The following is a 72089-nucleotide window of genomic DNA, read 5'->3' on the forward strand; positions in this document are numbered from 1 at the left end:
CTAGAGTCTTTGCCTTATAAATGTCAGCACATTTACTACTATTACTACTACTAATAATAATAAAGTAATAACTTTATTGATGATGCTGAAGTTGCTTTACTTGTAACTATTTGAGAGTGGTAAAGTGTAAGAAAAATAACGTGAAGTAAGAGTCAAGAGTTTGACTCTATTTCTAGTTGGAGAATTTGAACTACTTGTCTTTTGATTTAGTCTTCAAATTAATGAATAAAATTATATGTATCTTCAAGGTTCATCTACTTATAATATCTTATTGCTTAAATTATTCAAAATAGCTAGTTATTGCTTACAGATGAAATATGTTCATGATTCCTTTATCATATCTACAATATTCCACCTTTGGCCATGCCTCAGATTACTGTGACTAAGTGTGCATGTTAATAGAGTTAAAATAAGAAGCAATACAGTAATGAACACTTCATTCATGCATGCATAATTTTTGTTCTGATAACATTTTTGAAATCCATGGTATTACTACAAGTATTCCTTTTGCTGTTTCCATAATGACAAAATAATATTAATAATACATGCCTAGAATATTAACTATGTTGGGCTAATGAGAAGTTTAACCGCCTAAAAATCCATTGGAAATAATTCATGATTGTGTTTTCTGAGGAGATCATTCACTTTTGTTTGTAAGATCATCACTGAAATGTCATGGGCCTTAATGAAGTGAACTCTGTGTCTGAGACAATCATCTCTGGAATCACCATATAGAAGAATAGACTTTAGAGGTGAAAGACTAACAGTTAATTATCTTCTGGTGCATCTGCTTAGTAGGTATGATATTGGAAATGTTCACAAAACATAGAACATGTCTACCATATATTAAATGTGAACTGAATTTGCAAAGATTCACCTTAATATTGTCATTCAAGTTTCTTATTCTATTGACTACCACAAGGAAAGAATTGATATTACTGAGAAAACAGATGGAATGTAATGGTAAAGCATCTCATTCTGGACTGCTGCCTATTTATCTTGCCTGCAAACTGATCTTCAGTGATTTCCCTCATTTTCTGCTACTTATCGTTCCATACCTGTTTTATCAATATGGACCAAGAATATATTGCAGATATGTGAGCATGAAGGCTCTTGATGTTAGGAAACCATGGCTTGGATTTGCCTTTTCCTTGGTTTTACTTCTTCTGGAGAAGTCATTTTCTATGAGATGCTCTTTGGAGATATCTAGACAGAACGAAGCTGAATGAAGTTGACTTTCAATAGCCACCTGAGTCTTAGGAAAGAATTGTATAGACAGAATCAAATACTCAAAAATTAAACCCTGGCCAATAAGTTGACTGAAATTTTAAGAGAATATAAATATTGTTTGGGTCTAAGTTTGGAATAATTATATAAAGTGAAGAATGACTAACATGTAATATTCTACCTTAATATTAAATAAATAATACTTTAAAATATCTTTCAGCATGCTTCTTACCATGTCTTTCACAATGTATCAACAAATAGAACAGTGGTAAGCCTCTCCTAAAGAAATATAATTATTTGTGTTTAATTTCACAAATAAATTTTATATAAAACAAATTTATTTTACAAATAAGATTTTACAAATAAAATTAGTATGGATTGCAACTGACCCAGATTATTCAATAAATACATATCATGGGAGATAAAAACAATAAAGAGAAACCATTATTATGACAAACTATAAACATGAATACTTTAATATATGACCTCAATTACATATGATTACAAAATTACTTTAAATGCTAGGGCCATGTTGATGCCTATGGCCCATGTTACCACAGAAGGTCATGTGGACATCTGTGGTTTGTGTCACCACCTGAATCCATGTTGGTGTCTCTGGACTGTACTGCTGCTGGAAACCATGTTGATCTGAGTGGCCTATGCTGCCACCTGAGGCCATGCTGATGTCCATGGGCTGTGGTGACACTGGACTTCATGTTGGTGTCCATGTGCTGTGTGCTGTGACCCACAGCTATATTGATATCTGTAATCTAAACTACTTTGGGAGACCATATTGAAGTCCACATTCTGAGCTGCAAACAGAGACTGTGTAAATGGCTATGGTATATATTTTGTCATCTGAACCCATGTTGATGTCCATGGACAAGACAGCCACTGGGGACCATATTGGTGTCTGTGGCCCATGCACCAGAGGCCATGTTGATGTCCATGACTATGCTGCTGCCAATAACCATGAAGGGGCCTGTGGCACATATTGACACTGGAGGCAACATGCATGTCCTTGATGCTTGCTGTATCCACAAAACATGTGGAAGTCCATGATCCATACTTTTATAGAATATAATAGGCAAGGATGATACTTTCCCAGTGGTATCAATGATAGGAGGCTCAAAGTTTAGAAAAAGAATCATAAAAGTCTTCTGTGACAACACTCACTCTCCCTCCCCCCCCAATAAAAACTAACAGTCTAGTCAGGAAGTCATTGAAGGGAACTCTTAAAATTTGTGATAAGGATGCTAAAGCATAGCTCTCCATAACTGATGGCTTGTGAAGAAGTACTCAGTTTTCTTTAACAGACTGGCCACTGGAAGTTTGACCATGCACCAGTAAGGATATGGGGGATACAAATTGGACTTTTTTGTTAGTTAGTTTGTTGGTGTTTATTTTTGTTTTGTATTTTCTTTTCTCCTCCCATTTTTTGTAGGAGGAGGTTACCAGGCTTGAAGGAGCAGAATTTGAAGGACTGGAAAGTGAAATGTGCTCTAGGAACATTATGTAAAATTCCCAAATAATTAACAAAAATATCATGTAAAAATGTACTTTTAAGGGCTGAGAAGATTGATCAAAGCTTAAGAGCACTTGCTACTCCTCTTTTATTTAATAATTTATTTTTCTTGGATATTTTATGTATTTACATTTCAAATGTTATCCCCTTTCCCCCATCTCTCCCATACCCCTCTCCTCCTGCTTCTATCACGATATTCCCATTCCCAACCACCCACTCCAACATCAACACTCTGGCATTATCCTGTATTGGGGAAACAAGCCTTCACAGGATCAAAGGCTTTTACTTCCATTGATGCTAGACAGTGCTATCCTCTGCCACATATGTGGATGGAGTCATGGGTCCCTCCATGTGGACTCATTGGTTGGTGGTTTAGTCCCTGGGAACTCTGGTGGGGTTTGATTGGTTGATACTATTGTTCTTCCTATGGTGTTACAAACTCCTTCAGTTCCTTCAGTCTTTTTTCTAACTCCTCCATTGGGGTCCCCTTATTCAGTCCAATGATTAGCTGCAACCATCCTCATCTGTATCAGTAGGACTCTGGCAGAGCCTCTCAGGAGACACCCATATCTGGCTCTTGTCATCAAGAACTTCTTGGCATCAGCAATAGTGACTGGGTTTGGTGGCTGCATATGGGATGGATCTCCAGGTGGGGCAGTCTCTGGAGGCCCTTTCCTTTAGTCTCTGCTCCACTTATTGTGCTTGTATTTCTTCCCATGAGTATTTTGTTCCCTCTTCTAAGAAGGAAAGAAACATCCATATTTTGGTCTTCCTTCTTCTTGGACTTTATATAATCTGTGAATTTTTTCTTAGTTATTCAAAGATTTTGGGCTAATAGCCACTTATCAGTGAGTGCATACCCTTCGTGTTCTTTTGTGACTGAGTTACCTCACTTAGCATATTTTCTAGTTCTATCCACTTGTCTAAAAATTTCATGTTGTCATTGATTTTAATAGTTGAGTAGTACATCATTTTGTAGATGTACCACATTTTCTGTATCCATTCCTCTGTTGAGGGACATCTAGGTTCTTTCTAGTTTCTGGCTATTATAAATAAGGTTACTATGTTGGAGCATCTTTTGGGTCTATGCCCAGGAATCATATAGCTGGGTCCTCAGGTAATACTATGTCCAATTTTCTGAGGAACCATCAGACTGATTTCCAGAGTGATATACTAGTTTGCAATCTGTAGTGGCAATTCCTGGTTATCAACTTGACTGTATATGGAATAAACTACAATCCAAATTGGAAGAATTCTCATTTTCTTTTTTTCCTCCATTATTTTGGGGGGAGAGGGAGGCTACCAGGCTTGAGGGAGCAGAATTTGAAGGACTGGAAAGGGAATGTGTTCTAGGAACATTATGTAAAATTCCCAAATAATTAGCAAAAATATGTAAAAATGTGCTTTTAAGGGCTGGGAAGATTGATCAATGATCTTGAGGTTGGGAGATACAAGTATCTGACCAGATCTTGGTATGAAGATCTTGAGGCAAAGTGGCTATGAATTCTTGGACCTTAAGGCAAGGAAATCTCTGAGTTCAAGGTCACCTGGGACAAAGCAAGTCCCTGATCCAGGCATGGTGGTACACATCTTTAATCTGGGATACACCTTCTGCTGGAGCTGCTGCTGAGTTGGTCTACAGACTGTAAGTCATCAACAGATTCTCTTACCCATAAGTTCTGTGACTCTACAGAATCCTGACTAAGACAAGTTGGCACCAGGAGTGGTTCTAGAGGAGCAGAAGTATATGGATGAATCTTTTAAGAACCTGAAGTTGGCTTAATAATTCACCAGCACCTTCAACTCCTGAAAACTCCCCAGATCTCTCTCTCCAGGGAGCTCAGAGAATATTGAAGATGCGTGGTTGAAACTATATTTCAAACTTAAAGAAGCTAATACCTTAGAATATCTTCGTAAATTAGGTGATTTGATGTATAAAACTTTCCACAAGTTGGGGGGGGTTCAGAAAATGATTTTGCTAGCTTGTTGCTTTTAGTATCTCTGGAAAAATTGGTGAAGGAAAAGAATGAGCTATATGATAAAAATCCAACAATTCCAGATGCAAGTAAACAATTTCAAGGTTTCTAAGTGTGTCCTTGAAGAGAATCTTCTCTCCAACAGCCATAGAGCTCAAGTTGCAGAAAATCAAACTGAAGCCTCATTATAAGGTTGGCTGAATTGCAGCAAAAATTTGAGTCTCAGCCTCAGAGGGTATCAGCAGTTAAACTTAGGGCATTAATTGGCAAAGAATGGTATCCTATAACTTAGGATAAGGATATGTGGGAGGACTCTGCTGAAGTTGAGAAATTTGAATTTTCAGATTCTCAATGGTTTACCCTATGTGAGGAAGTAGTACCCTCAGTCCCACTCTTTGAAATAATGCCACTTTCACATGAGGAAATTAATCCCTCAGAATCTGATAAACCAGCAGTGACTTTCAATGAAGAAACTTCCAGACAAGACAGTGTTGATGTTTCTCAAGTGTTGTTGCAAAAATATCAAAATAAACCTGCTGAGAAAACAACCTGTAAAGGTACAGCATGGAATCTTAATGTCAGCTTCCATTGTTGTCCCTCAGTTACTCTCTCGTCTCCTCTTCCCTTCCATTCCAGTCTCCTCCTCTTCCTTCCAACTTTTCTCCCACCCATCCTTCCTTCTTGTCCAATGACAGGCCTCCTTCTATCCTGTACCTGCCCTTACCTGTATTTTACCAATTAAATGGGGAGAAGGTTCTGATGAAGTCCTGAGTACTGACTAGGCAGCCATTCTTGGGCAGTGGAATTAGCATCAAAATAGAGATAACTCTAGAGCAAACCACAATATTTTCCCCTTTTTGTCCAGTTAAAAGGCCTTTCCACTGATATATAAATTGAATATAATTATTACCATTCTACAATTTATAAAACATATGATACACTCAACACCCAGTCCATCAATTTTGTCTATTAACTAAAGCACCTTGTCATCTATTATAGAAGACTATAATTCTATTCCTGATTTGAGATCATATGCCTTCTGAAAAACAACCCTTTCAAATTATCTTTCTCAATGTTAAACACCTTGGGTTGTCTATGAGACTACCAGTCTTCAACCATGTCAGAAATCTGAGAATGACCAAATATCTATACACATAGGAAGCCTAACACAGCTTCCAGAACTGAGAGGTTGTAGAGACAAATCTCCACTAGCACAGTCCTCTGTTAGCAACATATGAGTGCAAGTCTTTGGCCTTCTGGTCCAAAATCAAAGGACAGACTCTTGAAATGCAGATTTTTGAAGGGCTGATCACCCTGTCTTGGCAGAGCTTATCAGTCAACTACTCTGCATAATTTATCCTTTTCCTGACAGTATTAGTCTGCACATAAAACAGGCAGTTTTGTCCAGTGGCTGCCTAGCCACAAAGTATTGCCTCACCTGGAGGTAGAGATGTTCAACTTCTTCATTAAATCCACCCAAAGGGGAACTGTTAGGAGCAGATGTGTGTCAATTAAAGATAAATAACTTTAAATATCAAATTTTGTGGATTTCTGATGTTTTTGAAGAACATCTATCTATATAAGTTAATCTGGACTGTTATCTTTATATCTTAACTATTATCTTGAAAGTACTCTCACAAACTCAAAGCAATGAGTTTGCTATTTGGTCCTTAACTCACAAGTGTAATCAACTCAGAAGTTTGTAATGACATCAATAGAAGGCCTGGTTCTAAACCTTGTACATTTAAACTTTTTTGACAAATAAATTCTATACCAAAGATATGATTTTAGCTTAGTTACCAAATGAGATTATGACTGTACAACACAATCTAGCTAATTTCTCCCTGTTAAATTATAACCATTTCTAAAGTCCTCATAAAAACAACTTTAGGATAACCACTTTCAGCCCCCAAAACTCCAGGGAATTGGGGTGACAACACAACACTCAAGGCCCATTAATAGTTTCTTCTAGACCCATAAACAGACTGAAGGCAAAACAGGACCCTAGAGGGGAGGTAGAAAGAGTAGTCCATGAGGAAATGAGTTATACTGCTAAGGAGCTTAATGAGTTTGCTAATTCATTCAAGCAGAAGTCTGGGGAATATGTATGGGAATGGACTTTAAGGGTGTGGGATAATGGTGGAAGGAACATAAAACTAAATCAGGCTGACTTTATTGACATGGGCCCTCTGAGTGGAGATTCTAGGTTTAATATAGAAGCCCACACAGTTACAAAGGGTGTCAGAAGTTTGTTTGAATGGTTGGCTGAAGTGTTTAACAAAAGACAGCCTACTGAAAAGGAGTTGGAGATGCCTGCTAACCCTTGGCTTAGTGTTGATGAAGGAATTTTAAGGCTCAGAGAAATTGCAATGCTTGAGTGGATACATTGTGTAAAAGCTAATCCTACACAATGGGAAGGCCCAGAAGATATGCCCTTCACGAATCCTTTAAGACACAAACTGGTAAGAGGGGCACCAGAACATTTCAAGGGTTTTGTTCTAATCCTTCTTCATATGCCAGACCTTAGGTTTGGTGATGCTGCTGCTCAATTAGATGAATTAAATGCAATGGGTTTAATTGGGTGCTGAGATAACAAGGGCCAGGTGGCAGCATTGAATCATAAGAGACAAGGTGATTGTAGTTATTATAATGGACAACATAGACAAAATGTTTATAATGACATAGCCCATAATGGCCAGCACAAGAGAGGTGAAATTTATAATGGCATGACTGGTTCAGACCTTTCGTACTGGCTAATCAGTCATGGTGTTTCCAGGCATGAAATCGATAGGAAACCTACTGCTTATCTCTTTGATCTGTATAAGCAGAAAAATTCTCAAACAAGTGAAAGAAAGGCCACATTAGATCTTAGCAAAAGACAATCTTGGCCAGTTAATCAGTTTCCAGACTTGAGCCAGTTTGAAGACCCAGAACCCCTTGAATGAAGGGGTGGCCAGGTTTCCCTGAGGTAAGACCTTTATAAGACACCTTAAAAGTTTTGCTGTTAGCCTTTCTCCTGTTATTCCCCAGAGGGAACTTTTAAAAGGGTAACTGTACACTGGAGGAAAGGAAATAATCAGAAGTTCCAGGGTCTATTGGATATAGGTTCTAAATTGACACTGATCCAAGGAGAATCCAAGAAACATTGTGGCCCTCTAGTTAAAGTAGGGGCTTATGGAGGACAGGTAATTAATGGAGTTTTGACTGATGTCCAACTCACAGTAGATGCAGTAGGTCCCTGAACACATCCTCTGGTCATATCCCCAGTTCCAGAATGTATAATTGGGATAGATTATACTTAGAAGTTGGCAGAATCCTCACATTGGTTTCCTGACCTGTGGAATTAGGGCTATAATGGTTGGAAAAAGTAAATGGAAGCCTTTAGAGCTGTCTTTGCCAAAGAAAATATTGAATCAAAAACAGTATCATATTCCTGAAGGAATTGCAGAAATTAATGCCACTATGAAGGCCTTGAAAGATGCAGGGGTGGTAGTCCGCACCACATCTTCTTTTAAATCTCCTGTCCGGCCAGTGCAGAAGACAGATGGATCATGGAGAACGGCAGTTGAGTATAGAAAACTAAATCAGGTAGTAACTCCAATTGCATCTGCTTTACCAGATGTAGTTTCATTCCTTCAGCAAATTCACACATATCCTGGTACCTACTATGCAGCTATTGAACTAGCAAATGCTTTCTTCTCAGTACCTGTCCATAAGGACCACCAGAAACAATTTGCTCTCAGTTGGCAAGGCCAGCAGTATACCTTTACAGTTTTGCCTCAAAGATATATTAACTCTCTTGCCCTGTGTCATAACTTAGAAGGGATCTTGATCATTTGTCTTTTCCACAAAATATCACATTGGTGGAATATATTTATGACATTATGCTGATTGGACCAAGTGAGCAGGAAGTAGCAACCATTTTGGACTCATTGGTAACACATATGCATATTAAAGGATGGGAAATATATCAAACCAAATTCAAGGACCATCTATATCAGTTAAATTCTCAGGAGTCCAGTGGTGTGGGACATGCAGAGATATTCCTTCTAGGGTGAAGGATAAGTTATTGTACCTGGTCCCCCCCACGACCAAGAAAGAACCACAACATTTAGTGGGTCTATTTGGATTCTGCAGACAGCACATTCCTCACTTGGGTGTGTTACCCAGACCCATTTACCAAGCGACTCGGAAATCTGTTAGTTTTGTCTAGGGCCTGGAACAGTAGAAGACTATACCACAAGTCCAGGCTGCTGTGCAGGCTGTTCTACCACTTGGACCAACCATATGATCCAGCAGACCCCATGGTGCTTGAGGTGTCAGTGCAGATAGAGATGCTGTTTGGAGCCTTTGGCAGGCCCCTGTAGGTGATTCTGAGAAGAGACCTTTAGGATTTTGGAGCAAAGCTCTATCATCCTCTGCAGACAACCATCCTCCCTTTGAAAATAGCTCTTGGCCTGCTTTTGGGCCTTAGTGGAAACTGAATGTTTGACAATAGGACACCAAGTTACCATGCAACCTGAACTGCCCATCATGAGCTTGGTGTTATCACACCCTCCAAGTCACAAAGTAGGACATACACAGCAGCAGTCTATTATCAAACGGAAGTGGTATATACATGATTGGCCTAGGCAGGTCCTTAAGGCACAAGCAAGTTACATGAAGAAGTTCGTCAAATGCCTATGGTTTCTACTCCTGTTTCAATGCCATCTGCTGCCAAGCATGTACCTGTAGCTGCATGGGGTGTTCCCTGTGATCAGCTGACTGAAAAAGAGAAGACAAGGACCTAGTTTACTGATGGCTCTGTATGTTATGCTGGCACCACCCAGAAGTGGACATCTGCAGCATTACAACCCCTTTCTGGGACAACCCTGAGAGATACAGGTGAAGGAAAATCTTCACAGTGGGCAGAACTTAAGGCAGTACACATGGTATTACAGTTTGTTTGGACAAAGAAATGGCCAGATTGCAATTGTGCACTGGCTCATGGGCTGTAGCCAATGGATTGGCTGGATTGTCAGGGACTTGGAAAGATCATGATTGGAAAATTGGTGAGAAAGACATCTGGGGAAGAACTATGTGGATAGATCTCTCCAAATGGCAAAGGATGTAAAGATATTTGTGCCCCATGTAAATGCTCACCAAAAGGTGATTTTAGTTTAGGAGGAGTTCAATAATCAATAATCAAGTGGATAAGATGGCCCATTCTGTGGACAGTAGGCCTCTTTCCCCAGCCATTCCTGCCATTGCTCAATGGGCACATGAACAAAGTGGCCATGGTGGCCAAGATGGAGGTTATGCTTGGGATCTACAACACAGCCTTCCACTCACCAAGGCTGACCTGGCTACAGTTGCTGCTGAATGCCAGATCTGCCATCAGCAGAGACCAACACTGAGCCCCAGATATGGCACCATTCCTGGAGGTGATCAGCCAGCAACCTGGTGGCAGGTTGACTATATTGGACCCCTTCCTCTGTGGAAAGGACAGCATTTTGTTCTTACTGGAGTAGATACTTATTTTTGTTATGGATTTGTCTTTCCTACACATAATTCTTCTGCCAAAACAACCATCTGTGGACTTACGGAATGCCTTATCCATCATCATGGTATTCCACACAGTATTGCTTCTGACCAAGGAACTCATTTCACAGCCAGAGAAGTGCGACAGTGGACCCATGATCATGGAATCCACTGGTCTTACCATGTTCCCCATCATCCTGAACTAGCTGCCCTGATAGAAAGATGAGTTGGCCTTTTGAAGATGCAGGTACAGTGCCAATTAGGTGGCAGCAGCATGGAGGGCTGGGGCAAAGGTCTTCAGAATGCAGTATATGCTTTGAATCAGCCTCTGATATATGGTACAGTTTCTTCCACAGCCAAAATCCATGGGTCCAGGGATCAAGGGTTGGAAAAGGGAATAGTTCCACTTACTATCATTCCTAGTGACCCTCTAGGAAAAATTTTCCTTCCTGTTCCCAAAACTCTAGGTTCTGCTGGCCTAGAAGTTTTGGTTCCAGAGGGGGCAGTGCTCGTACCAGGAGCCAAAACAAACATTCCTTTGAACTGGAAGTTCACACTCTCCCCTGGTCATTTTGAGCTTCTAATGCCCTTAAACCAACAAGCTTAAAGGAAATAGCAGTGTTAGGAGGGGTGATAGATCCAGAGAACCACAGGGAAATTGGATTGCCTCTCAACAATGGAGGTAGGAAGGATTATGTCTGGAGTGCAAGAGATCACATAGGGCTTCTCTTGGTACTAACATGTCCTGTAATTAAACTCAAAGTGAAACCACAACAGCATAATCCAAGCAGGATTGCAAAGGACACAGACCCATCAGGAATGAAGGTATGGGTCACTCCTCCAGGAAAAGAGCCAAGACCTGCTGTGATGCTTGCAGAAGGTGGAGGAAACACAGAATAGGTAGTAGAGGAAGGTAATTAGTTATAAATACCAGCTAAGGACACCTAACCAGTTCCAGAAACGAGGATTATAAAGTAATATGAATGCTGCTTCTGTTTTATTTGTTAAGAACACATTTGTCTTTCTCCTGATTTCTTTACCATCAATTGGTATTTAAGTTTCAACAGTAAAAGAATCCTCCCAAGCAGCATTGCGACATTGTAAATTTACAAATGCATTTGCAATTGTCCGAGGAATAGTTATATCATCTTAGGCATATTCATGACCTTGTTATTGTTTCATGTGGTCATGGGATATTTGTGTCAAGTTGACAAGGGGTGGATTGTAGTGGCTTTCCTGGTTGTCAACTTGACTATATCTGGAATGAACTACAATCTGGAATTGGAAGGCTCACTTTTGATCCTGCTCTTGAGGCTGGGAGATACAAGTTTCTGACCTGGATCTTGGTATGGAGATCTTAAGGCAAAGTGATCTCTGAGTTCAAGGTCACATGGGACAAAGCAAGACCCTGATATAGGCCTGGTGGTACACACCTTTAATCTGGGATACACCTTCTGCTGGAGACTGCATAAGGACACTGGAAGAAGGAGGAGTCTTTTTTTCCCTTCCTGCTTGCCTCATGGGACTGAGCTACTGTTAGATCCTTGGACTTCCACTTAGAGTTGACTTCCACATGAGCTGCCATGTGGGTGCCTAGTTGGACTACAGACTGTAAGTCATCAATCAATTTTCTTACTATACAGAGATTACCCATACATTCTGTGACTCTAGAGAACCCTGACTATGACACAATCGTACCAACAATGGGCTGGGGCTTGATTCTCAGCACCCACATGGCAGCTCATAACACCCTGTAACTCCTGCTCCAGAATGATATTCAGAGGCACTAGGCAAATATACATTGAACATTCATGCAAGCAAAAGATCAGTACATGTAAAAGGATTTTTTAAGGCATACTTTGGGTAATTGGGGAAATTCAACAGGAACATATGTGATAAATATTAATAAATTCTTTACTTTTATTGTGATAACTTTAGAGCTTTCTTCTGGATAAGATGAATTAGTAACATATATTTTGAAATGATATCGTTATTATGATTTGTTTTTCCATGTTGAACAGAGACAGAATGAGATAAGAAGACAAATTGATGGCCCAAGCACAGAGGAAAATATTAATGGTTGAAACTAGATGATGGATAAATGAAGATTCAATATACACATAGTTCTAATGCCTTGTCATTTGAGAATTTCCCAGAGAAAACTTCATAAAATATTAAGTATATTACCTTATATTCTTTTATTTTTCATTATTAACTTGAGTATTTCTTATTTACATTTCGATTGTTATTCCCTTTCCCAGTTTCCGGGCCAACATCCCCCTAGACCCTTCCCCTCCCCCTTATATATCGGTGTTCCCCTCCCCATCCACCCCCATTACCACCCTCCCCCCAACAATCATGTTCACTGGGGGTTCAGTCTTGGCAGGACCAAGGGCTTCCCCTTCCACTGGTGCTCTGGAGCCCAGGGTCAGTCCATGTATAGTCTTTGGGTAGTGGCTTAGTCCCTGGAAGCTCTGCTTGGTTGGCATTGTTGTTCATATGGGGCCTCAAGCCCCTTAAAGTTCTTCTAGTCCTTTCTCTGATTCCTTCAACGGGGGTCCCGTTCTCAGTTCAGTGGTTTGCTACTATTACCTTATATTCTTTTTTTTTTTTTTGGATATCTTTTTTTTTTAAATTTATTTAATACTTAATAATAATTCTCTGGTTTCCGGGCAAACATCCCCCCTCCCCCCTCCCCTTCCTTATGGGTGTTCCCCTCCCAACCCTCCCCCCCATTGCCACCCTCCCCCCAACAGTCTAGTTCACTGGGGGTTCAGTCTTAGCAGGACCCAGGGCTTCCCCTTCCACTGGTGCTCTTACTAGGATATTCATTGCTACCTATGAGGTCAGAGTCCAGGGTCAGTCCATATATAGTCTTTAGGTAGTGGCTTAGTCCCTGAAGCTCTGGTTGCTTGGCATTGTTGTACATATAGGGTCTCGAGCCCCTTCAAGCTCTTCCAGTTCTTTCTCTGATTCCTTCAACGGGGGTCCTATTCTCAGTTCAGTGGTTTGCTGCTGAAAGACCCCAGCTTAGCAGCAGTAACGCCATTTTGCAAGGCTGTACTTAAGATGACTGGTTCAGAGAAAGGTTAAAACACTGAGTACAAAGCGGCTGCCAAGCAGGATGTGTTTGGTTGAAGGCCTGGCAACAGGACGACTTCGGTTGAGCACCTGACAATGAGAAAAGCCCCGGGAGAGGTCCCACACCCTGGTGGGGGGCCGAGTCAGCCATTATGTTTCAGGAAGGTAGCTAGGAAACTTGCCCCCGGGCTGAACCCTTGGGGGGCCGAGTCAGCCATTACATTTCAAGAAGGTAGCTAAGAAACTTGCCCCCGGGCTAAACCCTTGCCACATTAGAATTCACCAATTATATCCCTGTAACCATGCATCTGCTTCTGTATGCTTGCTTCTGCTCCCCAAAATCCTATAAAAAGCCCATCCTTGGTTCCGTGGGGCGCGCCAGTCCCCCGAGTGACTGAAGCGCCCGCAGGTGCATGTGCCTGTGTATCCCCACAATAAACCAAATCCTCTTGCTGATTGCATCCTGTGGTGTCTCGGTCTGGTCTTTAGAGTTGGAGGGTCTCCATCCCAAGGGAAAGTTCTACCTGAGAGCTTTTCAGCTGCTGGCATTCGCCTCTGTATTTGCTGTATTCTGGCTGTGTCTCTCAGGAGAGATCTACATCCGGCTCCTGTCGGCCTGCACTTCTTTGCTTCATCCATCTTGTCTAATTGGGTGGATGTATATGTATGGGCCACATGTGGGGCAGGCTCTGAATGGGTGTTCCTTCAGTCTCTGTTTTAATCTTTGCCTCTCTCTTCCCTGCCAAGGGTATTCTTGTTCCCCTTTTAGAGAAGGAGTGAAGCATTCACATTTTGATCATCCGTCTTGAGTTTCATTTGTTCTAGGCATCTAGGGTAATTCAAGCATTTGGGCTAATAGCCACTTATCAGTGAGTGCATACCATGTATGTCTTTCTGTGATTGGGTTAGCTCACTCAGGATGATATTTTCCAGTTCCAACCATTTGCCTACGAATTTCATAAAGCCGTTGTTTTTGATAGCTGAGTAATATTCCATTGTGTAGATGTACCACATTTTCTGTATCCATTCGTCTGTTGAAGGGCATCTGGGTTCTTTCCAGCTTCTGGCTATTATAAATAAGGCTGCGATGAACATAGTGGAGTATGTGACTTTTTTATATGTTGGGGCATCTTTTGGGTATATGCCCAAGAGAGGTATAGCTGGATCCTCAGGCAGTTCAATGTCCATTTTCTGAGGAACCTCCAGACTGATTTCCAGAATGGTTGTACCAGTCTGCAATCCCACCAACAATGGAGGAGTGTTCCTCTTTCTCCGCATCCTCGCCAGCATCTGCTGTCACCTGAGTCTTTGATCTTAGCCATTCTCACTGGTGTGAGGTGAAATCTCAGGGTTGTTTTGATTTGCATTTCCCTTATGACTAAAGATGTTGAACATTTCTTTAGGTGTTTCTCAGCCATTCGGCATTCCTCAGCTGTGAATTCTTTGTTTAGCTCTGAACCCCATTTTTTAATAGGGTTATTTGTCTCCCTGCGGTCTAACTTCTTGAGTTCTTTGTATATTTTGGATATAAGGCCTCTATCTGTTGTAGGATTGGTAAAGATCTTTTCCCAATCTGTTGGTTGCCGATTTGTCCTAACCACAGTGTCCTTTGCCTTACAGAAGCTTTGCAGTTTTATGAGATCCCATTTGTCGATTCTTGATCTTAGAGCATAAGCCATTGGTGTTTTGTTCAATTACCTTATATTCTTAAGATCAAATAATTGCAGAAAACAGAGATGAACATTTACTATTGGAAACTTGACACATAGCAAAATCTTTCTCCTATTCAAAACTTAATGATATTGAAAGACTATACAATTTTGTAGGGGTGTCATATAAAGTCCAAGATGCATTATTTTATACCCTAAAGACTTAAATTACTTGTTTTATTTTTTATATGTTTAATTACAAATTGCTATTTTCAAAAGACTGGTAAAAGGGCATAGGACAATCTCAATTCAGTGTGTCTCCAGCACTTAAGTCATAGATTGTGTATATAAAGATCAAAGTAAGACAAAATTTGTCTTGAGAGCATAAGGAATAGTCTGTGACTTAGACATTTAACAGAATGTGATATGCTAAATAAAGACACAGTCCCAGAGTTCCATGTCTCTTGATTTCTGTCCTTAGAAACACAAAGAGGATAGGAAGGAGTTTACCACGGTTGGGGAGCAGTACTAAAATAATAATGAGTGAAGCAGGGATATATACAAGGAAAGCCAACATCCAGAATGGTCCTGGTCTAGAGAGGAAGGCAAAATTAATAAATGAAATCTACATAGGCATAGCTCAAAGACAAAGGCTGTCTAGTGTGGTGAGAGGCCAATGAAGCAGTTTTTGGTTGCTGTTGGTCCAGAATAGTTGTTTAATTTTGGCCATGTCATCTTAGAGATTAGAGTAAATAAATCTGGACACCTGGAGAAAACTGAAACAATATAGAAACAAATAAATTATGGGATAGAAACAAAAAAAAAGACCAAAACATGTACAGATTGCCTAAAGTCACAAATTCTTGAAGTGGATTGTTTTAATCTATAAGAGAAGGAAGAGAGTTTTAATAACTAGTGAATTGAAAATTAATAGCAAAAGTCAACCAATTGGAATGAGCCTCAACTACAAAAAGTGGTTTGCTGAAGATAGTTCAGAGATAGACTGCATACCTAGTATGTAATGGGCACTGGGTTCAGTAGTCAGTCTCCAATATTAGAAACAATATACAAAGATGAGATTTTAAACAAATGGCAGAGAAATCATAACATCCTGTCAACATGAATTTCAGAATTAACAAAAAATAAGATAAAGATAAAGGTCTAACAAGGTAGCTTGAGGCAGTAAATTATTTGCTCTGCAACTTTGAGGACCCAAGCTTAATCTCCAGAACCCATGTAAAAAGGAACTATGGTGTTGTGTTATTATAATCCAGCACGTAATAGGAATAGACTGTGGACCCCTTCATCTCAGGACAGTTTATTTTAGTCAGTGAGTTCCAGGAAAATCTGAGAGCCCTTGCTAAAAAAATTAGCCTCCGGGGATCAGAGGAGGTAGACTCTGGCCTTAACACACAAGCACTTACATATACATACAATTGCGAGCAGCTTCAGCTGCTAACACTCATAAAGACACATACAACAAATAAAAGGAATGAAGCAAAAGTGACATTTCTTGATTATATATCTGAGGTTTTTCCTAAAAACCAAACACAGTCCAATAAATAATCACATACCTAAACACACCATAATTAGAAAAGATAAAATAATAAGTGCTGCAGGAAAAGATTCAGGTCATCTTGAACCAGGCAAAATTAGAATGAATAAGTTTTTCCTAGCAATTAACCATGGAACATTAAAATATTGTCTTTACTCATAAGGGAAATGCAAATCAAAACAACCCTGAGATTTCACCTCACACCAATGAGAATGGTTGAGATCAAAAACTCAGGTGACAGCAAATGCTGGTAAAGATATGGAGAAAGAGGAACACTCCTCCATCGTTGATGGGATTGCAGACTGGTACAACCGTTCTGGAAATCAGTCTGGAGGTTCCTCAGAAAATTGGATATTGAACTACCTGAGGACCCAGCTATTCCTCTCTGGGCCACATACCCAAAAGATGCCCCAACATATAACAAAGACACATGCTCCACTATGTTCATAGCAGCCTTATTTATAATAGCCCAGAAGCTGGAAAGAACCCAGATGCCCTTCGACAGACGAATGGATACAGAAAATGTGGTGCATCTACACAATGGAATATTACTCAGCTATCAAAAACAATGACTTTATGAAATTCGTAGGCAAATGGTCGGAACTGGAAAATATCATCCTGAGTGAGGTAACCCAATCACAGAAAAACACACATGGTATGCACTCATTGATAAGTGGCTATTAGCCCAAATGCTTGAATTACCCTAGATGCCTAGAACAAATGAAACTCAAGACGGATGATCAAAATGTGAATGCTTCACTCCTTCTTTAAAAGGGGATCTCTCCTGAAAGACACAGCCAGAATACAGCAAATATATAGGCGAATGCCAGCAGCAATCCACTGAACTGAGATCGGGACCCCCATTGAAGGAATCAGAGAAAGGACTGGAAGAGCTTGAAGGGGCGAGAGACCCCATATGAACAACAATGCCAAGCATCCAGAGCTTCCAGGGACTAAGCCACTACCCAAAGACTATACATGGACTGACCCTGGGCTCCAAATTCATCGGTTGTAATGAATAACCTAGTAGGGCACCAGTGGAAGGGGAAGCCCTTGACCCTGCCAAGGCTGGACCCACAGTGAACCAGTGAACGGGATTGTTGGGGGGGAGGGCAGTAATGGGGAGAGGATGGGGAGGGGAACAGCCATATAGGAGGGGATGGGGAGGGGTTAGAGGGATGTTGGCCTGGAAACCGGAAAAGGGAATAACATTTGAAATGTAAACAAGAAATAGCCCGTTTAATAAAGATGGAGAAAAAAAAAAAAAGAAAGAAAACCAAATTCTAAATAAATTGTCAGTAAAACAGTTTCAGTTTTACATTAATTAAAACATTAAGTACCTATATGTCTGAACAATCCTGATATAATAATAACATGTACACAAATAAGAATAAGTAAATGCAATAAAAAAGAATTGATAGTGCAGGAGAGTTGGAAACTGTTAGGTGCTAACAGTTCAAATAGAGTATGTGATAAGCATGGTGATCTCACATAATGGAACTAATAATTATCTTTATTGCCATGCATTTTGTGGATAAGGGGCAGCAGGGAGTCTCCTAAGAATAGATGAACTTTTAAATGATGAATTTATGGTTTGGATGTTCACTAGGAACTTGAGCCATAACCCATTCCCCAAAGCACTCAGACAGGAAGATCATAGGTTGGGGATATTTCTGGGACTCAGGACAAGATCAAAATGAAAAACATTCTGGAGAAGGGAGTCTTCACACCAGAAGAGAGAACAGAATGCAGGAAAGGCAACACAAGCCTAAGGGGAAAATAAAATCCTAGTGAGCAAAAATGGAAACCAAAGCATTAGTAATAAACACCAGTTCACATGAAACCACAGCATTTTCAATGAACCAGATCTGCCAAATATAAAACAGAAGGGTTCAGATATAAGTGAGAGGCAGTAACAAATTCAGCAAAATGCCATACTTGAGTGACACAAAAACTTTAGGAAGTAGGTTGAAAGTAAAAGTATGCAAAAACAACTTTCATTTGGGTGAGGGCTAACAAGAAACAACAAAAGGTTTGGCTTGCCCTGAGGAGCACACCAAAGATACTCTAAGGGGCAAATGGAAGCATTGCATGAGAAAACTTCTAATTAACCACTCTACACTTGCATGAACTTGTTAGACAAATTTCAAACTATATAAATAGAAGGTGACAGAGTTTAAAAGGGAGATAGATTCTCTTCACAATGGGAATTTCTTAACAAGTTTCTCAGTGACTGAGGCTTTGACTAAACAAAGAATTAATAAGGAAATACATGACTTGAATAGCAGGTTGTTTGAGCAAATGGATGTATAGATAACTCTACATTTAATATTCCAACAACAGATTGGTTAGGTAGACAGAGAAGTATATATGTAGTATCACTTATCTACTAGAATCCATCCTAGAAATGGTATTCAAAAATGAACAAAAAAGAGTAACACAGCAGTCAACATGAAAATCAGCAGGGAGATACAGTTAAGGAAGGTGTATGACAATCTTAGAAAACATAGGGTATTCAAATCTATTAGTATTCTTTTATTAGTTAAAAACTTATCAGTGCTGGTGTCCACACAAGAAAAACTGACAAGCAAAACCGTACCTCTTACCTTTAAAAGAATAACAGATAGTTTATGGAGCCATCTTGAGTGATCATGGCCCAAGAACACAGATTTAGGTTACCTTAAGTTCTATGTTCCACCTTGGAAGCAGTTTCATGTAGTTTTCTAATTTTACAGAAAAAAGAAAGTCAAAAGTCAAGTTTAAAATGCATTTGGAGGATACACAAGAAAAGCAGTTATAGCAAGATAGGAAAGCTTTTCTTTGGGCTTCAGATCTTATCTATCACATCCTTAGCTTTTGGTGGAAGTTCGGGGTTAGCTAAGTTAATACATTCTAAATGGTTCTTATCTATTAGTCATAGGATGTTACTTCCCACACAGAGGTAGGCAAGGCAGGAGGCTAACACTAGCCCAAGATAAGGACTCTGGACCTGCAACATTCCAACCCCTTCACATCACTGCAGTTCTAATCAACCAATCAGCCTCTACAAACAGCTTCTTTCCAGGAATTCTTTTGACACCAGCAATAAGTCTCAGCTGGCAAAGGAAGTTGAAGTACTAAGCCTGGTGACCTGAGTTCCATCTGCAGAAAACACACAATGGTAGGGGGGAACTGACTATACAAAACTGACCTTTGATCTCCACATGCACGTGGCGGCATGTATGAACCCACACGTCAGTACATAATGTACTTCATGCACACACACAATAATACAATTGTTAAAATTTCAAACCAGGGAAATTGAAGTTCTCTTTCTTTGTTGGGTCTTTGTGTGGTAAGGGAAATACAAATCAAAACAACCCTGAGATTTCACCTCACACCAGTGAGAATGGCTAAGATCAAAAACTCAGGTGACAGCAGATGCTGGCAAGGATGCAGAGAAAGAGGAACACTCCTCCATTGTTGGTGGGATTGCAGACTGGTACAACCATTCTGGAAATCAGTCTGGAGGTTCCTCAGAAAATTGGACATTGAACTGCCTGAGGATCCAGCTATACCTCTCTGGGGCATATACCCAAAAGATGCCCCAACATATAAAAAAGTCACGTGCTCCACTATGTTCATCGCAGCCTTATTTATATTAGCCAGAAGCTGGAAAGAACCCAGATGCCCTTCAACAGACGAATGGATACAGAAAATGTGGTACATCTACACAATGGAATATTACTCAGCTATCAAAAACAATGGCTTTATGAAATTCGTAGGCAAATGGTCGGAACTGGAAAATATCATCCTGAGTGAGGTAACCCAATCACAGAAAAACACACATGGTATGCACTCATTGATAAGTGGCTATTAGCCCAAATGCTTGAATTACCCTAGATGCCTAGAACAAATGAAACTCAAGACGGATGATCAAAATGTGAATGCTTCACTCCTTCTTTAAAAGGGGAACAAGAATACCCTTGGCAGGGAATAGAGAGGCAAAGATTAAAACAGAGACTGAAGGAACACCCATTCAGAGCCTGCCCCACATGTGGCCCACACATATACAGCCATCCAATTAGACAAGATGGATGAAGCAAAGAAGTGCAGGCCGACAGGAGCCGGATGTAGATCTCTCCTGAGAGACACAGCCAGAATACAGCAAATACAGAGGCGAATGCCAGCAGCAAACCTCTGAACTGAGAATAGGACCCCCGTTGAAGGAATCAGAGAAAGAACTGGAAGAGCTTGAAGGGGCTCAAGACCCAATATGTACAACAATGCCAAGCAACCAGAGATTCCAGGGACTAAGCCACTAACTAAAGACTATACATGGACTGACCCTGGACTCTGACCTCATAGGTAGCAATGAATATCCTAGTAAGAGCACCAGTGGAAGAGGAAGCCCTGGGTCCTGCTAAGACTGAACCCCCAGTGAACTAGATTGTTGGGGGGAGGGCAACAAGGCGGGGGAGGATGGGGAGGGGAACACCCATGAAAAAGGGGAGGGGGGAGGGGGATGTTTGCCCGGAAACTGGGAAAGGGAATAACACTCGAAATGTATATAAGAAATACTCAAGTTAATAAAAAAAAAAAAAAAAAAAAAAACAGATTTGACCACTTTCGGGGCATGTTTGAAAATACCACAACAAACTTGTCATTTTGTACAATTAATAAAAACAAAGTTCATTTCCTTCCCTTTTCTCCTCCCATATCACCAGCCTATCTTTCATGAAAATCCATACCAATTTGAAACAAGCTTCTCAAACATTGTGGCAAATTGTTATCATTTGTTCTGGTTGGATAACCAGTATGTGAATATTTGGTATAGCTGTCATCCAACTAGTTGATGAGGAAAGTGGACTAAAGTCAGATAAGAGTGAACAATTGTTACGTAGATCTTTAATAAAAACTGCCAAAATCTAGAGTGTCCTATGAATTGATGATGAAATGAGAAACAGACTAGGTGGTAAGGAAATAATCAGTAAAATTCTAATTTGTACGAACTGGGTTATACAGGAGGTAAGGCCTATGGTCCTATGTCTGCAAGCTGAGCCAGTGGGCCTGAAATCAGAATAGTTGACACCACTGTGGACTTTTGGACAAGAATGTTGCAGTGAATGATGTTGAAGGATAAGTAGTGTAGGAAGTGAAGGAGACACTAGTGAGTGAAGTCCTGAAGGAATGCTCATTGTTGGCATGGGCTAGCCCATGTTGCCGACTCACTCAAAGGCCCCAGCCCCATGGGAGTCTCAAACATTACCCAGGTAAGGCTCAAGAAGAATGGCAAAGCTTTCCTTGGCAGTCTGATTGTTTATGAATGATTGGTCAGTGTGTGCAAAGACTACTCTTTCCAGATGTTTATAGCCAAAGATTGCTTGCTTATTACAGCGCCTCCTACTAGGATTAGCTAAACTCACCCTGTATTCTATGCAAAACAAAAACAAAACAGTACTACAGCAACAACAACAAACACACACACACACACACACACACACACACACACACACACAGATGTACCAGGTTGTTGTGTAGTTGATATGGATCCATTAATGTTCATACAACCCACTTAACCACAACTTTTCTGTGCATGTGTCTGTGTGTCTCTTTTCTTCATTACCTTACAACCCGTAATCAGATTTTTCAAGACCCACCCTAGTCAGGTTTTTCAAGACCTAAGCTGTATGAGTCATGGCAAAGTAGCATCTCCCTTCATTAAAAAGACTGAGTTCACTTACTATCTTCTGTAGCACAGGTTGATTTCCTGAGTTCAGGGCCCCTTTACTGTAACATGAACTCTACATGTGTCAGGACCTATATCAACTCCAGGCCCAGTGGAGCTGTTGGAAATATGTTAGTGTTCACAGTACTTAGAGTACTCATGAGTAATAAAGTCCTGTGTCATTAACATAGAAAAATAGAAATATTCTAAACAGCATGTTCTGTCAACATCTGTGTAATCATGGCAGTCAGTCCCGGTAGCCTATAAGCAGTATAAAAACTAAATCCATTGACATGATGATAAAAGCATATGTAAATTGGTTTGCATTGATTTCAGTGACAAACAAAATAGTTAATTTGTATTGAGAGGAATATAGCTAAATAAAATGATGCATTGATTTATGGAATATTATGCCACTATCAAATATGAAAATGTTACATCCATTTTCATTAACTTAAAGAGATATGTGTCTATGGCAGTAAGAATGGCAAGAAACATTGATTATCAAAGATTGGTTAAGAAATATTTATATGTATCTGTAAATTGATAGAGTTTGCCTTTTTCTTTTAATATTTCTTTGTATAATAGGATATAACTATGTGAACCAAGCTATACTTAAACTCGAGCTCCACCTGCCTTCTGATTGGTGAGATTAAAGGGTGCATTGCCATGCAGGAGCACTACCATGCCTGATTTACAAGTTTGCATATGGTTACTGTGACTATTGTGTCCATCCAGGTGTACATTCACTATCTTCTTAAGTTCTCGTTGTGTAGCATTTTGTATTTGTTAGTATGCAGCTTCAAGTATAGCATCCTGAGCCTTCAAAGCTCCTCCAAGTTTACAAGGCATCTAGTTTGAGTAAGTTGTCTACAGATTGTATAGGATGGTGGCTGGGAATAAGTCAGGACTGTGTGGTGAATACTGGTTTGCCTGCTTGCTTTTAAAGACAGAGTCTTATGTATCCTGGCTGGCTTGGATATGCTGCATAGCTGAGCTGAGGATGCCTTACCTCAGATTCTCTTGCTTTTGTTTCCCAAAGTCTTGGATTACAGACACATTTCACCAGGCCTCCCTAAGTAAAGATCATATCCTGGGCCTGGAGCACAGCAAGCCAACACTCTGCCAACTGAAGCACATCCCTAACATCATGGACTGCAAGTACAGCCTCAGGTAATAGCAGCTGTGGGGAAGCACAGAGAACTGACTTTCTGAGTTCACTGGAGTGGTTTTACTATTGTTGCTTAATTTCTTCTGTTGTATATTTAGATAGATAGATTTTTTTCTTCAGACAGGATCTTATCATATTGTTCTGTCTAGATAGGAGAATAAACTACAGGGGTGATATTTCTTGTTTTGATTAAGTGAGTTTACTAACTATGAACCAAAGTAAAAGAAGAAATAGCAAGTAGACAGAAACCAACAGAAGCCCCATTTAGGATAAAAATATGAAAATTAAAAGACGCTAGATATAAGTGCCACAATTATGATTCTGCCACATTTATGATTCCACTTATATGAAATGTCCAGAATGGGAAGCAAAAAAATACATTGGTGGTTGTGTGGAACTAGATAGAAATAGAGAACATGGGCTGGGTTTCTACTTGAGGCTATGAAATCATTTTAAAATTGATTGTGGTAATGGTGGCAGAACTCTATAAATATACCATATAAATATACTGTAAATCAGTAAGTTGTTCACTTCAACTGTATGACTCATCTATCTGTGTTTTATCACAGTAAGTTTATTAGCAAAATTGTGTAGAAAAGGGAAAACATTTGTTTTTTCCTATACTTATCACCTTCTTGTTAGATAAAGGTCTAAAAATCCCTGTTAAGTAGATTAACAAAAAGGAACAAAGAAAAGAAGGAAGGGAGAAGGGAGAGGAATGGAGAAGAGGAGGGAAGATTAAGTGAAGGGAGTAGAAGGTGAGTGGAGGAGAAATGAAGGGGAGTGAGGAGGAGGAGACCCTTTTGTCACATCTATACAGGCCTACGTTCAAAAAGAAAATTTATTTCCAGCTTTCTATACTGCTGTGTAACCTGGCCATATCATAGATCAGATTAGAATGTCATATATTGTTTTCCGTTTGCTGCTTATCTATAATTGCAAAGACACTTGCACCCCTGCCAATATGTTTGGCATGTTGCTCTTCTTTGCGATAGAGAAAAAAATTCTCTTCATTAAAAAAATTATCAGTGGACCAAAGGAAAGAAAGCCACCTGGTTTTGTCTTTCTTTTTGGCAAACATATATTAGCAAGATAAGATCTCTTTAATCCTGGCACTGGCTTCAATAATAGGAAACTTTTGTTTGCAGAACAACAACAAAGTAATGTTAGAAGAAAAATGAAAAAGAAAAAGAAAAACTAATATACCTAGGATATCCCCCTTTCCACCGCCAGGCACACAGCTTAAGGGGCTCATTAGAAGAGTAAGTATGTATGAAAATGCTATAAGGAAATCTGTTGATTGGCATGCTAATTCAAAAATAACATAAGAGCCATCGACATGGTTCAGGGGATAAAGGTACTTACCTCCAAATCTGATAGCCTAAGTTTGATTCCCAGAACCCATATGGTAGAAGAATCAAACTGATTCCATCAAATTGTCCTCTGAACTAAACACATGCAAACGCACACACACACACACACACACACACACACACACACACACACACCCCACACACAAACATACACACAAACACACACACTTAATATGTAAATAAATAAAAAGAATAAGATTTTCAATTAAATTATTAAAAAGAAATAAAACTAAAAACTGGCTTAGAGAAATTTAGAGCACACTGTTACTGATAGTTTATGTATCCCTTGATATACATCTACTTTAGCATAACCTTCTCATTCATTGATGGTAAATTAAGTTTTAACATTCTTTTTAGAAAATATTTATCTATTCTTATTTTGTGAGCATGGATGTTGTGCCTGCATGTATGTATGCTCATGCACATGCATGCATGTTCACCTGCATGTATGCGTGCTCACAGCCTGCTGAGGTCAAAGAACAGATGAACTCTCTCCTGGGGTTACAAATAATAGGGAATGGCCATGTAGGTGCTGAGTCTTCTGCTAGTATAAGTGCTTTTAAATGCTGAGCCATCCCTCCAAACCTAAATTTACCCTTCTTTGAAATTTCCCTTTTGCCAACAAAATAGTGGAGAAGTTGGCATGTAATCCATTGCAGTCAGTTGCTAATAAATGAATAGCTGATAAATCTTTGCCCTGATAAGTAAAATCAACTGTGTTTGAAAGATGAGCAGAGACGAAGAATTCAACAGCAGAGTGTGATTTAAAATACTCCCATTCATCAAAAAGTAAAGACTCACTTTTATAAAATACAGAATGTCAAGATTAAACCAAAAGGCACAGTTAATGGTGGAATTTCAATCGGGACAAATGAATTAGAGAAAATAGAAATTCAGCCTGAGTTGAAGAGTGCCTGGTGTCTGGAGCTCCTAAGCAATCTGGTACTCTTACAATTGCAACCCTGAAACTAAGCAGAAAGTTATCAGATCGCTATCTTTCTAGTGTATCAATTATACTTGAAGATTTGGGAAAGGTATGAGGTTTTTGCAAATGTATCTATAGTTGGAACACAATGCATATGTTCATATGGGAATTTAACTATAAAACAATAGGCCTCTGAACCATTCTGAGCCAGGCACTTTTGAACTTTGCTTGAGATTCATTAAAAATGCACACCTGTGATCAGGTCACTTGGAAAGTTGAAACAACAGGATTGTAAGCTAGAGGCCTGCTTTGGCTATTTAGTAAGATCTTTTCTCAAAATAAACACAAAATATGATAGGTAAGACATGTCACAAGTGACTAGGATGCTTTCTGCTTCTTGGTGTATAAATCCTAATGTCAGTCTCTCCCCTGGAGTGTGGGCAGGACTGACTGTCTATCTTCTAACAAGTCAACTATTCCATAAGTGATGGGATATCACTTCTGAGATCAAGTTACAATTTATCACAGCTTCCACTTGCAGCTACCACGTTGTGTCTTTTAAAGCCTACTGCATGGTTGTGAGCTGCTTCTTGCTGAGCCCTGAGAAGACAGCAGCTCCAAAGACTCTTTGGCCTTGGCTTTGAGGGAGACCCTAGGCCAGTACCACTGTAGGATAAAGTATGCTCTTATGAGCCTACAAGGTTTTCCTAATTTGTGAAGCATATAGATAGTTGGAAACTGACCTGACAGTAAAAGGATACTATTGTCCACTGGCTATCTGCAGAACAAGTTCTTAAGATCCACTGCTCTTTAAGAGGAGTCAATGCAAAGGGAGAAGGGAAGTGGAAGAAAATGGAAAGAGAGGGAGAGAAGCGGGAGATGGGAGGGAGGGAGAGGGAGAGGGAGGGAGTAATACTGCTCTCTGAACAGCTGCAATTCCTCAGAAATAGAAAAGGAGAGAGGAATTTGGCTCGGTTCCTAATTCCTCTCTTCTCATTTTAGGGTAATTAGCAGTTAATCATGAGCTTGCATTTGCTTGTTGACTGAAGATTGAAATATACAGTACTATCCTTACTTAGTAGTAAACTTCACATCTTCCTATTTTTCCAAACTAACCCATCACGAACACCTAATTCTATATAAAACCATTTACATGACGTCACATAATATGCTTAGGGTGTAGCACTTCTAAACAGCCTTTTTTTTTCCATATCCCCAAATCAAACAAAACCTATACTGTTTCCTAAAAGTTCATTCAATAAAATTATCTTTACTTTTTAGACAATCTCTTGCTATGTAGCCTTGGCTGGCCTTAAACTCATAGAGGCACCCCCAACACACACATGCACCACTACTTCTTGATTACTAGAATTAAAACATGTGGCAACATATCCTGCCTAAAGAAGACATTTTTATAAAAAGGAATTGTGTGATACCCAATTTATCACAAATTCTGAGTTCCAAGTGGCACTGATAATAACAGATATGTTTCAAAAGCTACATGGACTATTTTTCTCCCTAACAACAAATTAAAATGAAGAATAATGCAGGGATTGTGATGGAGAGACCTACTAGTTAAGAGTCCTTGCTGTTCTTCCAGAAGACCAGAGTTTTGTTTACCCCACCCAAAGCAGGTGGCTCACAGCCACATGTAACTCCAGCTCCAGAGTACCAGGCACTTTTGTCCTCTGTGGTTGCCTATAGTCACATGTACATACCCATATGCAGACTCACACAGCTTTATATAATTAAAATAATAATTAAAAACTTTAAAAGGTCCACATGATGAGTAATGACACAAAAATTCACACAGAGAGCTTGGATACAAGTGTCAGCAAGTACAGAGAGAAAGAGAGTGAGTGTTGTACAGGCTTGGCAGGCCTGGAGCAGTTGACTCAGCACAAGAATAATGAATGTATATGTTCTTCTAGCTCTTCCACTGTAACTAGAACACAGAGTAGAGCATTATACGTCACTGATGTGTCCAAACACAGTGCTTCTATTTCCTCTACACAAACCTTTACCAATGCATCTCCCCCTGGGAGCAGAATGGTGGCCTATCTTCCCGTTTTACACAAGAGCAGTGCTCTTAGTCAGCATTGCTGTATCTCCCACTCCATCAATTTGATGGACATTCAACTTAAGGGGATGATTTTTCCATTATTAAGAATTATATATAAGCTCAGGTTTTTTGTTTTTGTTTTTGTTTTTGTTTTTTTTTGCAATGAAGACACTTTTAGAAAATTATGCATGGGTCTGCCAAGGATGTTGTAATTCTGTCATTCTGAACACATTGTTCAACCAGGAGACCTGTGCTGATGATGTGATTGTAAACCACTCTGCAATCCTTTGGGAATGAAGTATAATGCATAGAACATTATATCATATAAGAACAGGAAAGAACACGAATGACAGAATTTATGAGGTATTAATCATTGAAAATTATTTTTAAATTATTCTTAGTGATTCCTAGGACAGATGTCATCTACATTTTGACATCAAATCCATGTAGACCTGAGAAGTAGGAAGCTTACTGTTGCTTTATATTTTTCCTGCCTCTTTTCTTTAGATTCATAAGTTAATAGTATGTTGGCTTGCTTCCCTACAAAAGACACAGCTACATCAATAGCTATCATCCATCAAATACCACCTAGATTGTACCTCAGGGAAACTGTCCACAAAACCCCTGAAACATCCCCACAGTGCTCAGCACACAGCTCTACCTTCCCCATCTTTTTCCTGCACAGAAATTGCTTTCTTGCTTGAATTCAACAGAGATTTGGCTTTTTCTAAGGCAGCCCTCAGGGACATTTTGAAAGCTTTCTCAAGATTGTATCATTTGTTTGCCTGCTACAGAGAAATTCAAGCAAAAAAAAAAAAAAAAAGAAAAGAAAAGAAAAAGAAAAAGGCTTTAAGTAACAGTTCAACATTACACTTGGCAAGTCCTCTGCACCCATGCTGAGGTCAGGGCCTGGCTGTTTGGTTCTTTACCATGGAATAAATAAATTTTCCCCTTTGGTAGAGCAAAGCAAACTGAGGCAAAGTAAAGCTGGTTTTTTAGGAGAGAAGAAATAAAGACGGTCAGAATGTAATAGCCCTTATTGCCCAGGTATCTTCTCTATCAAGATGACATAAGGAAATGCTCATTTTTCACTGTAGAACAGTCTATGAAAATGTATCCTCATGTTGCTAATGAGAATTCAAAGAATACTTCCAAATGAATGTTGACAACTTTATGATTAAAGGAATCTTCTGTAATAATGTTTATCATGAAGGTTTGGGACCACAAACTTGAAAAAGCCAGCCATGACAGTGGTAGATCATTATGAAAAACACCTAATGTTGACAGGCAAACACAGAGCAATGTACTCTTGCATACAGATGTGAACACATACATCGACATACAAACACACACATACTCACACAGAGAAGTTACTATAGATGTCGTCCCACCATTTTGCATTCCTCTTCAACTGCTGTTTTTCTAAGACAGCTCTATTTCTTGCTCTATTTAGCTCCTTTCCCAAAAGATCATTCTCATGCTCTTCTTCCTTTAGACTTTACATGCTGGGTAGACTGGAATTATTTTAGGAAGGAATTTTTTATCTTCCTCATATCTGTTCTACTTCAGCATGCCCAATTTAACTCCATCATTCTATATTCTAAATTGTTTCACAAAGTACAGTGGTCTTTACGGTGGTTCTCAGTCTATGAATTGCATCGCCTTTGGGGATTGCATATCAGATTGTCTTAGTCAGGGATCTCTAGAGTAACAGGACTTTTGGGTAGTCTCTATGTAGTAAAGAGAATTTGTTGATGACTTACAGTCTGTAGTCCAACTCAGCAGCAGCAGCTGTGAGTGGAAGTCCAAGGATCTAGCAGTGGCTCAGTCCCACAAGGCAGGCAGGAAGGGAAAAAAAGACATTGAAAGACATTTTTTCTTGAACAAAATATTTGTATTTCATGGTCTGTATAAATACACATTTTAAGAGATTGCAAACTTATTCACATTTTATGGTGGTTCTTGGTTTCCATTTCTTTACACAAGCTCCAAATCATTCCTGGATAAAAATCAGTAAACTAAATTCAGAGGCATGATCCAGGATGAGATAAAACCTACCATCTTCTAGATTTATATTATATTGCATAATGTCCTTATGCAGGTCTCCAGCAGAAGGTGTATCCCAGATTAAAGGTGTGTACCACCACGCCTATATCAGGGACTTGCTTTGTCCCAGGTGACCTTGAACTCAGAGATCTCCTTACCTTAAGCTCCTGGGATTCACAGCCACTTTGCCTCAACATCTCCTTACGAAAATCCATGTCAGAAACTTGTATCTCCCAGCCTCAAGATCAGGATCAGAGGTGAGCCTTCCAATTCTGGATTGTAGTTCATTCCAGATATAGTCAAGTTGACAACCAGGAATAGCCACTACACAGGTATTCTGCATATTAGATATTTACATTATGATTCATAACAGTTGCAAAACTTCAGTCGTGGAGTAGCAACAAAATAATTTTATGGTTGGAATAGCCACAACATGATGACATTTATTAAAGAATGGCAGCATTAGGAAAGTTGAGAACCACTGTCTTAGGAAAAAATTTAAACATTTTGGTTCAACCATTTCAGTACATCTACACTGTATGTATCAATAAGTGTAAACACCTTTGACAATTTTTCTGTGCCCTGAAATATAAGGTCTGCTCATAAAATTGATCATAACATCCAGAAAAGTATTAGTGGAAATTAACATATGCCAAAAGTAGTACTGGTTGATTAAGATTGAAATGCGGGTAATAAGGAGCCTTGAGATTCCCTTGGACATTAGCTGACTGACTGGCAAGCTATACTGTTTAGTAGAGCATTAAACTGTCTCTTTCATTTCAAGACTTAAACCACTGAAGTTTAGAGATAATATAAATACTTGAAAATATTTGTTCTCTTTGAGTATTGCTTTTGACCCTGAATAAATAGCCCTAACTGACTAGAGTGCCTGACAGAAACAAGGGAAGAAATTAGAGGTAGTTTCTATTTGTGGACAACAATAGAAAATGACTGATAAGCATGACATTTCCCAGGTTAGAAGTGCTATATTTTGTGCTCCACTATAAACTTCAGTGTAAACAAGCTTCAGAGAATAAAATGTGTGGCAAGAAACAAGACTGGTGCTTTCCCACCACTCCAAGCCCTAATAGCCCTATAGGAGAAATAGCATGATTGGATCACCTGGGAATCTACACTGGATATGTGACAGAGTAATCATGTCACCGTTACAATCTAACTTACAAGTTGTGTCCTAAGAAAAAGCAAGACAGATATCACTGCTCCAACCCCTTGGGTCTAGTGCTTAAACACAGAAACCCTGAAAGCATAGATTCAAGAACTAGAGCTCAAAGAGATGCATGTCTTTGGTTACTAGCCCATGGAGTCAATTAATGTTTTACAAGGATTGGATTGATAATCTGCCTGGAAAAGGTCCAAGCAAGAGAAAGAAAGCGAGCCTAATAGCACTCACTGGTAGACGCCCTTGACTCAATCAGTAAAAGAACCAACATATTTGTGTTAAACAACATTTGGTGGCTATTTACAGCTCCTATAAATAAGAATCCTAACAGAGATGGAAAAAAATTGGAACATAATTTTTCCTTAATGGAAATTGACATGTAGACACTTAAGTACACAGCAAGTACCCATGGTCACCTTCTAAGTTAAGATGGACTCAGGATTTAACAAAAGTTTGTTTGATGTTCAAACCCAAAATATTTTATGTATACTACAGGCATCAATAAAATGAAAATGATAACAGTGCTTGACACACAATTTTTTATAAATGTTCATAATATCATCTAGCATTCAATGAGGGATAAATCCCTTAAAAACACATAAAAAAGCTAAAATAAATATATCAGCCAATAGTGGGTGGAAAAGGATTCACTTTGATAAGAAAATATCTTATAAGCTGTGAATGACATGGTATTTGACCCCAGAAAATCTTGTGCCTAATGCCCTCTGTTATGAAAACTCTGTAATTAGATGATAGTTACTGTCACTTAGCGGCTTAACAGAGATTAATTGTGATTGATGTACACTATTAAAATATAATGCTACCTTTAGCCTAAGTAGATTTCATTGCTCTGTTCTCATGAAGACATTCAAGACTACAATGTGTGTTTAGAAAAACATTATTTGGTCATAATTCTGGTGTCTCAAACTAAGACTTTTCAGCATGTACCTTACACTAAGCTAAAAATTCATTAAATGCACAACTTGTGTAATTTGAATTCTTGCTTAATACATGGAGCTGTATCCATGAGTTCAGCTTACTCAGATCACAATGATAATCTGCTTGAAAACATCAAATTGGTTTTAACGTTTCAAGCTATAAAATAAATTATTCATAATTAGTTAATTATCATATCAATGTACTATCATTTCTACTTTTAAAATGACATTCAGATGACCAAATATCTAGGAATTTCATATGCTGGTTTTGAAAATACATAACAGCCTTTGATCAATAGAAATTTACAAAATCCTCCAGATGAAAGGTAACCCTGACACTAGAATACAGATAATCTTTCAATGAAAAAAACCTAATGACCATCCTCAATTATTTGAGGGCTTTTTAGAATTATTGCAATGACTTCCTTCTCCACTCTGCTTTGCTAAAGAAAGGGGAAGGAAATTATATCTGTATCACAGCTTTTGGGCCTTTGATTCTCAGCATATGCAATTGTTGGAATTCACACTTCAATTTTTTTCTCCATGAATATATAGGTAGTCACTTATCACAGGATCTCTGAGACAGACAACGGTGTTTGATGAGTAGTATTCTCTTCAAAGCATTTATCCTTGAGCATAGAAGTACTAGGTCATTTCAGCAATTATTATTTTCTTCCTGAAATCACTGTGAAACAGAGTGATTGAACAGTAGAAACTCAAGCATCTCTGTGTCTTCTGGTCCCCCAAGCAAATCTTCATGACAACCAATCCTCTAAGAGAAAAAGCAGGGACTAATTATTCCTGGGTAGGGAATATAACATCCTTTCCACTTTGAGAACAAAACACATAGAATTGTGACAACTATGTGACTAACAAGTAAATATAATTTGTTTCAGTACTTTCACTGAAAAATAACAAAACTATATGGTTGCATTTCACAGAATTATTCTTTCTCCTTTTCTTTCTTTTTTGGTGAGGATTGAACTGAAGTCCGTGCCACACTAAGAACATGCTGCATCACTAAGCTACATCCTCAAAAGCCATACATAATTAAATCATTTAAGTTACAGACTAATTTTATTTCTTCTTAGAGCATGACACAGATCAGTTCATTTTGTTTAGTAATTTATCACTTAACCCAAGAAATATATTTTACCGAAACTTTTTACAAATTCAAATTATTAGTGTTTCAAAGCAACTAATGTTTCAAAATCAACATTGTATGCTTTATAACAGTGTTAACACAACATTCCCTACTACTTTTTCAAAAACAGAACGTGTTGTGATTCTAAACAAATAATGTCTAGACATCAAACACATTTTTCTAATCTTTCCATCTATTTTTTAAGTACTCATAGAATTTACTGGAGGAAGGGAGGAAAACTAGAACAAAGTTTGAACATTGTTTAAGATAACATGTTCCAACTTTTAACAGATAAAGAGATAACAAAAAAAGATCTGCATGCTGTGATCAATAGAAATGGAGATGTTTGGGGTTTGCTATTTTTTCTTTCGCTTGCCTTTAAAAACTAAACAGAGTTTGCCAATGACTTCATTAGAGTCAGAACTTCAAGGCAAACACAATAGCATTCTACTTTTCTGGTATGAGAGGATAGTAAGTAAAAGATAACATTAATTTTTTAACGTGCTTCTTTATAGGAATTCATATCAGTCTTCTCTGATATTTTCCTGAGTCAAATCCAATGCTATGTCTATAATTAAATATCACATAGTCCCATAACACAGAGGCAAAAGATGTTTTCACTGCCCTCTTCTTCAACTGAGTTAAAACCTGTATCAGGATTTTTAGTGGAGGAGTATATATAAAGACAGTTTGCTGACATGTTGTCACACACTCCAGTCTAGAGAGTACAATAAAATAAACCTCATTGCTCATATGTGACGTTCCACACTTTCTCTAAAATTCTAAGGATTCCTTGAGTTAATAGTAGTTGAAAAGATGAGACCTTGTATCCCTCGTATGACTCCCCAATTTTCAATGTTCTTAACAACTCTATACATAAAGCTATAAATTTTTGTCTTTGAAGTCTTTCACTCTCATATACTGTTGGGGTCCAGGAATTGCCTCTAAAACCACACAAACACTGATCTTAGTCAGACAGGAGTAGTTTATTGAGCATAGGATCCAGGACTAGTCAACCAGGGCCATGGTCGAGATTTGAGAACTGAACCATGACCCTGAGTTAAGAGATACTACAGGGTTTTTAAGCCCAATATCCACAAACAAATTATTTCACCAATCAGGATTTAGGAATAGGCGATTTCTTTAGGAACATGTCTTTGTTGAACATTTATCTTGCTCACACTGGTTGGGGTACTCAACTGTGGCAGAAAATTTGCCTTGTCTAATATTCATGTCCTAACTTTTCTACCAGGATGCGAATTTTCTGACATTTATGTCTTAACGTACCAACCAGGGTGTCAATAACACACACACACACACACACACACACACACACACACACACACGCACACGCACACACGCACACATCATCTTTCTGCCAAGTAACAGATCAGTTCCCAGGGAAGACTTGGGAACTTAACTGGACTATTACTCAAAATGAAAACCTTATTCTAAATTGTTTCCTATATTGGTGTAGGTGTCTCCCTTATGTTGGGGTCTATCCCAGGGGAAGCTTATACTATAAAAGCTTATACATAGGTAAATGAAGTACTGTGGGTGGGTGGTTTGGGTCAGAGCTTATCGTCACTACACAAAACAATTCTATTGGCTTTTATCATGTTTGGTTTCTAAGGATATAGAACATAACAGAATATGTAATCAATTATGGCATTAGAAAGTTTCCTAGTAACAGCAGAATCATGAGAAAGTTTCCTTACAATGGCAGGTTAACCAAGTAACTTTTACCTAGGCCTTAACATTTTGCCTAGGCCATTAACATTCAATCTAGAGCTTAATAGATTACCTAGGCCTTAACATATACCACCACTACCCCCTTACTGATGACTTCAAAGTACTGCTAGCATGTACAGTATGGAGATCAAGGGATGATTGTTGAACGCTACTAAGTCAGAGCAAATTATGACATTTCAGAAATAAGAAAAAAGGTCCCTGGCCTCAGTCAGGCTGCGCCCCGTGGGCGCCTTGCCTGCTGCTGGCCATGGGCAAAGCGGGCGCCGTGGGGCGCCATCTGCCCTTCCCGGGGGCGCCAAGGAGGCGCTGGTGGCCGCAGCGGCAGCGGCAGCGCTGGTGGCCAGACCCGGGCGAGAGCAAGGGCAAAGTCGCAGGCCGCGCCGCCATGAGCCTAGTTGGGCTGTGGGAGAACTTGTTTGCTGGGCAGTCAAAGATCTGTGCCGTCATGAGTCCAAACAAATGGTCTGGAATTCGCTCTCCACTTCAGGAAGAGAACTCGGTTGTACATCATGAGGTCAAATTCCCGGGAAAACCATTAGCTGGAATCCTCAGGAAGGGAGAAGAAAAAAGAAACGCTAGGAATGTTATCCGAAGCACTGTGAAGTCAGATGAACAGAAGAGTAAAGGTACCAGGAGAGGTCCCAGGGCGCCTTTCCCAAACCAAAAACCTGAAGCAAAAGCACCTCCAAAAGCTCCACCCCCATCACGTGATTATACCAATGTAGCAGTTGCTAAGCAAGCCCAGAAAAAGCCCCTCAAGGGCAAGCAGGCCCCTAGGGAAAAGTCTCAAGGGAAAACACAGCAGAATAGAAAACTCACAGATTTCCACCCTGTGCGAAGGAGCTCCAGGAAGAGCAAAGCTGAGCTGCGGTCTGAAGAAAGGAAGAAAATAGATGAGCTAATTGAGAGTGGGAAGGAAGAAGGTATGAAGGTTGATCTAATTGATGGCAAAGGCAGGGGCGTGATTGCTACCAAGCGGTTCTCCCGGGGAGACTTTGTGGTAGAATACCATGGGGACCTCATTGAAATCACCGATGCCAAGAAGCGGGAGGCTCTATATGCACAGAACCCCTCCACAGGGTGCTACATGTACTATTTTCAATATCTGAGAAAAACCTACTGCGTGGATGCCACTCAGGAAACGAATCGCCTGGGGAGACTGATCAATCACAGTAAGTGTGGAAATTGCCAGACCAAACTCCATGACATTGATGGCGTGCCTCACCTCATCCTTATTGCCTCCCGAGACATTGCGGCCGGGGAGGAGCTCCTGTACGACTATGGTGACCGAAGCAAGGCCTCCATCGAAGCTTACCCTTGGCTGAAGCACTAACCATGTGGCTTCCCTGCCTCCCTGCTTCCCTGCCACCCTGCCTCCTTCAAAGGACAAAGTGCCCTCAAAGGGAAATGAAGTTTTACACTCTCTCTCTCTCTCTCTCTCTCTCTCTCTCTCTCTCTCTCTCTCTCTCTCTCTTAGCTAATTACTTCAAATGTTTCTTAAAAGTATATTAAATATTCCTTTTCATGTAGTATTTAAATGTCTGTTACAGGTTTCCAGGGTGAACTTGAGCAGATGGCCTTATATTACCAAAACTTTTATATTCCAGTTGTTTTTGGACCTTTTTGGATATAAGCTGAACGTTTGTGCTTCCCACGCAGTGTAAGATCAGCACAGGTTTTACAGAATGGAGTTGAACATGAACGAGGAAACCAGGCTCTGCCCAAGATGAAAGCCAGGACTTTCCCGCACCTCACGTCCAAGAACAGGCCGGGGGGTGGGGTGCTGCCACCCCCACGTACAGCCTGGACTGGATGTCTCCAAGCTCTTACTCTCCTCAGGATCTTGACATTGACGTGTATGAATATTTTTTAGCAAAAGTTTCACAGTAAGCTATCTACCTCTCTGCTTTCTCCAAAGCTTACTGAGCCTGGGGCTCAGAGGCCCCACCAGGAACACAGGCTTACAGCTTTTCCAGGCACCTTGAAGCATCAGGGTGGGCAGTCAGACTAGAGGCCAGCTGGAAAAAGCACTGTTCTCCTGCCCAAGAAGGGCAGGTCTCCTGAAACTGCATTAATTCTTTATAGAAATGTGAACACTGAATTTATTTTAAAAAATAATTAAAAGAACCAAAACATTTAAAAAATTAAAAAAAGAAACAAATGGGAAAAAGCACAGAAAACAACATGTATATAGGTTTTGAAGGGAGTGAAATTAATGTAGTTTTCTTTTCTTCTGGGGTTTATTTTTCTTTTTGGCTTGGCCTGTTGGTTTGTGTAGAGAAGATTTGAGATGGTACTCTAATCTATTCAAAAGTAAGATTGTGTAATTGGACCAGAAATTACTAAACCCATAGCCCCTCCCAACCCCAATTCTGCTACATGGGAATTTCTCTACCTGCTGTCAAGGCAGAACCCCTGGTATCCTGTGAAGGTGCCATCAGTTTAGGACTCCTGCAGGCATCAGGCACCAGATGTGTCTGGCACTAGTTACCCTTAGCAGCCAAAAAACCAGGATGATGCCTCAGTTTTGACCTGTGATAGCAAGAGTAGGCTTCCTTCCCACTCCTGGGGACAAACCATTCACCTTCAGTCCAGGGGGCTGGGGTTCAGGAGCCAGGTATAAGAGCCTATCCTTGTCCCCAACACCCCCATCTCCCAGCCTCATGATGGTGCTACCTAAGAAAGTCCTCCCCACACCCTTTGCCAGCCCAGTCAGTGGTCAGACTTGGAGGAGGATCTGACAGGACGGTATAACCGTGAGATAAAATGTCTTAGTTGGTACCTATTTGTAGCTTAGCTTTGTATTTAAATAGCAAACAAAAAAGGAAATGAACTTGAAACTTATTTGTCATCTTTAAAAAAGCAAAAATAATTAAAATGAAAAATAAGAAAGGAGAAATGTAAAAACAAAAATGCAAAATAGCAATGAAAATGAAGTTCAAAAAATATGAGATGAGACATGGTTCCTGCTTTCATGTACTCAGTACACACTCTTTTGAGACATATTGAAAACATTTGAAAAAAAAAAGAAAGAAGAAAAACATTTGAAAAATGCTCAAGTGGGGGGGGTCTTTGTTCTAAATTGACATAGTCTCAGCATGGGGCTTTTTTCTTTAAATGAACCCTATGATTGGATATATGTCCTATAGGAAGCTAGAAATTTAGTAGATAGGTAATGCTATTTCTTATGATTGGCCAACTGAAAATGTGGAGAGATAATATTCTTAGATGATGATTCTTAGATGACTGAGGGTTACAATAAGGTGTTTCTACTATCTATCAGGATATTCCCAATCTGCCCATCTTTGTACACGAATCATTAAAAGGGAAACTTGTTCAGTTAATTCAGTATGCACAAATAACTGTACTATAATCTTAATCTGAGTCCATTCGTTTAATTGGATGCTATTTTCCAAATTAATTCTTTCTCTTTCATCTTCCTGGTTTTATTCCTTGTACATCAGAATCCAAGAAGTTCTTGTTAAAAAGGAAAATAAAAATGTTTGGATTTTTTGATATCTTTTTATTTAAATTTCAAATGTTATCCCCTTTCCTGGTATCCCATCTATAAAACACCTATCCCATCCCTTCTCCCCTTTCTTCTATGAGGGTATTTCCCCACCCAAGTACTCATCCCTTCCCGCCTCCCTGCTTTGACATTCCCCTACAACAAGGTCATCCTCTGCTACATATGCAGCTGGAGCCATGGGTCTGTCCATGTGTACTCTTTGGGTGGTGGTTTAGTCCCCGGAAACTCTGGTTGGTTAGTATTTTTGTTCTTATGGGGTTGCCAAATCTTTACTGTATTCAGGGCATCTTATCATTAGGCAGTAGAAACATGAGATTAGAGTTGAGAATATAGATATAAAAGTGGTCAAGACTTTCAAAGAAGACTCTTTCAGACAACTCAGTAATCTACTTTGACATTTCAATGTTTGACCTTGAAGCAACTTCTGGCAAGTTGGATGGCATAATTTCCTAGAATATCAAACTGGATAAATCCATTAGCCTGGTGACCCTTACTTGGCATTTTCAATGAAATTTATGACTGGTAGTGATAAGGTTGTGAATACTAAAAGCTGCCTGGCTGATGAAAATCCTCACTGAAAAAAAAAAGTGGGCAGATTCCTTTAAATGTAGTTAAACACCCACCCTCCTTTAAAAGACACATTAGAGCCTGATAATACCAGGAGCATTGCAGACTCAATTTTATCTTTGAAATTATCTTTTCCAACAAAAATGTTTTGAAACCTATTCTATGTACAGGGGTTTGCTTGGTATGTGAGGAACACAAAAATAAGTGAGTCTTCCTTTTTTTTCTCCTGAAACAGAAAGAAGTCTATTGGGCTAGCAAGTAAATCAGAGTAAGTGAGTGCCAAATAGGGACAGACACCCTAGTGGGAGAGTTGATGGAAAGAAGTGATTGATTCTGATCAACAAGGATTAGATGAGGCTTAATTGGGGAGATGATTGACTCATGGTAACTAAATTAAGTTGCACCCTCTGTGAAATTGAAGAGAATTCTACATTCTTTCACTGGTTTAAACTCACAATGGAAAATCTGCCCAGAGATTATCCATCCTACAATGGAAGAAATGTTATTAATGAGACAAAAGAGCTTTCATCCATTTCACCATGAATCATATAACCTAAATGCTATCAGCAAATAATATCTGTTCTCATGGGAACTGCTCGATGTTACAAAGGTCTAAAATATTTAATTTAAGAAGAGCAATGTCAGGACTCTTAGTGGTAGAATAAAATACTTTGAGTACTGCCTAAAGGAACAGAAAGACACAAATATTTCATTACAAAGGTATACTGGACAATAAAATAAGAATCCTTTGCAGGGCTCAACATAATTGAGATACACACTTTTCCTACAACTCCAAACCACCTACTGTTCCATAATTACATTAGTAGGTTTTTGAGTTCTAATATTATCATACATCTTAAACCCAGGAAGAAAAATATTTTAAAAACAGCAATATATGAGCCCTTGGAGGAAGAAATTAAGTGGTAATGTATCAAAACACCTATTTCTTTGATAATTTGAAGAAAAAAAATTGAAAACTCATAAAATTGTCAAGTCATGTCCTAAGTACCAGCAAAGTAGAATTCACTGACTGTTGGCACATTCTTATCCATTATTCTAGACTTGTAAATTTCCCTATTCCATCGTAATCTAAATGAAAAAAAAAAACTAGTACAAAATATAGAAGAAACTACAAAAAATACTATGATATCAGCCCATGTTCTCAATCTGACAAGTATTTGATATAGAATGAAATAGTGGTCAAAAATGGATAATAGCTTGCTTCATACAATAACTAAATCATATCAGTAATATTTTGGCAATGAATATATTTCCTTGCATGGTGGCTCATCCCTGTAATCCTGGCCCTTGAAAAGCTTAGAAAGGAGGATCACCATGGGCTTTCATTAGTCTGGCTTGCTTAGTGGGTTCTAGGACACCATGACCTATAGATCGATACCTTGTCCCCCCAAAAAAAATAATTAACATTTTGAGTGGATGGAGACTGTGTTTTATTTATTTAATTGTTTTAGTTAGTATACAAAATAATGGATTTTCTTTTACATTTCATACATGTGCATCATTATAATTTACTTATTTTCACATATATCCTCATTGCTCTCCCTTGTCCATCTAACTGCTCCTGATGTGAGGCAGCAGAGCTGTCTTTAAGAAACAGGTAAATGATGGACTGACCCTAGGCTTCAACCTCATAGGTAGCAATCAATAGCCTAGTAAGAGCACCAGTGGAAGGGGAAGCCTTTGGTCCTGCCAAGACTGAACCCCCAGTGAATGTGATTGTTGGGGGGAGGACGGTAATGGGGGAGAGGATGGGGAGGGGAATACCCATATAGGGGGGGGGATTAGGGGGATGTTGGCCCGGAAACCGGGAAGGGGTATAACAATCGAAATGTAAATAAGAAATATTCAAGTTAATAAAGATTAGAAAGAAGGAAAGAAAGAAAGAGAGAGAGAGAGAGAGAGAGAGAGAGAGAGAGAGAGGAAGGAAGGAAGGAAGGAAGGAAGGAAGGAAGGAAGGAAGAAAGAGGTAAAGCAAGAATCACAAAGGGTTTCTGCAACTGCCAGAGGCAGACCTGAATATCTATCATACTAGATGACACATAATGGGGCCCAACATACCAGAGACCCATAAAATTTCACCAACCCTGTGCTTCCTGCCCTTTTTCCACAGATATATACTGCCAGGACACGCTGTTCCTCATATACAAGCTCACATGATGTGGGTTGCACACCATTCGGACTCATGGGATGACAGAGCAATGTGTCCTTAGATGATTGGTTGGTGTTTATGCATATGCCAGTGAACTTCCACATTAAACTATATTTGCAGGTGTCTGAAGTCTGCTTCCAAGGTAACTCATTGTGATTCCAATGCCCTTCCCCCAGCCCGAAGCCTCTAGAATGACACTCCAAACTGATGGTCCTTATAAAGTTGCCCTTCTGGTTTCATGCCAAGTGTGGATGTGTATGTAAGTATAACAATATTTGTATTTCCCCCTCATATTACTTTCTTGTTGAGCTATGACTCATTACATTTTTTCTCCTAAATGGTCATCATTTGACTTTCATATCAGTTAAACCTTTCAAAAGAAAGAAAGACCAGACTCCACATATGAGAGAAAGCATATAATAGTTGTCTCTGAGTCTAGCTTATTTCACAATAATCTCTAGTTCCATCCATTTTCCTACAAATGAAGTAATGTCATTTTTCTTTATGTTAAGAAAACCTCCACTGTATATATGTGCCATATTTTCTTTATGAATTCATCTTTAATAGAAATCTAAATTGGTTCTATATCTTGATTATTGTCAATGATGCTGTCATAAACATTGATGCCCAGGCATCTCTGTGAAATATTGACTTGGAGTCCTTCGTGTAAATACCCAGAGTGGTAGAATTTATGACATAACAGACCTGGATCATGTATTCTTCTAGCTTTTTGAGGAACCCAAAAAGTTATTGCTCATGACTAAAATTACCTTGTTCTTTGTGTCCTTTATCAATATGAATAAAAATGATGCATATTGAAAACATTAGAGAGTCAAAATATATTTTTAATTTTTATAGCTTAAATGCTTTGTTAATGGGTAAACCACATACATACAGTCCTCATGAAGTCCAGAAGTCTGTTAGATCACTTTAGACTGGAGTTATAGATATTTGTGAGCTGACATGTGGGTGATAGGAATTGAATATTGCTCCTCTGGACAAGCAGTCAACTGCTGAGCCATCTCTCCTACCCAACTCCAATATTTTATTGGCAAACAAAAACTATGTTAAATCTTCATGTATGTAGACTGAATATTTACAAATATTTATTTTTAATTTTTATTAGAGAATTCTCTACGAACTACCTATAAATGACAATGAGTATACTGTTATGAACAAGAAAGACATTCCTTTTATTTCTTAAGAGAATGTGATTTTTCCTTCAGTGATAGTAACTTAAAAACCTACTTCCCTCAGTATTTTAGGGTCCATAATATTTAGTATTTTAATTCCTGTTAAAGTATTAAAAGTGACTATGATCTAAGCTCAATTAAGTTATTTATATCAACACAGGCACTACATGAGTTGGCATTTTTTTTAATCAAGAAAGGGCCCATGAACACAAAAGTATTTAGAGCTCATTAAAGCCATAGTGTAGTTAGCATGTGCTTCCATTCTATGAGAAACAGACTGCCTGCTGTTGTATAAACATATCCCCTAAAATTCATAGATTAGAATTTAATCATGAATGTGATAACATTTTTAAAAGTTCATCCATTAGGCAATGAAAAAATTGTAAAAAAAAAAAAAAAAAAAAAAAAGGAAGCAACATGAGTGGAATTAAAAGCCATATAAAACTGTGTCTCTCACACACCCAGGTCATGTCCAATACAGAGGTCAATGCTAGCAGCAAACCACTGATCTGAGAAGAGGATTCCCTTGGGGGGAATTAGAGGAAGGATTGAAAGAGCTGAAAGGGCTTGCAAACCCATAAGAACAACAATGCCAACCAACCAGAGCTTCCAGGGACTAAACCACTACCGAAAGACTAATCATGGACTGACCCAGGGCTCCAACTGCATAGGTAGCAGAGAATAGCCTTGTTGAGGCACCAGTGGAAGGAGAAGCCCTTGGTCCTGCCAAGGTTGGACCCCCAGTGCAGGGGAATATGGGGGGAGGTAAGGGGGATGGATGGGGAGAACACCCGTTTGGGGTGGGTGAGGGGATGGGGTGGTCTATGGACAGACAACCGGGAAAGGGAATAACATTTGAAATGTAAAGAAATGTATCTAATAAAAAAAAAAGAACTGTGTCTTTCAGATAAATAAAGTCAAGGTGAAAGATAAAATAGTGCTCAACTACAATGGACAGAAGAGACAGAGGGAAATAGAAGGAAAGAAAGAAGATACTGATGAAAGCAAGGGAACGACAGAAAAGAGAAGGGAAAGGATAACTTTTCTCACCTATGTTCAGCATTCGGCCTGTAAGGCAGGAAACTATTTCCCACCACTGAGCAAGTCCTCTGATAGAAAAGCATTATTCTCTGTACCAGGTACTGAACACAAAACCACGAGCAGTCTGAGACAGTACTCTACCAATGAACTACAGCCAAGGACCAAAGCTGACTGATTTTAAAGAGACAGCATACCAAATTCTTTTTTCTCCTTCATGTTGGCAATAATCAAAATACACTTTCATTATTGTAAAACATAAGACAGTGTGACCTGCTAAGAGATTTTTCAATTACTGCAAGGGGAACACAAAGTACCAATGACTGGGGTTTATCAACTACAGGAGCAGACACGTAAGATTTAGTTAGAGAGGATTTTAATTTAAGATGACAACACCAAACTACTGTATTATTGGAAAACGATTACAAGCTAGGATAGAGCAAAGCCTGGACTACTTCAAGAAGAGTATATGTTACAGTCCTTTAACAATAAATGTGGAATTTATTTTATGATACCTTCACAAACTTACTGTTTCTGAAACTACTCAGAGTTCACTCAACTTTAACATGAACTCAGAAATTTTCTCCCCAAGAAAATTCTGACATTTGTCAACAACTTCGTGGGCATAATTTTTAGTTCCAGGATATTCATGCTAGGATAGCCCCACTATTTTAACTGCCCACTATTCCATTTCATCAAACACTATGTTTGTTATGTTATGAAAAGTACTCTCCCACCTTCAAGTGGAAAAAAAAAATGTCATGGTTTCAGGTTATACAATCAAGTATGGTATCATGCTTATGTCAGGTGGTCTATCACAAAGATGTATAAAACAAATCACCAAGCACCAGGTGCTCTATAAATAATATGTAAATAACCTGTAGTTCATTCTATAAAGTAATAAAAAGACTATTACCACATGCACAAACACACACAAAACACATATTCCATTCAAATATCAAGTATAAACGTACAACTATGACAAATGTTACTTTATATTCTGTTATAAGCAAAACCACAAATACGAAGTGAGTTAACTTTCAAAACATGGATCTTGTAAGAGTCTTTTCTCCTAGGGTCATTCTATGGAATCCAAACTGTACTCAAAATTCTGTTGAGCTTCCTAGCTCTGTCTCCTGAGTGTCAGTGTCACAATTTTGTACCACACCACCAGAGTCAACTCTCAAGGTCTATTCTTAACTCTATGTGTGTGTACTGATAGATGAGCAGCTTTCCTTGATGTGAAAGTAAACAGATTAGTAAGTAAAATTATCTTCAATAAATTAGGCATTCTGAATCTTTGTCTCTTCATCTGTAGTGTGAGGTTATGATAAATTTATCTATGGAATATTCCCAAAAACTTTCTCCTGGAAAGCTAAAATGATATTGGTAGTGATTATTTTCCAAAAGAAAGACCTAAAACTATATTCTTATATACCCAATATTAATTTATCCCAAAATTACATGTGCTATGCAAGTTATAAAAGAGAATTCAAAAATTTTGTTGGTAAGTTAGCAACTTATAGGCCTTCATTTAGTGCTCTATAGAAGCAATCCCAAACTGAAGGTATTAAGGTGTCCTATTTGAGAAGGTGATAAAATGAGAGACAGGTCCTTACCCTCAGGAAGCAGTGTGGAGAACATCTTTTGTGCTAGATAGTTTTATGTCAACTTTTCATTGGAAAGGAGAGAATCTCAACTAAGAAAATATTTTGGGCTGTATGCAAGCCTAAGGGACATATTTTTGTCCCAACCTACTCTGGGTGGTGCTATCCTAGGCTGGTGGACCTATCAGATTTGATTCTCTTAGAAAGCAGACTGAACAAGCAATAATAGGCAAGCTAATAAGCAGCACCCCTCTATGGCCTCTGCATCAGCTCCTTCCTTTAGGTCCCTGCCCTGTCTGAGTTTCTGTTCTGACTTCTTTTGGTGATAAACCGGGATGTGGAAGCATACACTTTATAAATTATTTCTTCCCCAAGTTGCTTTGGTCATGGATTTTTATCACAGCAATAGAAACCCTATGACACCTGTAAAGCCCAACTACAATTCCACAGCAGGGAAGAGTACAAAAAAGAAATGACCAAAAAAATGTCTGATCATTTCTAATATCTTCTGTTTGTAATTAAGAGACACTGCCACTATATATTATGTAATCAAATGATATATATATATATATATATATATATATATATATATATATATATATTCTCTACATAACCCCTGCTGTTCTGGAACTCACAATATAGTTCAAGTTTGCCTCTAACTCACAGAGATCTGCCTGCCTCTACCTCCCATGTGCTGGAATTAAATGAATGTGCTTTTGATTTCCATAAACATGTTCTCTGTATGTATTGTTAGTTGAAAAAATTAGCATATTTTACATGTAGTTGTCCATTTCATGCTATAAAAAGCAAAGGTTTATTAAAAATAGATTCTGTGTGGATTCATTCACTTAAGAATTAAAGAGATGATCATTGGTGGCATTGTTATTTAGGGGTAAAGTTTCCTTTAAAATTGTGTATATGTATATGGTGTTGAGGGGTCATCCATGACAGTGTACTTATGAAAGGTAGAGCACAGGTTTCAGGAGCTGATTCTCTCCTTCCATCCTTTTTGGGTCCTGAGTATCAGACTCAGGTCATAATCCTCAACCCTCTGGGTTATTCCTGTAAACCAGAGTCACAAGTTTCTAAAATGACTTAAAATGCTTTTAGCTCTTAGGTACAATTTATCTTTCTCAGTACTGATTAACAAGCAGTGCTCAGAGCAAATAAAACATGTTTTACATTTAGAGTTTGGTATGAGAAAAAGTGTTAATTGTTGGATAAATATGCCAGTGTAAATTGCTCATATTATTTAGTCAGACAGGATGGTATATGCTTGTGCACCTAGCAGTCAGGAGGTTGAGTTATAGGATTGTAAATGTGAAGGCCTGCCCAGGGAACATAGTGATATCCTGTGTCAATTCTTTTTTTAGTTAATATCACTTGAAATATTCAAGCAAATTCAATTTAGAAGTTTAACAAAAACAAAGAGTGGCCTAAGGAAACTCTTTTCTACTCCAAACATTCAACTCATATGAGCTATTGTGAGCCGAAGTTCTTTTTGTTTTGTTTTTAATAAAATATCAAGTTTTCCCAGGACAATATCCCACAGGAGAAGAATATTTATTTCTAAAGGAGATGATTTACAATATATATATATATATATATATATATATATATATATATATATATATATATATATATGCTGTAATTCTAGGACAGCTGTCTCTCTGAAATTAAAGAAAAGAAAAGAAAGAAAAAAGAAAAAGCCAAGCAAGTGGATGCCATCTGTATAGGCCCATTCCTAATGGTATGAACAAGTTGGATCTGGGGCTGAATGACAAATATGAATTTTGAACAAATCTAAACCTGTCATTGTTTTCATCTTTGATGCTCAAGAAATCATTGAAAACATTTGATAACCGTGTCATTGTGCACCTTGAGAGGTAGTTTGATTTCAGGGAGTACAATTACCTGGGAAACACAGAACCATTTGCCTTGCAGAAGCTATTTAGATTCTGAAACCTCTTCATCACTGCCCTGAAACTTCAACTTCCATCATCTCCTGACATGAGCTGGCTGTATTAGGCTTGAAGCTGTGCTGAAAGCTGCATCACTACCATCACTGCAGGCTGATTTTATGAACAAGCCATGCAGACAACATTAGTCTGATGGGCTGTGGCAAATACAAGAACTTTGGACAAGGTTAAATTCTAGAGGGAATAGGGTATGGGAAGAAATGATTTAGCAACAGGAAGGAATCATTTAGGTAGCCAAGCAGAGGGTCTGAACAGGTATTTAGCTCTTTAGGGACACAGTCAGCTATGTATCAAGGTCAAGGAAATGCATGAGATCAATTAGAGTAGATATTTACAGGCACTTAATATTTGATGATGCTGATATTTAAAGAGAAAGGACAAGGAATTCATCTTCCCATATGCCATTAATTTATAAATATTCTGCATTTTAAACAAAAGCTTCCCACTGAACTGATGTCCTTTTATCATCTTTCATTTTTGAAATGTACTTCTTGTTTGGTTTGTTTTCAATAATTGAACTATATTAAAGCATATCATTTAAAATGCTTCTTCGTTTAACCCCAAAGTAATTAAATCAGCAATAGGCATGTATTATGAATAACTGTATCAATCAATGTCAGATTTCAAATGTTGGAAAATTGTACAGTAATATCCAAGATAATGATTTTAGAAATAAAGAAAAGGCATCATGATTCTTAATGTGTATTATGACATTTATGAAATGCTAAGGTGAAAAATCTGAAATAAAGAAAAGAAAAATGAGCTATTAAAGGCATGCATGTCAATTTCATGAAGTGGTTTACGATTAGCACTTTACTCAGAATGAGCTAATTTTATGATTATTTTATAATCTTCAAACCAATAGACCAGTCTCTACTTCAAAAACGTTCAGGTGACATTTTTCTAATTTAACATTTCTTTTTGTGTAATGTTTACCTATCTGGAAAATACTATTTGTAACAATTATGTTTCATCTGTTCTTTGCCTCACTTGCTGGTAATAACCTCAAAAGATTTCTTGCCTTTAATGGCTCACTTGCTTCTTCGAAGCTTTTTGTTATCAAGATTTTAAATTGTTCCCTGGGATACATAGGAATAATTATAGCAGTACCCTCAATATCTGTATTCAATGGCAGTAATTTCATTTCAGGTTTTTAAAGAAACAAAAACGGCAGTCAACTTATTAAAAGTTCACTGGCTATGACTCTATGAAAAGGGACTTTCTTCTGGGGTCATTTTATTCTTTAATAGGAGCCCAGTGGAGACATTCTTAATTTTCAAATGCATAAATTGTCTTCCAACTTTGCAAATATTTCTACAACTGAATAGGTTTTCTATGTCAAATTTGTTTTATCTTTCAATGCTTTCTCTAAAACGTTATCTATCTTGTCTAATGTGTGTGTGTGTGTGTGTGTGTGTGTGTGTGTGTGCATGCTGTGATGATGCTACTACCCTCAGTTATATATTGTCTTAAAATATATAAGATATATTCTATCCCCAAGTTCCTTTGTTCATATCTTTTCTAATATACTGAGACTATGGTTGATGTTACTATAATTATCATTTCATCGTACTGTCTTTTCTTCTATTTCTACATTCACCATGAATCATTTATCCAAAAAAAAAAACATTTTTGTTAAGCATTGTGGGCTATGTAAAAGAATTGTAATGTATATTATTGCTTTAAGAAAGGAGAAAGATAATCAAGTACAAACATGCATGGTAGATATAGTAGGGGTTAGAAGAGCAATTTTATTTTTTCAGTATTTTTGGGTTTTCATATATGTACATAGTGAAATATGATCGTGTCTATGCTCCCAGTCATCACTGTAAATCTTTCTATGTATCTCCAACACATCCCTTCTCAATTCAGTGTCTTTTTTGGTTTTTGATAACTGACTAAGTCCACTTAGGGTTGCCTATATGTGCATCCTTTGGAACATAGAAAACCTACCTGTAGCCACATACTCAAAAAAAAAAAAGAATGAATTCTCCCTTTCCCAGAAATTATTCACTATTAATAGTGCCTTGAGTAACAAGTATAATCTAGACAGAACTCCCCAACTACAGCAGAATTTTGACAGGACTGAACTCGCACAGGTTTTGTGCAGGTGACTACAGTTGCTGTGATTTCATGGTTGCAATAGAAAGGTCATGTTGTGGAGAAGTCAACACTGCAGCCCATCATACTGTTCTTACAGTCTTTCTTCTTTTTACCACAATGTTGCCTGAGCCTTTGTGGTAGTGGTGTTAGCATTCTGTCTCTTACTTTAAGCACTTTGGCCAAATATATCTCTCCAGTGATGTTTCCCAATGCAAACAAACATACAAAATATATATTAAAAAATAAGCAAATAAACAAAAAAAAACCAAAACCCCAAAACTTCTCTGATCAAAGTTGAGCAGCTCTAGTATATGGTATTCACTATATTTATAAGCATAAATATTTACAGGACAATATGAAAACATGACTACTTAGCAAACCAACAACAGCAAGATCTACTACACTAAGGCCTATCACCTCCTGTCCTGGACACAGGCTAAAGGTATCTAGGAAATGGAAAGAGAACCTTATTGAGAAAATACTTCCATCAGATTAATCTGTAGGCAAGCCTAGGGGGGCATTTTCTGGATGAATGATTGATGTAAAAGGGTCCAGTACACTGTGAGTGTTGCTACCTCTTGGCAGGTGGTCTTGCACTGTACAGAAAACAGGCTGAGCAATCCATGGGGAGCAAGCCAGTAAGCTGCGTTCCTCTGTGATCTATGGTTCAGTTTCTGACTTCCTTTCAGGTTGTACTGTAACCTGTGATTCAAATAAGCCCTTTTCTTCCCAAATTCCTATGCATAAGTGTTTTAATGCAGCAATAGAAAACAAACCAAGATACCTCCAGAATCCTTCACCTCCTGATTTCTCCCACACTCCCATGTGCCTCCTTGTTTAAGCCTTTGCACCTCTAGTTTGCAATAACACTACTTTGAATTTATCTATAATCTACTACACCTTATCGCTTAACTTAGCCCTGCCAATGGTCCCTTTCTAGTTCCCTGGCTTCCATTTTATTCAAAATTTATCATATTAAACAAAAGAGTTGCAGCTAGCATCCATATATAAGAGAGTGCATACAGAGTTTGTCTTTCTGATATTGAGTTTCTTCAATTTTCCCCAATATCCATACATTTCCCCCAATTCCATACATTTATCTGTAAATTTCATGATGTAATTTTTTGTTAGAACTGAGCAATATTCCCTTCTGTCTATGTACCACATATTTCTTAGCCATTCATCTGATGATGGGCATCTAGTTTGATTTCACTTCTTAGGGATTTCTCGTAGCACAGGAATTAAGACCAACAATCAGCATATTATATCCCATTTACAGCAAAGGAAACTATAAAGCAAATTGGTACACAGGCCAAAGAATGACAAAAAAAAAATTCCTACGCCAATGTAACTACTAACTATATCCTAAATACTTATCCTGATTGAGTGAAGTGTTCCCTGTTAATCAAAGAGGCTTTTTTCAACAGATGGAAACTATTACAGAGATCCACAATTGGTCAAACTGCAGAGAACAAGCAACTACGCAGCCATTGTTTAGTCCCACAGATGCATCTACAATGCAACCTCTACACCCAAGGCTCAAGGAACATCACAGAAGAGGGGCTAGAAAGACAATAAAAGCTAGAGAACTAGGACACCTGCTGAGAGCTATTGCCTTCTAAACATGAAAGGGACGCTGAAACCAAGAAAGAACATGGAAACTGCTTCAGGTAAGTAGATACTCTGATGAGGAACAGAAAAAATAAACTTGAAAATAAACTTGGATCTGTCTTTTCTGGATCAGAAATCCTACAGTGAAAATTTGGATATAGTATTTCTTGGCTTGAGCTACACTGACAGTGACAATATGGTAGAGAGATTGAGGATCAAGGAGCAAGATCATCAATAGGGCTTTTGTCTACCCAAAGCAGCATGTGTTTTTATGTATTATATACCTGGAGGAATATTGTGAAGAATTAAAATTCTAGCTAGCTTTTAGATTTTAATATTTTAAAACACAAAATGTTTTTAAGTGAGAAATTTTATTATACCTTCTGTTCACATCAAAACTGAGATGTTACCCACTGACAATAATGGCAGAACTGTTTAGGACCAGAGTTTCTTTTTGTAATTTTATTTTTCTTTGATATTTTATGGACTTACATTTCAAATATTATCCCCTTTTCCCCTGGTCCCATACCCCTCCCCCTCCTCCTGTTTCTGTGAGAATGCTCCCACTCCCATCCACCCACTCCCAACTCAACGCTATGAGTTTCTTATTGGGCATGAGGCCGGGTTCACAATATAGAATTAATTCATCTCTGATACTGTGAACATAATCAAAAGCCTACACCTCTGGATGACATGGTCTTTGTACTGTAATTTTTCAAAGGCATGGTATTAAACTACCTTTTAAATATTTGCAATAGTAGCAATATATTAGCATTTTTACCAATAAACCAACCCCTCTGGCTTTCCACCGTGGATAGATAAGGTATTCATAAGGTTCCACCCAACTCTGAGGACCTATACACAGTTAATGGCTGCTGAAGGAGGGCAAATCATATTCCTCATTGGTGTAGCCACTGGAAGATTGCCCTTGCTCAAGTAAATAACCCCACAGATGCTCATGCAAGTAACCCTAATTATATACAGTAGGACACACACACACACACACACACACACACACACACACACACACACACACACACGACATGCAAGTAGAAACAGACCTTTTGCTACCGAGAGGTTCAGTGGGAGAAGAAGAATATGAGAGAAGCTGACAAAGTATATTGTTATAACACATTAAAATGAAAAAGAATAAATTAAAAGTTAAAGTGCTAGCACACAAATGTTTGATCTACTTAATAGGGATGTATCATAGATGAACCAAAACTGTTCCTGAGCCAGTCATCAATTCAACTCTTCTTTTTTTCTATTCTATTCTGTTTCCAAAACTTAGATCCCCTCTTCTTTTTCTTTCTCATGTCTTCAACATTCCAAACTTCAGTTAGTTATTCTCTTTCTAAATGTTGCTATTTCTTACAGGTTCAGATTTTGTCAAAGTAGAAGACTTTCACTACTCATTTCTGGTTTGCATTATTTGGGGAGGGAATCTGTACTGGAAAATAACTGGGATGCTTGGAAGGGAAAATAACGGATGTGGACAGAGGGTTACTAACTTGACTGCAATTCTATGATTTTGTTTTGATTTGTAATGATAGTGCTAGGAATGGAAGCTAGGTATTTCACATGCTAAGCAAATGCTTAGTCACTTCAGAACATCCCCAGTAATTGTCTGAGAGAGTGGTTGGTGTGTGTGTGTGTGTGTGTGTGTGTGTGTGTGTGTGTGTGTGTGTGTGTGTGTGTGAAGTATGTAACTTCTGCAACTTAGAACCTTGCTACAAAAGTATTCTATGACTGAACAATTTCCCTAAACTTTTGATTCTACAATGACAATTGGTTTTACTATATGATTCTATTTCTCTATTTTTCTTTTATTGAAAACAGATTTTTTTCATACAATGTATTCTGAACCAGTTTCTCCTTCTACAACTCCTCTGAGAAAATTCCCATTTCTTTTCCCATATGAACCCAAACACTTTCTGTCCCTCCTTAGAAAGTAAACAAACTTCTAAAGAATAATAAATAAAATAAAATAAAACAAAACAAAAGGAAGCAAACTGGAATAGGACAAAACAAGCATAAGAAAAAAGAAAAAGCACAAAAACACATACAGATGTGGAGACATACATGCTCATACACATAAGAATCCCATAAATGACAAAACTGGAAGCCTTGATGTATATACAAAAGAACGATAACGTCAGAAAAATATATCATGACAAGACATTATTTGACAAAAAAAACTCCAAAGACACATTGCATTCATTTTTATTTTGGCCATTTATTGCTAAGGATGGAGCCTGTCCTTAATTGTAGTTTATCCTCAGAGAGAGTCATTTGAAGAAAATGAATTTTTCATTTGAAAGAATTTGTCCATTGGAGATAGCTTCTGACTTAGGAATGGGGTCTTGTGTCCACTTCTCCTCTCAGGTTCTTTTCTTGATATCTAATTTATTAAATTCTTTATATGTTTTAGATATTAACCTCTATCAGATATGTAGTTGGCAAAACTTTGCCCATTCTGTAAGTTGCCACTTTATCCAAATGATGGTGTTCTTTGCTCTGTAGAGGCTTTTCAGTGTCTTGAAGTCCCATTTAGTAGTTGTTGTTCTTAGCGCTTTTGCTAATGTGTTCTATTCAGAAAGACTGTTCTTGTGCCAATTAGTTCAAGACTACTCCTTATTGTCTCTTGGATCAGGTTCATTGTATCTGTTGAATTTTTTGGTGGATTGAAAGTTGTTTTGTGGTAAGTATTGATCTCTTTGTGTTCTTCTACTTGCAAACATCTGGATTGAAGAGCACCACTTTTTAAACATACTGTCTCTTCTCCAGTGTCTATTTCTGGCTTCTGTATCAAAACTCATGTTGTTCATAGGTGTGTAGACGCATCTTTGTTTCTTCAATTTCACTTTATTGATCAATATGTCAGTTTTCATGTCAATCCATGCTGTTTTTATTACTATAGCTGTGTAGTATAATTTAAGATGAGGAATCATGATATCTCCAACAGTTCTGTAATTTTTCAGGATTATTTTCGCTATCCTGTGTTATTTTGTGTGTGTGTGTGTGTGTGTGTGTGTGTGTGTGTGTGTGTGTGTGCGCATGCACGCTTCAATAAGAAGCTTAATATTGCCCTTTTAAGTTTTATGAATGAATATGTTGACATTTTGGTTTTTTGCTTTTTGTTTTTGTATTTTTTAATTTTTTATTATATATTTCTTTACTTACATTTCAAAGGTTATTCCCCTTCCTGGTTTCCTGTCCATAAGCCCTCATTCCCTCACCTCCCCCTCCCCCATACGGGTATTCCCCATGTACATTCCCCTTATTGCCCTCCCCCATATTTCCCTGCACTGGGGGTCCAACCCTGGCAAGACCAAGGAATTTCCCTTACACTGGTGCCCCAACAAAGCTATTCTCTGTTACATATGCAGTTGGAGCCCTGGGTCTGTCCATGTATAGTCTTTCGGTAGTGGCTTAGTCCCTGGAAGCTCTGGTTGGTTGGCATTGTTGTTTTCATGGGGTTGCAAGCTCCTTCAACTCTTCAATACTTCCTCTAATTCCCCCCAAGGGAATCCTACCCTCAGTTCAGTGGTTTGCTGCTAGCATTGACTTCTGTATTATACATGCTCTGGATGTGCCTCTCAGGAGAGATCTATATCCAGTCCATTTCCACATGCATTTTTTAGCTTCATCAATCTTATCTAGTTTTGGTGGCTGTATATATGTTGGCCACATGTGTGTCAGGCTCTGAATGGCCATTCCTTCAGTCGCTGCTCTAAACTTTGCTTCCATATCCCCTCCTATGAATATTTTTCACCCTTTTAAGGAGTGGAAGCATCTGCATTATGGTCATCCTTCTTCTTGAGCTTCCTTTGGTCTTTAGATTGCATCTCCGGTAATTTGAGCATTTTGGCTAATATCCACTTACCAAAGAGTATGAGGTGCAATGTGTGCTTTGAGCTTTAGTAAGGTTCCTTTTATGAATGTAGGTGCCCTTGCATTTGGAGCATAGATATTTAGGATTGAGAGTTCATCTTGGTGGATTTTTCCTTTGATGAATATAAAGTGTCCTTCCTTATCTTTTTTAGTGACTCTTGGTTGAAAGTCAATTTGATATTAGAATGGCAACTCCTGCTTGTTTCTTCGGGCCATTTACTTGGAAAATTGTTTTCTAGCCATTTACTCTGAGGTAGTATCTGGCTTTGTCTCTCAGGTGTGTTTCCTGCATGCAGCAAAATGCTGGGTCCTCTTTACATATCCAGTCTGTTAGTCTATGTCTTTTTATTGGGGAATTGAGTCCGTTGATGTTGAGAGGTATTAAGGAATAGTGACTGTCATTTCCTGTTATTTTCTTTTTTTCTTTTTTTGTTAGATGTGGAATTATGTTTGTTTGTCTCTCTTTTGGTTTCATTGCAAGGAAGTTATATTCTTGCTTTCTGTACGGTGTAGTTTCTCTCCTTGTGTTTGAGTTTTCCATCTATTATCCTTTGTAGGGCTAGATTTGTAGAAAGATATTGCGTAAATTTGGTTTTGTCATGGGATATCTTGGTTTCTCCATCTATGTTAATTGAAAGTTTTGCTGGATACAGTAACTTAGGCTGGCATTTGCATTCTCTTAGGGTCTGTATGACATCTGTCCAGGATCTTCTGGCTTTCATTGTGTCTGGTGAGAAGTCTGGTGTAATTCTCATAGGTCTGCCATTATATGTCACTTGACCTTTTTCCCTTAATGCTTTTAATATTCTTTCTTTGTTTTGTGCATTTGGTATTTTAACTATTATGTGACAGGAGGAATTTCTCTTCTGGTCAATCTATTTGGAGTTCTGTAGGCTTCTTGTATGTTTATGAGCATCTCTCTTTCTTTAGGTTAGAGAAGCTTTCTTTTATAATTTTCTTAAAGATATTTACTGGCCTCTTAAGTTGGGAGTCTTCACTTTCTTCTATACCTATTATCCTTAGGTTTGATCTTCTATTTGTATCCTGGATTTTCTGTATGTTTTGGGCTAGGAGCTTTTTGCATTTTACATTATCTTTGACAGTTGTATCGATGTTTTCTATGTTATCTTCTGCCCCTGAGATTCTCTCTTCTATCTCTTGTATTCTGTTGCTGATGCTTGTGTCTATGGCTCCTTGTCTCTTCCTTAGGTTTTCTATATCCAGGGTTGTCTCCCTTTGTGCTTTCTTTATTGTTTATATTTCCATTTTCAAATCCTTCACCTGTTTGGTTGTGTTTTCCTGTAATTCTTTCAGTGATTTTTGTGTTTCCTCTCTAAGAGCTTCTACTTGTTTACTTGTGCTTTCCTGAATTTCTCTAAGGGAGTTTTTCATGTCTTTCTTAAATTCTTCCATCATTATCAAAAATGGGATTTCAAATCTAAATCTTGCTTTTCTGGTGTGTTTGGATATTCTGTATTTTCTTTGGTGTGAGTACTGGGCTCTGATGATGCCAAGTAGTCTTGGTTTCTGTTGGTTAGGTTCCTGTGCTTGCCGCTAGTCATTGGGTTGTCTCTGGTGTTTGCTTGTCATGCTCTTTCTTGGAGTGACTTATTCCTACTGTAGGCCTCTGTGTCAGCACTCCTATAGAACTGTTTTCCTGATTTCTTTCAGCCTTTCCTAAGAACAGGTGCTCTGCTCTCAGCTGTGGCAGTGCTCCTGGACACAGTCTTCCAGCTCTAGGTGTGGGCAGGAATCAATGGGTCCTGCCCCTGATTGCTCTTGTAGGTCCTTTCACCAAGGGGGCACAGTTGGCATTATGCAATTCCCTCTTGGGACTGGACTGTGGGCAGAGGGTAATCTCTGACTTCTCAGGAATATCCACACTTCTGAGGTTCCAGCTCTCTTCTTCACAGGATTTGGGTGCAGGGAGCTGTTTAGTGGGATTAGTTCAGTCCTGGGTGCAGACAGAACCACCATGTTGACATTTCGATGGAGCTTGTATTGAATTTGCAGATTGCTTGTTGTATGATGGACGTTTTTGGTATTGTGATCCTTCTAATCCAGGAGCATAAAAAATCTTGCTGTCTTCTGAGATCTTCTTCAGTTTCTTTCTTCAAAACTTGCAGTTTTTGTCATAAAATCTTTCACTTGCTTATACCTAGTTATTTTATATTATTTACAGCTATTGTGAAGGGTGTTCTTTATGTGATTTCTATCTTAGTCCATTTGTATATATGTAGACTACTAATTCTTTAAGTTAATTTTCTATCCAGCCACTTTACCAAAGGTGTTTTTCTGCTATTAAAGTTCCCTGGAAGAATTTTTGAGATAGTTTATGTATGATATTGTATCTTCTGCAAATAAAGATACTTTCACTTCTTTTTTCCCAGTTTGTATCTATTTGTTCTTCTTCACTTGTCTTATTGTTCTAGGTAAGTCATCAAGTAGTATGTTGAATAAGTATGGAGAGAATTGACATTGTCTTGTTTCTGATTTTAGTGAAATTGCTTTAATTTCCTCTCCATTTAAGTTGATGTTGGATATGGGCTTGCTGTAAATTTCCTTTATCATTTTGAGGTATGTCCCTTGTATCCTTAATTTCTCCAGGATTTTATCATGAAGAGTGTTGGATTTTATCAAAGTTCTGTTCAGAATCTAGTGAGGTGATCATGTGTTTTTCTTTTAATTCAGTTTGTTTATTTGGTGGATTAAACTTACTGATTTTCATGTATTGAACCATCCCTGAATTTCCGAGATGGAGCCTACTTGATTATGGTGGATAATTTCTCTGATGTGTTCTGAGATTCAGTTTGTATATATTTTATTGATATTATTTGCATTTATCTTCATAAGGAAAATTGTTCTTTAGTTTTCTTTTTTTGTTGGATGTGATGATTTAAATGAGATGGGCCTCCATAAGCTTATATATTTGTATGTTTGGTCTCCAGCTGATGAGCTGCTGGGAAAGGATTAGAAAGTATGGCCCTGTTGGAAGAGGTGAAGCTCTGTTGGAAGGGATGTGTCTTGAGGAGCAAGATTTGAGGTTTCAAAGCCCCACACCAGGCCAGTATCTCAGTTTCTGTGTGACTTGCCTACAGATCAGGATGTATGTTTCAGCTTCTGGTCCAGTGTTATGCATGCTCTCAGCCATTATGATAATAAACAAACCCTCCAAAACTGTAAGCAAGCACCCAATTGAATGTTTTCCTTTATAAGAGTTGCCTTGGTCATGGAAAAAGTATAGACTCATATGTAGAGGAGGACAGCATTGTCTAGTTTCAATGGGAGGAGATTCCCTTGGTTCTGTGACAGCTCATTTCCCCAGTGTAGGAGATGCCAGGGCATTGAGGTGGGAGTGGATGGGTAGGAGTGGGAGCATCCTCAAAGAAACAGGGGGAAGGGGAAGGAGGTATGGGAGATGGGGAGAAGGGGATAACATTTGAAATATAAATACATAAAATATCCAAAAAAATCTAAAAAAGAATATTTTTCTTATATCACAAGTAGTTGTAAATATAAATGACAGATGAGAGCAAAACCTGCAATAACCACTTGAAGCATTAGTAGCAAAGACAAAGCATGGTTAAATCTTTGGATCATAGGGTTGAAAAAATGTGAAGTGGGAACTTTATTTAGGTTCTTACATTATAAAGAAGAAAATTAATCTTAGAGAGTGTGATACTTTAAAGTTATATAGCTAATAAATGATGACATGCTGGGTAATATTTTGTCAGGTTGATATGAGCTAGGGTCATTTGAGAAAATACCTCCATCAGATTGGTTGGTGGGAAGACTTGTGGCTCATTTTCTTGATTAATAATTGATGCTGGATAGCTCAAGCCAGTGATTGCCCTGACCAGGTATTTCTAGGTTGTATAAGGAAGCATGCTGCACAAGCCATGAAAGAAGTATTCCGCCATGGTGTCTGGTTCAGTTCTTGACTCAAGGTTCCCACCTTGAGTTCCTTCCCTGACCTCCCTTCATGTGGACTGTAACCTGAAAATCAAATCTTCTCAAATGGTTTTGATCCTGGTATTTATCACAGCAATAAAACACAAACTAAGACAAACTGAAACATTAAATTATGTCTTCAGGGCTTTCATTTCAGTGTGCCACTCTGCTTATACAAATCAGTAAATCTTGATAAACAATGAATACAAAGTAAGTATGGGATTCAGGTTATACATTCACAAAGGTAGTTTGTCTTGGAGAAGAAAACAAAGCTTCAAAGGGAGATTTTTCTGCTGAGCCTCTGACTCCTCCTGTGAGATTTCAAAGGTTAATATATAGGAAAAGGGGGCTGTTATCAGAAATAACATGCAATCGAGTGTCTAATGGCAGCAGCATGTTGACTAATGAAAAGAATAGGTCCAGGAACTAAATAGGAGTACAGAAGAATTTGTTGTGCCCTTCAAAGCTACTAGACACAGCTTGAGCTTGAAACAGCCATTTTTAAAATAATGCTTTGTGTTACATTCAATAAAACAGGAACAAAAAGACAGTGTGCAATCACCTTCCTCATGGTATATATCTAAAAAGTTTGACAGGACTTAAAAGTTTGTTAAAGAATTGTAAATTTGCCTTCCAAAACCACAAAATCTTAGCTATATTAGCTACATGTTAGCTAAGTTTTGTAGTGTGATGGGAAAACTGCTTATAGAAACAACTTAAAGGATAAAAGACTGATTTCAGCTCATAGTTATAAAGGATTAAGCCCATGCTCACATGTTTGGGAGAATATCATGTCAGAACAGTCATGTTGCAGAGTGGGCTCTTCAGTAATATAATATCTATACTATTCTTTGAAAATTCCATACAAGGTAGTTTGATCATATTTACCCACTACTCCTCCCCATAACTGCATCTAGAGCCACAAAACACCCTCCTGTCAAAAAACCAGGCCCTTCATGTATAGTCTCCAGGAAGCAGAGGAAGGGAAGAAACTGAGAACTAGGTCTAATTTTCAAAGGCATGATCTACTGGCCTTCTTAATTTTTTTATTAACGAATAATTTCCATCAGCATCAAAATTGTCATTAATGTAGAAAACAGCTTTCAAAAGACCATTTGTTTAGTCCCACAGGAAGAATATAATCCATTAAAACACTGGGAGATAAGTAGTTATATCCACGTCTTTGTGTGAACATGAACCAAAAACACTAATTCTCTACTCTGAGTAACACAATATAAAGGAAATGCGCGGTATAAAATATAGAAAACAGTGATAGAAATAAAGATCATTGGATATGTAACTTCTTATAAAAAAACAGTAATATTCGTGACAGTTTACGTCTCTTCTATTCAGTTGCAGTGTGCACTTACTTTTAACCATCTCTAGAAAATAAAAGTTAATCAATTAAACTGTGAAAATGGTTGGTTAAAAATAAAATGTATATTTACATAAATATTCTACTGAGATTATTATAATTCTAGGGCTTATTTGTATAAAGGTCACAGTAAAACAAAAAGATTTGAAGGCAACATTATAGTTTTGTTGATAAGATACCCTGTTATCAATCCTGGTGAACTGTCTAGGATCTAGGTTCAATCTCTAGGATTCTATAGTGGAAAAAGCAATCAACTCCTCCAAGTTGTCTGGTGACATCTAATCCTACAATTGATATGAAAAATGAATGAATAAAAGTTAGTTTTATTAAATAATATACAATGTTGTGAAATGATTCTTTTTTTTAATTTATTTATTTTTTAACTTGAGTATTTCTTATTTACATTTCGAGTGTTATTCCCTTTCCCGGTTTACTGACCAACATCCCCCTAATCCCTCCCCCTCCCCTACTTTATGGGTGTTCCCCTCCCCATCCTCCCCCCATTGCCGCACTCCCCGCAAGAATCACGTTCAGTCTTAGCAGGACCCAGGGCTTCTCCGTACACTGATGACCTTACTAAGATATTCAATGCTACCTATGAGGTCAGAATCCAGTGTCAGTCCATGTATAGCCTTTAGGTAGTGGCTTAGTCCCTGGAAGCGCTGGTTGCTTGGCATTGTTGCTCATATGGGGTCTTGAGCCCCTTCAAGCTCTTCCAGTTCTTTCTCTGATTCCTGCAACGGGGGTCCTGTTCTCAGATCAGTGGTGTGCTGCTGGCATTCACCTCTGTATTTGTTATATTCTTGCTGTGTCTCTCAGGAGAGATCTACATACGGCTCCTGTCTGTCTGCACGTCTTTGCTTCATCCATCTTGTCTAATTGGATGACTGTATATGTATGGGCCACATGTGGGGCAGGCTCTGAATGGGTGTCCCTTCTGTCTCTGTTTTAATCTTTGCCTCGATTGCCTGCCAAGGGTATTCCTGTTCCCCTTTTAGAGAAGGAGTGAAACATTCACATTTTGATCATCCGTCTTGAGTTTCATTTGTTCTAGGCATCTAGGGTAATTCAAGCATTTGGGCTAATAGCCACTTATCAATGAGTGCATACCATGTGTGTTTCCCTGTGATTGGGTTACCTCACTCAGGATGATATTTTCCAGTTCCAACCATTTGCCTACGAATTTCATAAAGTCATTGTTTTTGATAGCTGAGTAGTATTCCATTGTGTAGATGTACCACATTTTCTGTATCCATTCCTCTGTTGAAGGGCATCTGGGTTCTTTCCAGTTTCTGGCTTATAAATAAGGCTGCTATGAACATAGTGGAGCATGTGACTTTTTTATATGTTGGGGCATCTTTTGGGTATATGCCCCAGAGAGGTATAGCTGGATCCTCAGGCAGTTCAATGTCCAATTTTCTGAGGAACCTCCAGACTGATTTCCAGAATGGTTGTACCAGTCTGCATTCCCACCAACAATGGAGGAGTGTTCCTCTTTCTCCGCATCCTTGCCAGCATCTGCTGTCACCTGAGTTTTTGATATTCGCGATTCTCACTGGTGTGAGGTGAAATCTCAGGGTTGTTTTGATTTGCATTTCCCTTATGACTAAAGATGTTGAACATTTCTTTACGTGTTTCTCAGCCATTCGGCATTCCTCAGCTGTGAATTCTTTGTTTAGCTCTGAACCCCAATTTTTAATAGGGTTATTTGTCTCCCTGCGGTCTAACTTCTTGAGTTCTTTGTATATTTTGGATATAAGGCCTCTATCTGTTGTAGGATTGGTAAAGATCTTTTCCCAATCTGTTGGTTGCCATTTTGTCCTAACGACAGTGTCCTTTGCCTTACAGAAGCTTTGCAGTTTCATGAGATCCCATTTGTTGATTCTTGATCTTAGAGCATAAGCCATTGGTGTTTTGTTCAGGAATTTTTTTCCAGTGCCCATGTGTTCGAGATGCTGCCCTAGTTTTTCTTCTATTAGTTTGAGTGTATCTGGTTTGATGTGGAGGTCCTTGATCCACTTGGACTTAAGCTTTGTACAGGGTGATAAGCATGGACTGATCTGCATTCTTCTACATGTTGACCTCCAGTTGAACCAGCACCATTTGCTGAAAATGCTATCTTTTTTCCATTGGATGGTTTTGGCTCCTTTGTCAAAAATCAAGTGACCATAGGTGTGTGGGTTCATTTCTGGGTCTTCAATTCTATTCCCCTGGTATATCTGTCTGTCTCTGTACCAATACCATGCAGTTTTTATCACTATTGCTCTGTAATACTGCTTGAGTTCAGGGATAGTGATTCCCCCTGAAGTCCTTTTATTGTTGAGGATAGTTTTAGCTATCCTGGGTTTTTTGTTATTCCAGATGAATTTGCAAATTGTTCTGTCTAACTCTTTGAAGAATTGGATTGGTATTTTGATGGGGATTGCATTGAATCTGTAGATCGCTTTTGGTAAAATGGCCATTTTTACTATATTAATCCTGCCAATCCATGAGCATGGGAGATCTTTCCATCTTCTGAGGTCTTGTTCAATTTCTTTCTTCAGTGTCTTGAAGTTCTTATTGTACAAATCTTTTACTTGCTTGGTTAAAGTCACACCGAGGTACTTTATATTATTTGGGTCTATTGTGAAGGGTGTCCTTTCCCTAATTTCTTTCTCGGCTTGTTTCTCTTTTGTGTAGAGGAAGGCTACTGATTTATTTGAGTTAATTTTATACCAAGCCACTTTGCTGAAGTTTTTTTTCAGGTTTAGTAGTTCTCTGGTGGAACTTTTGGTATCACATAAATATACTATAATATCATCTGCAAATAGTGATATTTTGACTTCTTCTTTTCTGATCTGTATTCCCTTGACGTCCTTTTCTTGTCTGATTGCTCTGGCTAGAACATCAAGAACTATATTGAATAAGTAGGGAGAGAGTGGGCAACCTGAATAAGTAGGGAGTGAGTGGGCAACCTTGTCTAGTCCCTGATTTTAGTGGGATTGCTTCAAGTTTCTCTGCATTTAGTTTGATGTTAGCAACTGGTTTGATGTATATGGCTTTTACTATGTTTTGGTATGGGCCTTGAATTCCTATTCTTTCCAGGACTTTTATCATGAAGGGGTGTTGAATTTTGTCAAATGCTTTCTCAGCATCTAATGAAATGATCATGTGGTTTTGTTCTTTCAGTTTGTTTATATAATGGATCATGTTGATGGTTTTCCGTACATTAAATCATCCCTGCATGCCTGCGATGAGGCCTACTTGATCATGGTGGATGATTGTTTTGATGTGCTCTTGGATTCGGTTTGCCAGAATTTTATTGAGTATTTTTGCATCAATATTCATAAGGGAAATTGGTCTGAAGTTCTCTTTCTTTGTTGGGTCTTTGTGTGGTTTAGGTGTAAGAGTAATTGTGGCTTCATAGAAGGAGTTCCGTAGTGCTCCATCTGTTTCAATTTTGTGGAATAGTTTGGATAATATTGGTATGAGGTCTTCTTGAAGGTCTGATAGAATTCTGCACTAAACCTGTCTGGACCTGGGCTCTTTTTGGTTGGGAGACCTTTAATTACTGCTTCTATTTCCTTTGGAGTTATGGGGTTGTTTAACTGGTTCATCTGTTCCTGATTTAACTTCAGTACCTGGTATCTGTCTAGGAAATTGTCCATTTCCTACAGATTTTCAAGTTTTGTTGAATATAGGCTTTTATAAGTAAGATCTGATGATTTTTTGAATTTCCTCTGAATCTGTAGTTATGTCTCCCTTTTCATTTCTGATTTTGTTAATTCGGACATACTCTCTGTGTCCTCTCGTTAGTCTGGCTAAGGGTTTATCTATCTTGTTGATTTTCTCAAAGAACCAACTTTTGGTTCTGTTGATTCTTTCTATGGTCCTTTTTGTTTCTACTTGGTTGATTTCAGCTCTGAGTATGATTATTTCCTGCCTTCTACTCCTCCTGGGTGTATTTGCTTCTTTTTGTTCTAGAGCTTTTAGGTGTGCTGTCAAGCTGCTGACATATGCTCTTTCCTGTTTCTTTCTGCAGGCATTCAGAGCTATGAGTTTTCCTCTTAGCACAGCTTTCATTCTGTCCCATAAGTTTGGGTATGTTGTACCTTCATTTTCATTAAATTCTAAAAAGTCTTTAATTTCTTTCTTTCTTTCTTCCTTGACCAGGTTATCGTTGAGTAGATCATTGTTCGACTTCCACGTATATGTGGCCATTCTTCCCTTATTGTTATTGAAGACCAGGTTGAGGCCGTGATGGTCTGATAGCACGCATTGGATTATTTCTATCTTTCTGTACATGTTGAGGCCTGTTTTTTGACCAATTATATGGTCAATTTTGAAGAAAGTACCATGAGGAGCTGAGAAGAAGGTATATCCTTTTGCTTTAGGATAGAATGTTCTATAAATATCTGTTAAGACCATTTGGCTCATGACTTCTCTTAGTCTGTCTAAGTCTCTGTTTAATTTCTGTTTCCATGATCTGTCCATTGATGAGAGTAGGGTGTTGAAATCTCCTACTATTATTGTGTGAGGTGCAATGTGTGTTTTGAGCTTTAGTAAGGTTTCTTTTACGTATGTAGGTGCCCTTGTATTTGGGGCATAGATATTTAGGATTGAGAGTTCATCTTGGTGGAATTTTCCTTTGATGAATATGAAGTATCCTTCCATAACTTTTTTGATGACTTTTAGTTCAAAATTGATTTTATTTGATATTAGAATGGCTTCTCCAGCTTTCTTCTTCTGACCATTTGCTTGAAATGTTATTTTCCAGCCTTTGACTCTGAGGTAGTGTCTGTCTTTGTCTCTGAGGTGTGTTTCCTGTAGCAGCAGAATGCAGGGTCCTCATTGCATAGCCAGTTTGTTAATCTATGTCTTTTTATTGGGGAGTTGATGCCATTGATGTTGACAGATATTAAGGAATAGTGATTATTGCTTCCTGTTATATTCATATTTGGATATGAGGTTATGTTTGTGTGCTTTTCTTCTCTTTGTTTTGTTGCCAAGACGATTAGTTTCTTCCTTCTTCTAGTGTGTAGCTTGCCTCCTTATGTTGGGCTTTACCATTTATTATCCTTTGTAGTGCTAGATTTGTAGAAAAATATTGTGTAAATTTGGTATTGTCATGGAATATCTTGGTTTCTCCATCTATGTTTATTGAGAGTTTTGCAGGATATAGTAACCTTGGCTGGCATTTGTGTTCTCTTAGGGTCTGTATGACATCTGTCCAGGATCTTCTGGCCTTCATAATTTCTGGCGAAAAGTCTGGTGTAATTCTGATAGGTCTGCCTTCATATGTTACTTGACCTTTTCCTTTACTGCTTTTAATATTCTTTCTTTATTTTGTACTTTTGGTGTTTTGACTATAATGTAACGGGAGGTGTTTCTTTTCTGGTCCAATCTATTTGGAGTTCTGTAGGCTTCTTGTATGCTTATGGGTATCTCTTTCTTTAGGGTAGGGAAGTTTTCTTCTATGATTTTTTTTCCTTTTTTATTTTTCTTCTATGATTTTGTTGAAGATATTTACTGGTCCTTTGAGCTGGGAGTCTTCACTCTCTTCTATACCTATTATCCTTAGTTTTGATCTTCTCATTGAGTTCTGGATTTCCTGTATGTTTTGGACCAGTAGCTTTTTCCACTTTACATTATCTTTGACAGTTGAGTCGATGATTTCTATGGAATCTTCTGCTCCAGAGATTCTCTCTTCCATCTCCTGTATTCTGTTGGTGAAGCTTGTATCTACGGCTCCTTGTCTTTTCTTTTGGTTTTCTATATCCAGGGTTGTTTCCCTGTGTTCTTTCTTGATTGCTTCTATCTCGATTTTTAATTCCTTCAACTGTTTGATTGTGTTTTCCTGGAATTCTTTCAGGGATTTTTTGATTCCTCTCTGTAGACTTCTACTTGTTTATTTATGTTTTCCTGTCTTTCTCTAAGGGAGTTCTTCACGTCTTTCTTGAAGTCGTCTAGCATCATGATCAAATATGATTTTGAAAGTAGATCTTGCTTTTCTGGTGTGTTTGGATATTCAGTGTTTGCTTTGGTGGGAGAATTGGGCTCCGATGATGCCATGTAGTCTTGGTTTCTGTTGCTTGGATTCCTGCGTTTGCCTCTCGCCATCAGATTATATCTAGTTTTACTTTGTTCTTCTATTTCTGACAGTGGCTAGACTGTCCTATAAGCCTGTGTGTCAGGGGTGCTGTAGACCTGTTTTCCTGTTTTCTTTCAGCCAGTTATAGGGACAGAGTATTCTACTTTCGGGTGTGTAGTTTTTCCTATCTACAGGTCTTCATCTGTTCCTGTGGGCCTGTGTTCTGAGTCCACTAGGCAGGTCGCTTGAAGTAGGAAGGTTTGTCTTACCTGTGGTCCCGAGGCTCAAGTTTGCTCGTTGGGTGCTGCCTATGAGCTCTCCGCGGCGGCAGCAACCAGGAAGATCTGCGCCACCCTTTCCGGGAGCTTCCATGCACCCTAGTTCCAGATGGCCTTTGGTGTTTTCCTCTGGAGTCAGAGATGTGTGCAGAGTGTAGTCTCTTCTGGTTTCCCAGGCGTGTCTGCCTGTCTGAAGGTTTAGCTCTCCCTCCCATGGGATTTGGGTGCAGAGAACTGTTTATCTGGTCAGTCCCTTCAGGTTCTGGTTGTGTCTCAGACGCAGTGGACCTGCTGCTCCTGGGCTCTCCTCTATGGCAACCCAGAGGCCATATACGGTTTCCTCTTGGGCCAGGGATGTGGGCAGGGGTGGGCAGTGTTGGTGGCCTCTTCTGCTCTGCAGTCTCAGGAGTGCCCCCCTGTCCAGGCGGTGAGGTCTCCCTCCCACGGGGTTTGGGAGCAGCAAGCTTCTGTGGGCAGGGATCCGCGGGTTTAGGACTCCCACTAAAAACCGGATGTCTTTCTTTTTTTTTTTTTTCAGTTTTTATTGAATGCTTTCTTTATCTACATTTCAAATATTATCCTCCTTCCTGGTTTCCTCTCTGAAAACCTCCTACTCCATATTCCCAACCCCTGCCTCCATGGCAGTGCTCCCCCACCCACCCATTCTCTCCTGCCTCCCTACCCTGGCATTCCCCTACACTGGGGCATCGAGTTTTCAAAGACCCAACAAATAAAGAGAACTTCAGACCAATTTCCCTTATAAATATTGATGCTAAAATACTCAATAAAGTTCCCGCAAATCAATCCAAGAACACAAAACAATCAAAACAATCATCTATCATGATCAAGTAGGCTTCATCCCAGATATGCAGGGATGGTTCAATACAGCAAAATTCATTCATGTAATCCACTATATACACACACTTGAAGAAAAAAAATACATGATCATCTCATAAGATGCTGGGAAAGCATTTGGCAAAATACTTTTTCTTTTTTTTTTTATTTCTTTTATTTTTTTTTATTAACTTCAGTATTTCTTATATACATTTCGAGTGTTATTCCCTTTCCCGGTTTCCGGGCAAACATCCCCCTCCCCCCTCCCCTTCCTTATGGGTGTTCCCCTCCCAACCCTCCCACCATTGCTGCCCTCCCAAGCTGGGGATTTAGCTCAGCGGTAGAGCGCTTGCCTAGGAAGCACAAGGCCCTGGGTTCGGTCCCCAGCTCCGAAAAAAATAAAAAAAAAAAGATTCCATGCTGTAAAATACTTTTTCTAATGCGACACCATGTGCTTAATTTTCCACCGGCTTTGAAAAGACTGCCACCAGATCAATCTACTAATTGTTCAACAGGAAACTGTGAGGTGTATTGATAATCAAACCACACCATATTAATTGTGTATAATTATTAAAATTCCTACTAAGGAATATTAAGATGATTAATCTGAAAAATACACAAGCCTAATAAACCGAGAATGATACTTTGGACCCATAAGACAGAAAAGAAATGAATTTCAGAAGTTGTTAATTGACTTCTACATGAACAGTATGCTTCATGAATGTGCAAATTTGGGGAGAGAGAGAGAGAGAGAGAGAGAGAGAGAGAGAGAGAGAGAGAGAGAGAAACAAGAATGCACAATTAAAGAAATAAAATGTAATTTAAAAACGCATAATGCCTACTGAAATGTTGCAACGCCCACCTCATCCAGCAAGGAAGACGCAACACCGTTGGATTCTTCTCAACAGCCTTTATTGCAGGAACACCTCATTCTTGATACGGGGACCCCGAGCAACAAAGGCACCAGCCTTATATACAAAACAGGCTATTGCTATATACTTGTCCTCTAGGGATTGGTGGAGCATGAAATACCTCATTAGCATGAATATCACTCCACCCTGAACTGCCTGAGAAATGTCAGGACATGTGCTTTGTGGGTGTTAACCACAAACGACCACCAGATGTCAGCGCCATCTTTTATCTACATGTGCTGCTCCCTACAAAATGTGCTTTATTGAATACACATTACTCAACATATTATAATCTTACTTTTATGTCAAAGAGTATGTAACTCCAAAAGAAGGGAATAAAGGAGAAAAAGAAAGAAGGAAGGAAAAAGGGAGGGAGGGAAGAAGGAAGGAAAGAAGGAAGGAAGGAAGGAAGGAAGGAAGGAAGGAAGGAAGGAAGGAGGGAAACTTTGAACATAAGTCTTTATCCAGGTGGAAACACTTGGTGCTCCAATTATTTCAAGTTAATTGTTACCACAGAACATGAGTACCAGTAAGTTATTTCAGGCAACTAAAAGAGAAAAAGAATAAAACATAGAAGTAACCTTAAAGTTTTCTTTCAATTCTTTAAAATAAAACTAAAAGTTGGGCTGGAATTCTAATACAGCACTCGCCTAACATGCAAAAGGCCCTGACTTTGGTCCTCTGCACTGCAAAAATGATTGTTTTAATAAAATAGAATAAAATCATCATCCTGTAAAAGTAAGTCCAGAATTATATACATTCTCTTTCCAGAAAAAAATTATATCATCTACTGAGAAATTTTCAAGGATGTTTTTCATTACCATCAAATATGCTTTTAGTATTAATGTTTGCTTTTGCCTTACATTTTATCTGCATGTTTTACTTGTGTCAACACAAGGTATGTTACTATGTTGACACATAGTAGGAGTTCATTCAATATTCACTAAATTTTGTTGTATTAGGTCATTTTTTCCTTTATACATGTTTTAAACATTTGATTGTTGCTTAACTGAAAAGAGTTACATAAGGAGACTAACAGCAATGTGAAAACATACTTTCGAAGTCACTGCACAAACAATGCTAAAATTAGATATAGCACTGTGGAAAAATGCCATTTCTTTTCCTCCTGTGGAAAAACCAGGACTCTGAACTTATGAGATTTTGACAGGCTCAACATGGATCAGAATGATTAGGAAAGGAGGACAGGATGGGTAAGGAGAAGAAAGAGGAGAAATGAAAGAACGTGGAGAAGAAAGACTAGAGGAGGATGGACACCAAGTCATATTATACACTTGTAGATTCAAATATCACTCTATCATTAATTTCCAAGACAATAGTGAATAAGGCTAGCAAAAATATATAATAAAAGATGCTCTCAGCAATAGAATGCTACATTTATGTGAGATTATAACCACCTGATACTATTTGCATAAGTGGCTTGAGTTATAGAGGCAGTAGAGCTTAGTTAGAAGTCTTTGAAGTTAGACTGCACATTCCAATATCTGTCTTAGTAAATGTGACTCTTGCAGGGTTAGTATGTCATTAGAGGCAATATCAATAAATAGCAGCTACCAGTAAGTACAGCCTCTCTGTTTCTAAACCCATGGTACTTATGATCAACTTAGTCCTTAAAAGCAATTTTATGCCTAAAACTAATGTTCACACCATAGACACTGTGAACCTATATAAAATTCTATTAGCATATTGTAAAACTAAACATAACTTGGGGAAAATTGTAATCTTTTAAAAATTGAGCCTTTCCATTTGGGAATGCAGCATATCTTTCCATTTATGTAATTAATCTTCTGTATTTAAAAACTACTATGGTCATTGTTATGCCTTGGGGAAACAATTTGTCCCAAATCTATTACAGTAAAATGAGTAAATTCTGTTGAACAATTTATTATCAACCCTGAAAAAAAGTCTATACTTAAAAATAATACCTTTCATTGTTCTCTACAGTATCTCCCAAAGATAACTGATGGTTAAATAACAATCAGTAGAGAAATAGATAAAAAGTGAACTGCCAGCCATAATTCTGAATATTATAGATGAAAGCAGTATAATAAAAGCAGATCTATATATTTTGACATGAAGCAACAACCAGGACATATCATTAAGCAAACAATCACATGGTGTAATATACACACTCTTATGTTAAATACACAAGAGCACATGGTTCTGAAATACATATGTGTACACAAATTCAACAAAATTATGTACAAAGAAATATGATAAATCTGTCCCCTTTTCATCACTCTAATGAAGTACTTGAGACTGGGTACTAAATAAAGACATTTAACTACCTTATAATTTGTCAGTGCTACAACAAATGTATGAAGAAGTAAGAAAAAACACTGAGATACAATAGCTGAATTCCAAGAGAAATGAATCCTTTACCCTTCCAAAATCTACCCATAATTAAGTAGATCTTATACAAATATATTATGTATATATAATATATTATATATATTAAATATATATGAATGAAGTGTTTTTAATTGAAATATTTTATTTACACTTCCTGGTTTTCTGTCCATAACTCCTTTATCCCATCCCCCCTTCTTCTATGAGGGTGTCCCCCCACCCATACACCGACCCCTTCCCTCCCCCTACTCCCACATTCCCCTACACTGGGGGTTCTAGCCTTGACAGGACCAAGGGCTTCTCTCATTGGTGCCCAGAAAGGCCATCCTCTGCTACATATGCAGCTGAAGCCATGAGTCCATAGGTACTCTTTGAATGGTGGTTTAGTCCCTTGGAGCTCTGGTTGGTTGGCATTGTTGTCCTTATGGGGCTGTAACCCCTTCAGGCCCTTCAGTACTTTCTCCAACTCCTCCAATGGCAACCTCGTTCTCAGTTCAATGGTTTGCTGCTAGCATCTGCCTCTGGATTTGTTGTGCTCTGGCAGAGCCTCTCAGGGGACAGCTATATCAGGCTCCTGAGAGAGGCAGTTTTAATAAAATAAAAAAATTCATATATACCATAGTAATTGTTTCTGAAGTCAAGAGTTTCTATCTTGCCTCTGCCACTTGTCAGCTTTATAATTTTGAACTCTGGAGATAGAGAGATGGCTCACTTCTTAAAAACACTTGCTGCTCTTGCAGAAGATCTGGGTTCACATCCCAGGACATTTAAACAGGACACATGGTGATTCACAACTGCCTGTAATTCTAGTTCCAGGAAACACACACAAACAATTTAAAAATAAAAATAAGATAAAAGATCTTTGATTCCAAACATACTGGATACTTCATTGTTCCTTGTTATCTGTAAACTGTGAATTGAGTTGTAAAAAATTAAATGAATGATACTTATTTAAAAATTAAAACCATAGATGGTAGAAAGTAATTTGTCTTTAATATTATTTTATGAGTTCAATTAAACAAATGTTAAGTACTCACAATTTTTTTAAGTGTTTCAGCAGCCATGAGTCAGACAGAGATGACTATGAGTCAGTCTTTGCCATTGATCAAGTCCACTCAGTGTATAAGAAGTAGGCACTTGTGTCCATTAAGTAAATACAGTAGGGTAAACATCATGATAGGAAGATCAGCAGATGTTGTGAGCACACAAGGAAGCAAACTGAATCCAGTCTTGGAAAAAGAAGTATGGATGAAGAGTGGACACATTTAATATGGAAATTTACAATAACAACCTGTCCTCCACTCTCTCTTTTCAAAAACAGAAGCCCTTACTTCGTGCCAAATCTAAAAGTGACACATCAGAGTTATGATTCCACAACTCATTCTGATTACAACTCACACTTGGCAACAAACAGTTACCATTATAAGACATGACAAAGTTGTTCCACAAGACAAGTTGGGAAATAGCTACAAATCTCAAAAGGAGTTGAGTTTATTCCTCAGAGTGCCAACTTTTCCTAACATAGTTTCCACATTTGGTGAATATTTTATGGTAAGGTTCCAACAATTTCACAACAAATATTGAAATCCCTGGCCTAGAACTTGAGACACTATGAAGCTAAAATAAACATGAGTTAGCACTGCATTTCGGTTTTTAAATGAATATATGACAATAACTTGTATAAGTAGGACATAGTAAGAAATAAGAACATTACACTCCAATCATGGGTTCATATCTTACAATACTAAATTGAATATTTAAAGAGAAAGACATAGAATATT

General features: G+C 38.4%; 1 protein-coding gene across 2 annotated transcripts; it reads left to right on the top strand.

Moving 5' to 3' along the window:
- Nucleotides 1-34795: 34795 nt before the first annotated feature.
- On the top strand, nt 34796-41220 carry Kmt5al2 (lysine methyltransferase 5A like 2). Of its 2 annotated transcripts, XM_087601231.1 has the most exons (2): nt 34796-36003; nt 41059-41220. In XM_087601231.1, exons 1-2 carry the CDS (start codon nt 35079-35081, stop codon nt 41103-41105), a joined length of 972 nt encoding a protein of 323 aa, XP_087457357.1. In that variant the 5' UTR covers nt 34796-35078; the 3' UTR covers nt 41106-41220. The 2 variants fall into 2 exon arrangements, with proteins under 2 accessions (XP_087457357.1, XP_087457356.1); XM_087601230.1 differs by lacking the exon at nt 41059-41220 and having other exon boundaries at nt 34806-38347.
- Nucleotides 41221-72089: the final 30869 nt, after the last annotated feature.

Source organism: Rattus norvegicus, chromosome X (genome assembly GCF_021556685.1).
Source record: "Rattus norvegicus strain SHRSP/BbbUtx chromosome X, alternate assembly SHRSP_T2T, whole genome shotgun sequence".
Classification (NCBI taxonomy): Eukaryota; Metazoa; Chordata; class Mammalia; order Rodentia; family Muridae; genus Rattus; species Rattus norvegicus.

What these genes read in the sequence shown, in the direction of transcription:
- Kmt5al2 (XM_087601230.1), top strand. Translation starts at nt 35,079, where the DNA reads ATGGGCAAAGCGGGCGCCGTGGGGCGCCATCTGCCCTTCCCGGGGGCG.